This window comes from Benincasa hispida, chromosome 4, assembly GCF_009727055.1.
Source record: "Benincasa hispida cultivar B227 chromosome 4, ASM972705v1, whole genome shotgun sequence".
NCBI classification, from domain to species: domain Eukaryota; kingdom Viridiplantae; phylum Streptophyta; class Magnoliopsida; order Cucurbitales; family Cucurbitaceae; genus Benincasa; species Benincasa hispida.
This window is the reverse complement of record NC_052352.1, coordinates 58,941,804-59,013,892: the sequence shown is the minus strand read 5'-3', so window position 1 is coordinate 59,013,892 and position 72,089 is coordinate 58,941,804. Positions and strand designations below refer to the sequence as shown.

The window sequence follows — 72,089 nt, the reverse complement described above, 5'->3', positions numbered from 1 at the left end:
ATTCATTCCCTACAAGTCTATCTAACATCTGATCAATAAAGGGTAAAGGGAAATGATCCTTCTTAGCCGTCTGATTCAATTTGCAATAGTCCAAATAGATCTGCCACCCGGTGACAATTCTAGTGAGGATCAATTCATTTTTTTTGTTGGCCACAACCATCATACCACCTTTCTTAGGCACGGATTATACTGGGCTTATCCACCTGCTATCAAAGATCGAATAAATGACTCTAGCATCGAGCCATTTAATTATCTTTTTCTTCACTAGTTCACACATAGATGGGTTAAGCGTGCTCTACCTCTCAATGGAGCCTTCTTTTCCTTCCTTTATCCCGATTTTGTGTATGAAATACGAAGGAATGATCCCTCGGATGTCTACTAGAGTCCAGCCAATGGACTTCGTATACTTCTTCAACACCTGCTACAGGGCCACGTCATCCTTTGCTTTTAATGTGGCAGAGATAATGATGGGTAGAGTTTCATTATCGCCTAAGTATGCATACTTAAGATGCGCAGGTAAAGCCTTTAGCTCTAAGATAGGGGGTCTTCTAAGGACGGTTTAATTCTTGCTACTTCTCTTTCATGCATATTAAAGGATTTAAAGTAAGAGTTAGATTTCATCACGACATGGACTTCCTCCATAGCAAAGTCACTTCCTTCTTCTTTTTTCAATTCCTCTTTCAACACTTCCCAACAACCAATTCCCATATCATTGATGCGCTGGCATGTTTCCAGTTCATCTGAGTACTTTAATGCGTTAAACACATCTAATTTAACTTGTTGATCATCCACATGGATGGTCAGTTCGCCTTTTTACACATCGATCAACGCACGTCCAATGGACAGGAATGGGCACCCAAGGATGATGAGAATGTCAGTGTCAGTCTCATAATCCAAGATAATTAAATCGGCAAGGAAGATGAATTTATCAACTTGAACAAGCACATCCTCAATCATCCCTTCAGAGTATGCTATGGATCTACCAGCGAGCTATCGGGTCACTGCGATGGGCCTGGCCTCACCAATTCCCAACTTTTTAAAGATAGATAATGGCATCAGGTTGATGCTTGCACCCTAAATCACATAATGCATGGCTGACTTCCTTGCCTCCAATAGAACAAGGTAGAGGGAAGCTTCATGGATTCTTCATTTTTGCAGGGATGTTATTCTTAAACAATGAACTGCACTCATGATTTTAGCACAACAATTTCAAATTCGCCTAGCCTGCGTTTATTTGATAGAATGTCCTTCAGGAACATCACATAGTGCGACATTTGTCCGAGAGCTTCAAAGAGGGGAATGTTGATGTGAAGCTATTTTAATACATCCAAAAATCTCTTGAACTATCGACTTTCATCCTTTTTTTTTTTTTTTTTATTCTGCATGGAAAAGGAGGCGGCACTTGCAAGACTTTGCTAGCTTAGTTTTTCTCTTTTGCCACATCAGATGTCTGTGACAAAGGTTCCGGACTTGTTGTTTGAGAGGAGTTCATATCATGAAATTTCATATTAGTTGGAGTGTGGTCAGAGGGTTGAAAAGAAGTAGTTGGAAGATTTTTGGTAAATTCATGGTTATTGGGCCTGTTTGTAGTAGTTGAAAATTCAATTTCTTGTCTTGCTAGAGTCTGTGGTTTTGTTGATCTAGCTTCTCGGGTTTTAGCTGTCGGATTGGTCATTATTCTTCCACTGTGTAGTGTCACAGCTTGACATTGCTCCTTACCATTTCCATGTGGAGCCTCAGTGTTACTAGGCAGAGTGCCTAGTTGCCTGTTCTTTAGATCATCAATGATTTGCCCTACTTGAACTTTTAGGTTCCATATTGAGGAAACTTGTGACTGGATCAATGCATCGTTCTTCTGAATGTATTCCTTTAGAAGCATCTCTAATGACGACGATGCGTTAGAACTTGACTCATGGTTGTGATTATAATGAGAATAGTTTTGATTATGCTGGTGGCCCTAGTTGTACTAATTAAATCTAGGTGGATGCCCTCTGTGTGCTTGTTGCTCATGTACATTTTTATGTCTAGACTGCTCTTGATTTCCTCCCCAAGAGAAGTTGGGTGATTCTTCCAACTAGGATTATATGTATTGCTAAACGGGTTATCATGAATGGAGAAAACAACATGATGGTCATACGGGAAAACTTCAACAAAGTGAGGTTCTTCGCATTGTACACAACTTACCGCCGCAATCTGAGTCATATTGTTAAGCTGAGTAGCCTTCTTGTTCAAAGAACCTTTTTTTATGGCCATGGTTTGCAGAAGGGAAGTGGCAGTAGCCATCTGGGCAGTTAACGAACTCACTGCATTTGACTGCATAATTACTCCTTCCATCTTGTGTCTATCAGCATTCCAGTTTCCGTATCCATCATCCATCCAATCATCAGTATTTCTTGAAATCTATCCAAGATTGCCTTAGCCTCGGTGTAAGTCTTGTCCATAAAGCCTCCTACAACAGAGATATTAGCCACCAATTACGAAGCTCTATTCAACCCATTATAAAAAGTCTCCATCAGTACGCAGTCAGGGATGCGTATGTGCGAGCAGTTACAAACTAGATACCTAAATCTGACCCATGTGGCACTCAAATTTTCTGAGTCTCTTTGATCAAAATTCACGATGCGTTGCCGTCTCCTTGCATTAACAACTGGAGGGAAGAACTTCTTCATAAATCGTTCAACTAGCTGATCCCAAGACATAATCTCATTTGGCTCCAAGGAATAGGCCCATTTCTTGGCCTCATCGCGAAGAGTGTAAGAGAAAAGAGAGAGCCTGATTCCCTCCAGTGTTACACCAAGAATAGAGAATGTATTACACATTTCTACAAAGCTTGTTAGGTGGGCATGGGGATCTCACCCTGTATCCCTCTAAACTGCCCGGTAGTTTGAATCATCTGAAGCATAACTGGCTTAATCTCAAACCTTGCATTCTCTTCGATGGTTGGCTGCATAATACCAAGTGAAAAATTGTATTGATTTGAGGCTGCATAGTTTCTCATGGGAATGTTGTGGTCTACGGCCAGAAAAGTAGGATCCTGCTGACTTTGCTCGAATAATCCGTTTCCTCTGGCCTGGTTATTTTGGTTGTTGTTGTTTGCCATATTCCTTTTTCTTCTATTTCTTATTTGTCGACGATGAAAAGTTCTTTCGATCTCAGGCTCAATATTGAATTCAGGTTCAGTATCCGTACTAATATACTGTTTGCTACTTGTCGTTTAAGACAACAATTCACCTAAAATCAAAATGGTGCTTGCAAAAAAACAAAAGAAAACAATCAATTAGTTGCCAATTCCCCGACAATGACGCCAAAAACTTGTTGCTTTTTAAATCCTGTTGTGTTGAACTTGTGTGATCTAATGTACAGTTAAGCTTAATGAACAATGCATTAACTAAATGTGTGCTAATTTATACAAGTATGCGCTCTTATCACAAGTTTTCTTGTGACTTGCCAAGTATAACAAGGTCACAAGTTTCTCGAAATGATCCAAGGTAGAACACGAGGAATTTGTAACTGAAAGATTTGCACGGTAGTGTGTTTTGTGGCGAAAACTAACAATGTACAATAAAGGGAGAAATCATGCGATAAAGACTACGTTATGTTTATCTAAACAAACTAAGAGCATATGGAAACTAGGTCTGAGAATGCTATGATAATTAGTAGCTTTTCACGTGTGTGAAAATGAATGGAGAAGATAGGGTTTTGGGGAAGCCAATATCAAGTACTTAAGTTGACATTAAGAGTAATCCAGGACTACATCATCCGTTCATCACACACCTCTCAATGGCCAGCCACATCTGTCAATATCTCTATGCAGCATGAATGATGTTGCGTTAGTCGTAAGGTTATTTCTATCTCTTGAACCACTTCTTACTTATCTTAGTGAATTCCAAAACTACTTATCCTCTCGGGCAGTTGGTTATAGCTACTTGACTCTATGAGTGATCATAGGCAAGCATTTTTGTAGCCTCACACTAAGCAAATAAGATTAACTCTTTGAACTCTCAACTTAGCTCATAATATCAAACTTTCCCTTTACCCCATAGAGAATTAGTTACTCGTGGCAATAAAGGAAAAGATGGTTTTAAAAAAAGAAGACAATGGATGTAGTCATGATGCGTAGAAATATATGTATAGAGCTAGAAATGTCAATTACAAATAAAATAATTTCTTAGTTCGAAATGTCATACAACTAATAAAGATGAGAAACAAAATGAATGAAAAACTGTTTTCAGCAATCTATTGCTTTAAACAGGTGATTGTCAAGGCTATTGGTGTTTGATAGCAGAATGAGGTGGAGATGCTCTCTCAAACTCTACTTCGATGAGATTCCGGTGGTCACTCGGAGGGAATGGTGGAGATGAAGGATTCTCATAAAATAATCTCTCTTTGTTCTTCATTTATGATCACATAAATTTGTCTTAAGTGGAGAGCTCAGGCAAAATTCGGATCCGTTGTCTTCATGCATCAAGGCTCTATATATAGAGCCATCTGCTGATTGCTTTGGTAATCCTACTCATGATAAGTCACCATCACTGATAAGGTAGGTGAGAATGTTAGCGTTGTCATCATGGTCAACTTTCTGAAGCTAAGGTAGAATATCCACTTGGTCAGTGTCAGAGATCCCAAGGCGTGCGATCAATTTTTCTTCATTGGGATCAACGCATGCGATCAACTCTTGCAATAACTTCAAAATGTAGACTTTGGCACATGTTAACTTATGATAACTGGTCAACAAGGATTTCGAATGTATTTAATGCAAGTATCATTTTAAGCATGAATTTCTAGTAAGATTAACGCATATTCTCCTTTTCTAACCTCATTATTGTAAGCAAAAGACTACAATAACTTGTATTTCTACAAGTTATCATACATGAACATTTCTAAAATGAAGACTATCTGCACTACCAAACTTATTGGAAAAGTGTACGTAGAATTCATGGACAAGTTGAGGATAGTAAGGCCCAATGTTCAGCATAGTCCTAACCAAACCAGCCTTTACCAGCAATTCCATGATTTCAATGCAATCTCGAGCTTCTTTTAAAAGGTATTTCTCCACAGCAGTTCAAGATTAACCACAAACTTCCACATTTTTGCATTATCTTTAATGTGGAATGAAATGCCATCAAAAGGCACAGCTAGAACAAATTTTGACCAGCTCTTCTCTTCTCACTTTTAATCGGCTGCTCACCTTTGGAAACTTAATATTTTTCACACTCAAAAGCAGGATCAGCTTCCTGACACCAATCAAAATCTGAGTTTTCATTTACCTCACCAGTTTGTTCTGAAGGGAAAGGCGATCCACAGCCAGCAGAGCATGCTTTCTTCTTTCCTTTCTAACTTAAGTTCTTTATAGGAATATTATCATTAGAAGTGTCTTTAATGGACTCAAAATCACTAGAACTCACACTCTTCTTACTAAAACCTTTGGTAATTTACTCAACCAAAACCTCATCTTTTTCTTCCTCTCAATGCTCAGAGGTATCTCTATCAACAAAAACCTTTGGACTAGGCACCACTACATTTTCAACAGGGCTTAGTAGATGGTTGGTTTTTAACAGATGTAATAACATTTTCCAGAACATCAAGGGAATGATCTAAAGACGTTGAGACAACAACATTAACATCTTGGGCAACATTAACTAGTGGTGACTTTTCACTTTCAACATTATGTGGAACACTACCAGACTCAGTATTCATACATGCAAGTTTCTTGGACTCAATCATTATGGAAACCATAGTTTCTTCCTTAGTATGACTTTCATAAGGAACATCATATTCAAACCATGGAGAACCATGCATAGCCTCAACAGATTCAACATCCTTTTCTTTCACAGAAGAACAATGGGGGGATCATTATCGGATTTCAAGTGATCACTCTTCTCAGACTGAAGATGTTGATTTTTAACATTGGGGACTTCAAATCCAAGACCTACAAAATCTTCCATAGTCAAGACGAAAGAAGTCACACCCTTTTTCTTCTTTCCTTTGCCTTTGGCGACACGACCTGTCCGATTACGCTTCGCAATAGGGGTAGGGTAGGAGAATCAACTACTTGAGAAGCAGAAGCTGCTTCTTGAACATATCCTTCATTCGCATTACTAGAGGCAGTCTTGCTAGAAGATTCAAAACCAATTTTTTCGATTAGCTTTCTCTTTGTAACGCACCATTAGGCTCAGATGTGTGGATTCCTCCATGAGTACTCACCATTATACTACCCAAGTTCAGATTTAAGACAAATTTGGAATTGAAGTTGAAGAGAATATGCACAGAAAAATTTGAAAATCCAAAATAGAAGGCTTCCCTATTAAAACATAACTGACACAAGTTATTAGGGACAATCGAATGATAATTAATAACCCACATACCTAATGGACCTTTAATATTAATATTGTTGTTTTCAAAACTTATTAGAGAAATATTGTTGTTTTGGGAGATCGAGGCTAGAAGTCGAGGGGTGAGGATTCGACTAATGTAGAGGTTGAACGTTGAGAACTCGACAAACAAACTTGGAATATGTATATAGGGTTGTCGAAGATTGAAGTTTCGACATACATAAGTCGAAACTTCAACCCTCGACAAGGAAAAGGAAATCTTGCTAATTTTGTGATGAGGATCTCACTAATTTTGTATAATAAGTCGAAACTTAAACTCTCAACAAGAAAGATTAGTGGGTGAAGCTAATTTTGTGATGAGAATCTTGTTCTAGAATGAAATCTCGCTAATTTTGTGATGGGGATCTCGCTCTAGAAGGGAATCTCGCTAGAAATGTGGGCTGAATCTCGTGAGCATCGATAGGAAGACAGTTTGTTAAAGAAATGCTTGAGGATCTCTCTTTAGAAGAAAATCTCGCTAATTTTGTGATGGGGATCTCGCTCTAGAAGGGAATCTCGCTAGAAATGTGGGTTGAATCTCGTGAGCATCGCTAGGAAGACAGTTTGTTAAAGAAATGCTTGAGGATTCTCATGAGGAGGATCTCGCTCTCGCTCATAATCTTGCTCTCTCATTCTCGCTCTCTCTCTCACAATCTCACTCTCTCAATCTTTCTCTCTCTCACAATCTCGCTCAGAATCTCGCTTTCTCTTACAATTCAAAATTCTGTTATTGTTGTTATTTTTTCATTAATGATTATGAGCTTTTTTTCTCATTGGTCATGTGTATATATATATATTTCTATGGAAAGTAAATAAATTTATTGTATATTCGATTTTTTTTATTATAAAGTTGTACATTATTCTTTTAATTAATTTGTACATTATTCTTTTAATTAAGTTGTACATTATTCTTCTAATTAAGTTGTACATTATTCTTTTAATTAAGTTGTATATTGTTCTTTTAATTAAGTTGTACATTATTCTTCTAATTAAGTTGTACATTATTCTTTTAATTAAGTTGTACATTATTCTTCTAATTGAGAAACAAATATTTTTTTAATTGAGAAATAAATATTTTTTTTTCAGATCATAGCTTTAAACCCAGGACTTGTTGATCCCGATGTTTTATACGACCAGTCCATTCATCGATCATCTGTCGTATGGCGAGATCGTACTACTGGATAAATATCTTGCAGGAGTCGAGAGGCAATTCTCCAGCGCATTATCTAGCGTACTACGACCAGTCCATTCATCTAACAATATCTTGCAGGCGTCGAGAGGCAGTCAGCCAGTATATACATGATTGATCTGCTTCAACCTGAACAGGTACATTACACTAAACCTAATTGATTATTTTATACACATTTTTATTGTATTTATCTTTAATATTCTCTAATATAATATTTTGTATTTCAGGTTATTTGGGAGCCATACAAAATTATTATGTATACTTTGCCTTGTAATACTGAACCCGTACTGCATGATATTGACCTAAGGACTGGAGATTGGTCCGAAAAAGTTACACATTTGATAGTGCGATGACATAATTGTGCAAGGTTTATTACAATGGGGGTTTCTCTTGAACAGTTTGACATAGATGTTACTCCAGAATATATTCATTGGTATAATAATATCACAAGGCACTACGTCACTCGTCCGGGAGCAGTTGTGGGTCATCTGGTAAATGAATATTATCTAATTATTTTTAATTTAAATTTATTTTAAATATTATCTAATTATTTTATAATTCACAGAGATCGAACAACCGTAGACTCCGTGAAGTTGCGAATGATTCGAACCAGGTTCTTGCTATATGTAGTGACAACCAAAGCTATATGGAGGAAATTTATTATATGTACGATATACCTAATGTTCCTCCACCAGCTCCTAGACGTAGAAGACCTGTTCGGGAAGAGGATGAGTTTGATGAGTTTGCACATAATGTGGAAGAATTGCCCCTTATGATGCAGACGCAGAGTCAAACTGATTATGTTAGTCCGATGATGATGATGTCAGCATTTGGTTTAAGACATTATGACTCAGATGCTGGTCCTTCGTCTTCATACGTGCATGGACATGGTCAGGGTCGTAGAGAGCATAATGAATATTTATATTATGAAGCACCTGCAGAGGTACCAGAGCAACATCAAGAAGAACCCGAGCAACCTCAAGTTCAAAGTCGACGACGACAACCATCTCGAAATCAACGACGTCTGCCTTGTGGGACATATTGATTTTTGTAATTATTTTTATATAAATGAGATATTTAATTTACATTTTTTTTTATTTTTATGAGATATTATTTTTTTAAATTTATTCTTTTTAGAGTTTAAATAAAATAATAAAATATTTTTAGAAATTTTTTTATAAAATAGAAAATTTAAAAAAAAAGGAAGAAAGAAAGAAGAAGGTGGAATGTGTAATAATTAAAAAAGAAAAAAAAGAGAAATTTGCACGGATACTCTTGCTCTCTATCAAAATCTCGCTATCTCGCTCTCGCTCTTGCTCAAAATCTCGCTCTCTCAAACTCTCGCTCTCTCTCTTACTCTTCCTCTTTCGTTCTCTCCCCCAATACAAAATTATTTTTAATACATCAAATAATTATGAGTGTTATGACGAATTTGATTGGGAAGTTTAGTGGCAAAAAGAAGGAGATTCATTAGCTCCTTATTTAGTCAGACTTACTGAGATGACAGAATCCGTAAAAATTATTCAACAAGCTTTGGAAGGAATTCTAGGGGGACCTTATGAAAATTTAGAAATACGATCTTTTGATAGAGGAAGGTCTCCAGAATGATAATGTTAAGAAGAGCAGGATCGAAGGTTTAAAGCAAAAAAAGGGAAGGTCGATTGGTCGAATTTTGAACCCTCGACTTATTTTTTTAAAAAAAAAAACAATATTTTTACAAATAGTTTGAAAACAACAATATTTTCCTAAATAGTTTCTAAAAGGACAATATTCTTTTAATTTTTCCCATACCTAACCCCGCAAAACTGCTTACTTTAATTGTGGTCGGTGTGTCATTAACATAAGTAATGGGCTTTGAAACACTTGAGGCCAAAACATAGACTTTGGTTAATTGCTATAAATAAATGGAATAATGAGGTAAATAGTAGTAATTACACTATCATTTGGAAAAATAGCAAAAGGTACAGTAGTTTTGAATTATAGCAAAATGCATGGAGATCACGTGAGTCAAACTTTTGGAAATCCTAAAATTCCCTTATCATCTCTTTTAATTGCAGTGCAATTAATTCGACATTTATTTAATGAGACTGTAATTAATTCAACTATATATTCCAGTAGACTTTCAACGCCAACTAACTTGATTATTTCAAGCGGATAATCATCCGTAAATCTTGCGATTTTAGTAATTGTTATGAATTTATGTATTAAATTTAATACTTATTTTGAATTTTTAAATCATCTACAACAACTAATTTTAAAATATATGTTTAAAATGTAAATGATCATATTATATTAATTATCCCAACCGAAATTTATTGTTTTTTATACTTTCTATTAAACTTAATCAAGATTCACAATTTTAAATACTTTTGAACTTATATTTATTATCCTTTTGTTTCAAACATAAAATATTAGAATACAACACGTAGCTCTAGCTTTCTTCATCCTCTCGACATTTTCTTCTTACAAGATTAAGAGTTTTGTTCAATGGTAAGTGAAATGAAAATGATTACTATCATGACTTCCCATTTGTTGAAGTTTCTATTACTTCAAGCACATCTTTTAAACACCTTGTCCATCTAATCCAATCTAAGGTTTTTCCAACTTCTGAATGTATTATTTCTTGGTTAACAATGTATCGGGGTGGTTGTAGAAATCCTAATGTGATTAGAATCGTGGAAGACAAAGATGTGAAATCCTAATGTGATTAGAATGGAAGACAATTGACGACAAGTCTACTTTGCAGGATGAAAGACTTGGCTTAATCGGCCACGGCTAATAGTTCAAGTCGCAGAGTCTCTTCTTTTCAAAGTGATTCCTATCGAGCCATTGTGAAAAGATAGGCCACGCACATGGTCTTGGGGATCTTATACCCACCTTGACTGATTCGATTAAGGAAGGATGTACCATCCTCGAATATTGTTTGTTTATCTTCTATTCATCAGTTCTACACGATTGACATCAACACCACATCATAATTGCTTAGTAATTTCAATTCACGATTTTTAATTGGGATTTTCACACTCTAATCTAAATCGGTTTCTTTCTTCATGAATGCAATTATTTAGATAAAGTTTTTATTAGTCCAGCCCTCACTTTCTAAACTAATATTTTGGTCTAGAACCAAGAAAAGATATTATTACGAAATTTTGGATAAGTTCAAAAGCGATATAGATGGTTTGGTTGAGTAATTTTCAATTGTAGTGTATTTTTTTTAAGTTCAGTGTATTTGTTGGGCATAGTTTGGAAACTAATTACACTCTATTTGTAGGTCACATAAATATCTCATTGGAAGTATCGCCAGAAACTTTCGAAAGATCTTTGATGACTACAAAACCCTCATCTGAATTATAGTGTAATTAATTTTTTTTAACCCTAAAATGCCCCCATCTAGATTTTCAGAATTTTGATTAGAGTGGAGGAAATTATGGTTGTGATGATAAATTCAGAGACAGTGATTCTATTCACGACAGCAACATTGTTGGTGGAAGAGCCGATTTCAGAGAGAACATTGTTGGTGAAAGAGCTGATTTCAGAGAGAAAAATAGTGGCAACTTGGTTGGAGAAGAGGTCGGTGCAATGATCAGAGCCTAACCAACCAATAGTCTCTAGATGTTAGTTTTAATTATAATGTAATTACAAATATTTTTTTAATAAGTTGATTGCAATCTCATTTGTATGGCTGGGGGTTCAGAATTTTATAAATTCGTTTATCTTTTATTTTTAATTTGTTTTGCCATTTTTATGAATGAAATGATGATTTGCTATTTTTACAAATGAAATGTTAAATTTTGCTATTCTTCTTGTTAGCCCTAAATAAATCTTGCACAAGCCCAAGGATTCCTTGAGGGCTTCTAACTGACTCACATCAAGGGCTTATGTGAAAATATCAATAACTTGTTTTTCTGATCGAAAATGCTCTAGAATAACCTACTTATTTTCTACCAATGTTCTGATTAAGTGATGTTTGATATCATTGTGTTTTATTTTGCTATGTTGGACTGGATTTTTTGATATATTGATTGCATTCATATTATCACAATATAAAGTCATAGCATTTTTAGGAACATCATATTACTTTAATATTTGTTTTATCCACAACAATTGAGTACGACTACTTCAAGCTGCAACATACTTAGCCTCTATAGTAGAGAAAGATACAATTATGTTTTTTTTTATTGAGCTAAGACACCAGATTATTTCCCATAAAGAAACATCCACTGGACATGTTTTTATGATCTTCTGAACTTCCAACCCAATCTACATCACAATACCCAACTAATGAGTTGTTAGTGTCAAACATATACAAAAGGCCATATCATTGGTTCCATTTATTTATTTAATAATCCGCTTGGCACTCAACAAATGACTAGCTTTAGGGTTGTCTTGATATTTGGCATAAACACCAACTGCGAAAACAATATTTGGTCTATTTTCTGTGAGGTACAACAAGTTATCAATTATGTTCGATGCATACTTTCATTGAGACTAGAGCCTTTTGAGTCTTTTATCAACTTGTTATGAGTAGAAACAAGAGTACGTTTCACATTGGCATTCTCCAACCCAAACTTCTTCACTATATTTTTTGGATACTTACTTTAAAAAATGAATATGCCACCTTTCAATTACCTAATTGGAAACTTAATAAGTAAGTCAATTCACCAACCTTGCTCATTTCAATTTCTAAGTCAATTCACCAACCATGTTCATTTCAATTTCTCTTTGCATTTGTTTCACCAGAAGGTCCACCAACTCCTGAGACATCCTTCCAAACACTATGCATTAACATATACTTGAGCAATAACAACATTCCCTTTGGATTTTTTTACGAACAAAGTTTTATCAATTGCTCCTCTCGCATAGCCATTCATGAGGAAAAACTCAATAATCTATCATACCAATCACGGAGTGCTTACTTTAGCCCATATAATGCCTTCCGAAACTTGTACACATGACGAGGAAAGACTAGATCAAAAAAACGTTTTAGTTATTCAGTATACACTTCTTCATTTAAATAACCATTTTATAAAGACACTCTTAATATCCATTTGGTAAACCTTGAATTTAACATACACAAAACACTCAGTAGTAATTTAATGGCTTCCAGATAAGCAACTGGGCCAAATGTTTCATTGAAGTCAATGCCTTCAATCTGCGAGTAACCTTGTCACTACCAGACAAGCCTTATTTCTAGTGACAACACACAATATCAGTTTTGTTCTTGGAGATATGTTTAGTGCCAATAACATTTGTAGACTCAAGACGTGGAACTAACATCCATACTTGGTTTCTTTCAAATTGAACCAATTTTTCTTACATAAGATTAACCCAACACTCATCTTTCAAGGCTTTTATGATTTTTTTTTTATTCAACTGGAGAGGTAAAACAAATATTACCAAACATCTGCAGATAGTTTATTTTTTCTTTCTTTCTAGTCGACACACTTGTATCAATGTTCTCTATGATGTTACTAGCAGGATGATTCTTTTGGATTCTGCAAGATGGTTGCTTTGAACAGTGATTTTCAACTTCCTTGTCAGAGGAGCTTCTTTTTGCCTGAATCAGTCCCGATGTTGGTCTACCAGTTACATGTATCATTTCTGATATCTGCCACTCCAGTACCTTGATTCAACATACCACTGAAATCATCTATGACCATATTGATAGACTCCATGACACAGTTAGTGCGCTTGTTGTAGTAGGCTCTACTGTTGGTTGAGTGACCCAAGAACAAACCTATGGCACTCTTCGAGTCCCATTTCCTTCTCGTATCAAGTCAACCAAAATATAACACAGACTGAAAGAACTATAGAGACATTTGACATTTGGTTTTATCCCCCTCTAAGTTTCATAATTTGCGCAGTTAGAACAAAGGAGCAAAGCAATCCGGTTGGGGATATGACATGTAGTATTAAGGGTTTCAGCCTAGAAATGACAAGGGAGATTTTGAGCATGCAACATTGCACATGCCATTTCTTGAAGAGTTCGATTCTTTCGTTTAACCATGCCATTTTGCTAAAGGGTGATAAGAGTAGAAAACTCATGATGAATACTTCAGTACAACAAAATTCAAAGAACTGTCTGTTTTCAAATTCTCTCCCAAGGGCACTCCGAATGCGAGTTATGTTCAACCCTTTTTCCCTTTAAATCTGAAGATAGAGAGCTTTGAATATAACAAATGAGTTAGACTTTTTCCTGATGAAATGAACCCAGGTATCCCTCGTGAAATCATTTAACACACACAAGCATATAGCATTTTCCACTGAGGCTTTTGACCTACATGGGTTCCATGAGATCCAGGTGGATTAATTCTAGTAGTCTTTTAGTAACAATGAAAGGAACTCGCTTGCGAGATACTTTGATTTTCTTTTAGCAGTATACACAAATCACACCTTCATCACCCCGAATGGTAGGAAGACAAAAAATAGCATTCTTCAACAAGGCTTCTTCAATAGTTTTAATACTAACATGACCAAAGCCTTTGTGCCACTGAGAGGATTTATCATGTTTCAACATGTGACACACATGATTAGCATCAAGATACCATAAATAAGAGTTATCATAAGAACACTTACATGTCATATTTAGAGGCTCAACATTATCAGTGATAAGACACTTGTCTTTAGTGAAGCTGAAACTAAATTCTTGATCACAGGGGTGATTGATGCTATTAAGATTTGTCATGAGTCCTTCAAATAGCTTATAATCATCATGAGTAGGGAGACCGAGATATTTTAGTTTAACTTTACCCAAGATCTTACCAGTAACACCATCCCCAAAGGATCTTACCAGTAACACCATCCCCAGATGTAATTTGACTAGATCTTACAGCCTTGAGGTAAGTAATATAACTTTTTCCCCCTGTCATGTGCCTGGAACTATCACTTACATAGAACTAATCTCCTTTAGTAGATGATTTGAAGGATGTCAGTACAAAATTGCATTGGCCAAAACTGCTTTTCACACTCTATATTTGTTTGACTCTTGAAGTACTTTAACACATTATGGAGAGAAAAAGGATAAAATGATCTTGATTCCTGTTTCTAGTAACCATGCAGACGAAAACAATGAGGTCTAATGTAACCACTTTTCTTACAATGATGATAAATCCATTGCCTTCTGAGCTTATGAAAAACACTTAAAAAGTTCTTTCTTTGCTTCTTATTTAGATATCTTTTTATTTGATTTAATGTGTTTGCTAGTACTTTTCAGCAAATTATCAAGAAAATGAATATTGGAGTCAAAAGAACCAAATTGAGTCAAATGACCAAGAAAATATGAAGAAAAGCACAAAAATCCCAAAAATAGGGCAGTGCCACAACATTGAGCCAATGCTACCCTCGCCGATGCAAACCCGAGAGCAAGGAAAATGACATTGTGTAGCGTAACAGTGAGCGCCGCAATGCCAGTATTCCTTATTTGAAAATGGGAAAATTTATTGAATGAATTGTCTATATATTCTATGGTTAGTTAGCAGCCTCAATCACAAAACTTCACAGCCCTAAAGTAAGCTTTTGCTACCAAAGTAGAGCGTATGAGGGATTGATCTTGGAGGTTGTTCAAGTTCATGAGGTGAAGATTGAGGTAAGCTAGAGGATTCAAGTGTCGATAGAGGCTTTGATATTAGTTCTTCTGCGTTTCCCTTTACTTCTTTACTATTTATGCTTGCAATCTTGTATGAAAGTGTGTTGTTGAGAGGCATGGGTGGCTAAACTTGTTAGTTTTAGCGTGTTGATAACTTATGAATTTAGGTTAGTATTTAGTGATTTCATGGATATTGTTGAATTTTATGTTTTTTAATGATATTGCTTAATTCTTATTTGTTGGCCTGTTGAATGTTTAATTTGATGGATTGAATGTTTAACCAGATTTATATCATTGAATCATTATTAATCTCTCATGAAAATAGTTAGATTAGTAGTGAAAGTTAATGAAATTGTTTAATGCCCTACTTCTTAATTTGGTATCAAGAAATTAGTTATCACTTAAGTTGCATGAGAATAGGTTGTTTCTTTTATAGAAAGTAATCTCGATTTATTTGATCCCTTAATCATAATGTTTATATAAGGAATCAATGGATGCACTGATAATAGCTTAATGAAATATGTAATGAAATCAACATCCTAGAACACTTTTAACTCTTGGATTTTCATTTAGTTTTGCTTCTTTTCAAAAATTGAAAAACTTAAACTTGATTTCTAATCCATAGCTAAATTTGACACAATTCTAAAATAAATAGGGAAGACGATTAATTTGATTCCTGAGGATGAAACTCAACCTCTTATGTTGTTCTAATTTACTATAACTTGACCACGTGCACTTGCATGCATGTATCAGCTTACCATCATTCCTTGCAATATACCAGGAATTAGATCAATCAGATTGATTGTTCTTTATGGGTTCTCGTTCTTTGGAAAACTCAATCTTTTGTTTTCCTTTACATGAGGCTTGACTTCCAAGATTGTTTTTCGATCCAGAGAAACCAATACCCCGCACATCTCTTGATGGCTTACTTTCGGACAAAATTCATACAAAACTATCAATACCAACATTTGATGGCTTACTTTCGGACAAAATTCATACAAAACTATCAATACCAACATTTAGCATCCTTACTGATTTGCACACATAATCTTTCACTGCCTTGACTTTGTTCAGTTCGCGTTTAAGATTAGAAATGACAATCACAAGTCTAGCATTGTTTGCAATGAGAGATTCTATTCTTGCCTTTTGTTATCCTCACACCACTATTTGTAAAGATCATGGTATGCTGCTGCAATAAAAGAATTTTGGACTTCCCACTGAATTTAGGAAAATCATGTTCTTGAAGTTTGAATTCTGAGCTATCGGAAGAAATGCAACTAACATGAACCCAAACATCCTCTTTAGATTCAGTACTTTCATTTGACTCTTCATCAGACAGAGTCACGATATAGATCTTGTTTTGACATTTGAGAAAGTTTCGAAATTTAGATTGGTAATGACCAAAACCTTCACATTCCCTGCACACTACACAGACATAATTTTCTAGATAAGGAAAAATATATTTCACACAAACAACATTTTCATAAACAATCATTAGAATGAAACAATAGATGTAGAAACAATCTGAATAACAACCACCAACCTTAAACAAATATTGGCCAATGCAAAATCTTTAAAAGGGGTACATGGTTCTTGGATGTTGTATGTCGTGTTAGATATCAATACCGATTATCTAGACTATATCGATGTAGATAGTTTGTCTTCATATTGTTACTTTGCTTAGATTTGATCTAGAATACGATATTCATATACACAAAGTAATTTATAAGTTTATTCAATATATGTATAATCAATATCGATATCGGTATGGGTATATCTGTCACATGTATTCTTATGAAGTCTTGCATTGGTTATTGTTAGTCAAAGGCAGATTAGGTTGGTATATTTATTATCTACAGACTAACTATACATAGCACACGTTTACAAAGCTGTTGTGACAGACTACTGGTTTCCTGCACCAATAACAGGTTTGTCCATAATAAGCATGTGAACCAATTATTTAGTGTACCGATACATACATATGCCACTAAACATAATTAGAAACAACAGAAAATTAGGGACAATAAAACAACAAAAAGTCACTCATAAACAATATTTGTATTAGTATCATCGATACCCATAATCAATTTCATCGTATCAATAACTATATGTGGTCATTTATATATGGTTATCGATTTCAATTTTAAATGAAATGAAAATCACATGGACGATAATTGATGATATATGAGAGAAAACTCTGGAAAATCCTCAAAGACTCACACAAAAGAGGAATGGGTCTCATGTAATTATCAATTATCCCTCGTAATTATCAATGGTAATCATATTGACAACTCACTAATCCATAAACATATTTTGGACTAAAGTTATGGTTTTTGTTGGGGTCCACCGTTTAATACAATTACAAAATGTTGATAAACACCGAAAAATGTAATTAATTCGGTTGCACTTTTTATACTACCATTGGTTGATTATAGTGTAATCCCACATGTTCTATTCCATTTCCAGTTTTTATGTAAATGGCTTCAATGGAATCGAATTATGATTGATATTTGCAAAGTGGTTAGGTAAATGAGATCAGAGAAATTCAATTTTATTTACAATCGAGGTTTATTACGATTAACACATGAATGGAAACCCATAATGATTAGATCCATTTTGATTACATATACATAAATATGGCCTTAGAGCAATTCGGGGTCAAAGTAGAGTTTATTAATGAAGCAGATTGGAGAACATTTACGAAACTAACCTTTCCTAGAGCAGCACAATGCTTCAAAATGCTGCAAAGTAGAAGCTACGGATTGCAATGCTCTCCAGGGAAAATGTTGTGATAGCATTGAGCAACGGTTCAAGGAGGTAGATAAAACGTTGCAAGCGTCATGACACTCACGACATTACTATAGTGAATTACAAAGCAAAACAATGAAAATCACACCGCATAATACAAAGTTCACGAATATTTTTTATAATTTAAGCAAAAATATATAAACCACTGTAATTTTGCATTGCAACAGATTATAGAGCTGAGAGCAGGAAAATTATATTATTAGATTTGAAGCAATTATTAAATATTATTCCAAACTTTGACTTTTAAAACTACATAGCTTGAGATAGCCATTATTGGATTCACACATAAAACTATACTAAGACATTATTCTGAACCTCTAACATTAGATAATCTATACATATAATTCAACATAGATATTATTAGATCCTAACACATTACTCGACATTACTAATTCGATCGATATATCTTAGTTGGTCTGGCCGCCACCGCCATTGCTCTTAATCGGTCGAGGAACACGTCTAGCTAACATAGTCACAAATGAATGCGGAAATTGTGTTTGGAGTAATTTAAACTTGATAGATATCCAAAAGTTCCTGATGGATTGAGAGATTGGTAAATTGAAAGAATCCTCACCTAAACCATCACTTTGCTCATCCAACATTTTTATCCGCTCCTGAGTCAAATCCTCCATGCTTAACTTTTTCAGCAAAATCTCTCTTGATCCGCTTTGTATCTCAAGGGTTTGTGTGGGATTTGATTGAATCGCCAAAAATATTTATAGGGGAAGAAAAGTTGACTATGAATCCTCTTAACTGATATAAATAATAATAATTAATGGATAGTTGGAGGTTTGACTTGAAATTACGGTCCTGCCCTTTTCGGTTTTTACCACTTCCATTAATTGACCAATTGCTTGTTGAAGACGTAAAAGGAAAATTTTCGATAGTATGTTCTATACGACTTTCATTTGTTGTCTGTCACGTCAATATACTTTTAAATATAGCGTGAGATTTATTAGTAACAAATTTTTAGAGTGAATAAAAAGAGTATGAATAAATTTTTTAATAATATAATATTATTTGGGTAATTGCAATTGGTAGAATTTTGAAGAATAATAACCAAGTGTATAATATCATTTAAAAAAAATTGCAAATATAGACAAGTCTATCAGTGATAGACTTCTATCGTTGATAGACTCCCAAATCTATCAGCCATAGACTTCTATCGAGAGATTCTTACCAGTGATATTGTCTATCACTGATAGACTCCTACCAATAATATGGTAGATTATTTAAATTTGGCCATATTTACAATTTTTTTTTTACATTATATTGTATCGGCTAGTACTTTGGGTCTAATGTCTATATTTGCTATTGTCCCTATTTATTTTGTGGAGTTCGCATATTTGTTCTATTTTAATAAACAATAAAGAACGAAAGTACCAAAGGGTTTGTATAATACTAAAGTGTTAAAAAAAAACTCTCAATTATATTGAAGATTGAAACAAACTGTGTTTTGACTTGGGCTTAGCCAAAGCACGTGGCTTTTGCACGTGCTTGTTGATTTTTCATCTGGTATGTTTCCTACACGTAGCTTGTGACTATTTGTTAAATTATATGATATATGAAAACTTTAACTAGCCTTTGTTTTGGTATTTGATTTGTTAAAAATAATGGTAGTTTGAAAGTGGTACAATTAGTTAAATAGTATTTCATTTGGTTCAACTCTCACATTTTGGGTGCTCTATGTTCATACAAGCTCCATGCAAGCTGGGACTTGCTGCTTTTTAGCTTGTAACTTTTGATTTTTAGTCTTTCATTAAACTATGAAGTGGGGCAACGCCTTTCATGTAGCCGGCTAAACTTGTCTCTTCAAATATTCGAGGGTTTGTTGGGGTTTGTATTTGGAAAATGGCTCAAAATAACCTAAAATTCGAAATCTTCTATGAAAATGAGTTATTTTTTAAAAACGTGTTTTTGCTATGGAAATGCATTTTAGTGATTTCTCGCAAAGAAATATTCTACGAAAATGCAGATTCTGCAAAATACTTTTCTCATCGAATTTTTCCTTTTGCAACATTATTTGCCAATTCTTTTCCTTTTTCAGTGCGATGGAAGTTAGGGTTGATCGTATGTATTTCCATTGTGTATATTTAAAGGACAATTAGTCCTCTGATTTTGATTGATTATTCTGTCTTTCCTAGAGCAACATTGTGTTACAGTACTGTGATTGTATCAATTGTGTTTATAAGGAGATAGTTGTAGCACTTGGAGATATACTCCGATCTACTTACGTCTTGTATATTGTATTCATCAGAGAAGGGATTCTCAAAGCTTAGAGGGAGCTTAAGCCATTCGAGCAAAGGGGACTTTGTTCTTAGAAGGAAAGATACAATTCACGTGAGAAGGAGTCTCACGACTTGAGGGGAGCTTGAGTCTTGTAGAGAGGGAGTCTCTTTTATAGGGGGAACCTAATGTTGGGGTTGATACCCTAAATCTCGTAGGGTTCTATAGTTGATAATTGTAATGTACAAACATTTTATTTATGTAATAAAATATGTGATGTTTTATTTAAACAATTAGTTGCAAAAACCACCAAACTAATAAATTAACATCCAAGGTTATCTTTGTAGATTGAACATATATGTAGAGACATACATGCAGATCGTGTTTAAGTGATAACCTAAATGGTCTGTAGTAGATTGATAAGGTTGGATACCTTATCTTGATGAAACTACGAGTATGACCTGCTTTGTAGATGTTATAATTGTTATAAAGTGCTACAAATGATTTGATCCTAATCATTCATGTGGAGAAATGTGAGCGGGGATATTCTATATAAAGGAGTTTGTATAAGATTGGACCACAAAATGTTTAGTCTTATTATATAACGCCGTCCATAATAGATACTTTCATTTCACCAGGATGACCATAGGTAACATGACTTGAATCTTGAGTGAGTTGTGAACTCCTGCCTATGGAGGCGATCCTTTGATTTGTATGGGTGAGAGTGGCTAGATTGCCGACTCAACAAGCCTACCATTTTAGGGATTCGTCTAAATGGGGAGCTGGGAACACAACTATACAAGAAGGAATAAATGATAGTGTTGTAGGCTGTTTCCTTCATCTCAATATTTTTTTTGGCTTCATGGTTGTTGACAGGTCTATCTGCTCATCTAGAGCTTTCGCCACTTTCTGTTGAACAAGCAAGGCATTCATCTTCTTCTTCCACAGAGCGAAATCGCATATCTAATCAAATCTCTCGATCTGAAATTTAGTTGCCATGGGCTCTAGTTTCAACTTCTCTCAAGACGTCCGAGTACTGAAGCTCTGATACCAAACTGTTGACCTGGGCTATATTAACTATCAATTTAGCTCAGTGATGACACAGTGGAAGTACTCGAATCAAAAATAAAAGAGGAAAAGAAGAAAGAACAATCAATACAGAAATTATAGTGGTTCAATCTCAATATGAGATTTACATCCACTGTGAAAGATCTCTCAATCTTCTTTACTGATAATAAAAACAAGATTACAGAGGAATTCCTTTTGGAAAAGAAAATACAAGGTTCACTATCATAGCAACAGGAATAAAACACTTAAATAACTAGTGCTTCAACATTTGCAAAGTCATACTCGATCCTCGATAGCATCTTACTCGATGCTCGATCGCTCACTTACTTGCTTACTCATTGCTCAATGTTCACCTGAAAGATTCACACTCAAAAGCTTACTCGGTTATTCGATGTATGCTTACTTGCTTCCTCGATGCACACTTACTTGATGTATGCAAACTCACTTACTTGATGCAAGCATACTCGCTTACTCGATACTCCCTGAATGTTTGATCAACCAACCTTTTATTACACTAGGGTAAACTCTTCAGCTCGGACTATTTTACACATGATAAAATCCCTGAAAGGGGAAATGGATTCAGGTGACATATCTCAACCAACCAGCCAATCCTGTGCGGCCTTCTATAATAAATTTAGTGGAGGAATATTCTTGTTCCAACTCATTCACAAACAACTTTAAAAAGGGTCTAAAACAACAATAACAACACTCTTTCCAACTACAAAGAGTATACCAAGCCCAATTAATAGCTAAATTAATGTGCTAAAATAAAACAAGCCCACTAAATATAATAAAGGGCCATAATGTATTAGACTAGCAAAAACCACAACAATGTGCCTATTTGATCTCTTATTGAAATCATGAACAATAGTATATCTTTCATTTATACCATTTATGACTTCTGAAGGGTTTATTTCAACTTACCATTGTTTTTTTTACCATTGCTTTTTAAATTCTCAATTAAACATCAATTTTATATTGGTTAGTATGAAAGTTACTATATATCTCAACTTATCAATTTAAAATAGAGAGTTAGTAATTTAACGTGACATTAGAACAACTAGTGCTTAATTAAGCATCTTCAAGATATTTCCACTTATTTGATATTGATAATAATAAGATCTATCTAACTTTGATATCTAAATTTGATGGCCTATTTATAATTTATCTAAGACTTAGGTTCTAACACTTTGATTGCTAACTTAGGTACTTTAATTTGTACTTTGTTGTGGATCAAAGTTAGATAAATTTAAGTGATCGAAGGTATAGTCAATATTCTAACCGTGTTAATAGTTTTATCACATCCGTGAAGAATTATTTAAATGAAGAAGGAAGAACAAGATGTCCTTGTTCAAACTTTGTTCATATCAATATTTCACTTTTGTTCACATAGTATTCTTTCATGCATAAAAATTATTAGGTTTAAATCCTATTTTGGTCCCTAAATTTTTAAAACATCTATTTTAGTCCCTAAACTTTTAAAAAGTGTTCATTTTGGTCATTGTTGTTAATTCTCAAATAATTAATTTACACATTAGTAATGTGACATCTGGTTTAATATATATATATATATAATATCCTCATTCGTTTTCAACCTCTACTACCCACTGCCCAAATCACATTCTTCCAATCCAAGTAATCAATAGAAGAGGGGATTTTGCAATTCCTAAATGTTAACTCTGAGGGTATAATCCTAATTTCATCATCTTTCCCACCAATATTTATGTAAAATTCTCTCGTATTTTCTTCTTCTACCATCTTTCTTGACAAAGAAACTAGCGAGAGAGAGAACACACGTTCGTATTTAAAAAATTTGTAGAGAATTTTATTTTATGAAATTTCTTAGAGAGAGTACTTTGTATTTCTGTAACTTCTTAGATAGGGAAAATATAGAACGGAGAGTAGTTTGGAGTGTTTTCTTCAACATTTGTGAGAGGAAAAAAAGAGAGGAAGAGGGAAATGAAAGGGAAATTTTGAATTTTAAACTCTTTAGAGATAGAAAGAGTGAAGCTTATGCTTTAGCAATTTCTAGAGAGATTTTTTAATCGAAACTTTTGGAGAGAAGGAAGAAGGAAGCTTAAAACTTATATTTTTGCACCTTTTGACAAATAGGAAGAAATCTTTTGATTTTTTTCTGGAATTTTAGAGAGAGAAATGGAAGGAAAAAACCATAATAAAAAAAAAAACTAAGATAAACGATCGAGAAGAAGAGAACAATCACCAATAATAAATAACTAAAGAAAGAGACGAGGATGAGAAAGTAGAAAAAATGAGTTGCTGAAGATAGCCCAAAAACTATTCCAAGATTTACACTGGGATGAGGTAAGTACAAGTCTGAAGAAGACTCATGATAAAGAGAGACACTACAAGGATATTAATATTTTTCGACACCACAAACTGTCGGAGATCACCAAAAGATCGTCAGTGAATGTACTCCCGATGCTGTATATATTGTGGACCATAGGATCACGAGACACCCGTCAAAAGAATCAATGTCGACACTCCAAAAGAAATGTCAGGAGTTACCTACAATGCCCGACGCCACTATACGTCGTTGGGAATAAACAACTTTCAACGCGGTATTTGATGTGTCGGCTATAAGATCATTTGTCGACGATTTAGGTTACCCTATGGGAGTTTTTGCTGTGTAGGATTGAGTTGTTATTTAGGCCTATTCCAGACGTTAGCTTCAGGATATCGCTTGTCTCTATCGAGTCTGTTGTGGTCTGGCATTAGGAGTTAAGCCCATTGCTGACGATTTTCGTCAGGAAAAATGTAAATTTGTCGATGATATTTTTTAAAAAAATTAAATTTACAATTCTAATATTTGAGAATTTGTTCAAAACTCAAACATAAGAGTACAATCAAAACAATCCATTACACATTGAAGTACACTTCGTGCAAAGTCTAAATTTCATTCAAATAAAACAAGTTTACAAGACATTAACTGTTTCATTAAATAGGAAAGTATGTATACATAAGATAGAAATGAAGTTTCAAAGTAGTTTCATCGTAATACATGCATATTTTTTGTGTCAATCATCAAACCTCAAACCAAAAATATAGTCTTCTTTCCTCATGCTTCGACTCGGAAGTATGCACCTAGAGTATAGACAATTCAAGAAATTCAATTAGTTTCAATGATAATACGGATGAAAATAATCTTTCTTAAATAACCATTAAACAATCCTCTCACATCCACCCCAATGGTTAAACTAACTATTCTTCAATACAAGAAACATTCAACTTATTGGTCGAACTTGTACATAAACTTGTTCAAACTTTTGTGAAACATATCGTATATAAAAAATGTCTCCAAACACTCATGAAATTAGGCAAATGCATCAAACAAAGAATGAACAAAACACAAAATGATGTTGCACCTACCTCTTAATTATACCCAAACTCATGACATCATGAGTATAATACCATAAGCTAATGTATATGTACCTTTCAAAACAAATGTGTAGTTCATGACAAGTTATAACATGTATCATTTACAAAAAAAATAGAGGCAACTAGTGGGTTAAATGTTGTAGCCATTCATAGTTCTAGTCCTTAAAAGACTAACATCAAGCAAGTCCGTATCATCTAGTCTTGATTTATACTTGGTTCTCTTTTAAAACATAAGAGACTATTGAACCACAAGAAGCTTGAGTTTAAGGTTTAAAGGGTTCTAATTTAAGTCTAAATTACATCTAACTTTGACACTTAAGCCTCATTTCAACCACTAGAGACTATTCAAACCATAAATTAAACTTTAAATTATGATTTAATGGTTGTAGTTGATATCTTAAAGGAATATTGAGACTTAGGCATACAACAAGTCTCCAACTTTTACTCTTCAGACTTCCACATATATACGAATCATTAACATTCACTTTTACTTAAGCCGGAGATATCTTATGCACATTAGGCATTGAGATTTTGAGGTTTTTTTTTTTTTTTTTCTTTTTCTCAAACTAATATTTTATTTGGGTTCCTCTCAAATGACCATACTATTGTTTAAAGAAGAAGAATTGGTGAAAGTTAATCTATGATATGATTAATGAACAAGACAAAACAAACATTTTATCTTGCTCCAACATAAAAATAAAATATAGGGCAATTGGTGCCTAAAATTTGGAATTGATGTTTATTTAATCCCTAAAATTTTAAAATGCATTTTAGTTCCTTCATGTTTACTAAATGCTTCTAAATTGTCCCTAAATTAACTCACATCATATGTGTGTTGATGTGGATATTAATCTAATTGATGACATCTAAATTTCATTGATTAGTTTTTCCAGATAAGTTGGAAAATGAACTAAAAATTAAACTAAAAAAGGACGTTAAAGCATCTAAATGATATTCTCCTTTGCTTAAAACAATATATATAGAAGGCATGCTCATAGTGAAGAAGCATAGATTTTAGTAGTTTTACTTCATCAAGTTCATCCTTAGCCCCTTTCTCTTAGTAATGGTAGATACCTTTCAAAGCTTATAAAAACTCAACCTTCAAATAGTATTCAACTTTGTATATACAAACAATTTTTTAGATTAGAAATGACAGTTTCGCGGTAACATACTATACCCTACCTTTAAGAATATGAAACTCTATTATTGTACACAAGAACAAATTTGAAAAACATTTGAAAACAATCCAGCATGTAAATAAACTTCAATTCAGGAACTAAATAACATTTGAATACAAAAATTGAAAGAATCGATCAAAAACTAAATAAAAAGGGCAAACACATAGTTTTATCACTTCGAATAAATTTGAGAAATTTAAGCATTTTGTACCAAATTAAGGGATGGAAAGAGGCAGCAATGACGGTCTGATGGCAACAATGGCGGCAACAGACCTTAGCTTCGTGGAGGTTAGTGACTGCGAAACCTTTCTTGATGGCCGATTAGGGCTTGTGACCGGCGGATTGAGAATAGAAAAAGGCCGATTGCGGCTCCAAAGTGGCGGATCGGCAGATTAGCGATAGAAAGAGACCCAACAGAGGAAAGAGGTGGCGGCGGATTAGGGTTGGAAAGGAAAAAAGTGAAGAACGGCCGCGAAAAGAGAGAGAACATGAAGTGCAAAGATTAGGGAAGAAGAAAGGGTTTTAATTTTTTTAACAATTCACTCCCGACACTTATTTAAAGCATCGAAAAAAACCTTTTCTCCCGACGGTATAAAGTAACCGTCGACAAAGTATTGACGCGATTTCAATCTCACGCCACCATTTGGAGTATGTTTCCCGTCATAATAACCATCGGGATTTCTTTAGCTATCGACATTAATGATTAATCCTGATGGTATGTGTATGTCGTCGAGATTGAACATGTTATTGCCGACGACGTATGTTACTTGTCGGATGACCAGCTCTGGATTTTATAACCATGAGGAGATAGCTTTTTTGTTGTAGTGAGAAGACAACCGTATAATTAGTTGTCACATCACCAATCACTAAATAATAGAGAATTAACAACACGGATTAGAATGGACAAAAAAATATTTTAGGGACTGAAATAGAATAAAACTCAAACTTTAGGGACTAAAAGAAGATTTAAACCAAGTTATTATTATTAAACAAATTTCAATAAAAACTAGCTTCACATTACGAATTTAAATATTCTTAAAATAAAAATTATGAAATTTAAGATTTATTGAGAGTATATAAACTTAATATAAAATTTTAAAAGAACATGATGAAAAATGATATTTTAAAATTTCTTAGTTTTCTAAAATAAAACATAATGGTGGCAGAGAATTTGGTGAGGATTCAATGCGACAAAAAAAGTTGGAGGTTGAGATGAGGTGGTAATTGTAAGGGATTTAGAGGAGACAATTGTTGTAATCGCAACTATGTTAGGAAATTTGATGCCACTACTACAAAATTTACCTTACTTAATATCAAGTAAAAGATTAAAAAGCGAAGATAGATAGTTTTATGATATTTTTATGTGAACCATTACTTGATACATGGTCACATATAAGAAGTTACATATTTTTTTTTCAAATAAAATATAAAAAATAATTAGTTAATAATATTTTTTCGAATAAAATAACACAGCTATGATATTTTCAAATCCTAGCCCACTCTTCGTGCGCACTCGTCTTCACTTTGCTTCACTCCGCCGCTCGCTGACTCTTCGCGCACCGCTCGTTTTCACTCTTCTTCGCTCCACCGCTCACCCACTCTTCGCTCGCTCCGCCGTCTGTTAGTCTTTAGTGCCGCTACGAACTGGTCGTCCACTGAAAAAAACGTTCAGCGCTTTCTTCCTCCGTTGGTCTTCAACGCCACTGGTTGACGCTTCTACTTCAGCACCGTCATCTGTTGATTCAGCTTCAGTGCTCCTTTTCGTTTGTTCAGCGTGTCCGTCCGTGTCTTTCATGTTTCAACCATTTGCCCGTATGTTACTTTGTGGGCCGACTCAACGTCGACATTCTTGAATCCACAATTTTCGATTTACGTCGCCGCGAGTGATGAGGTTAGTTTTGAAAATATTTTCCTCTTTTTTATTTTTCATTTTTGTTGCTGTAATCGAATTTCAATTTCAATTTACATTTTCCATTTTTTTTTCCTTTTTTTTCCTACGCTTGGTGCTCTTCCTGATGCTATGCTGATTGACAGTACTTGTTGCTTATTTTCATTTTTCTCTTCTTTATTTCTTTTCAACTTTCATGGATTTTGACATGTAATCAAGATGTCCGGCAAAATCAAATAGTTTGGCTCATACCTTTTGTCGAGAACGCGATCGTTTTGATTTTTGAATTTGAGATATGGTTCTATTTTTATGATCCAGGCGAAGGCTATATGTATTAGTAAATCGGGTTGGGGTCTATGGAAAATTGGTGATAGATCTATATTTTATTTATATTTTTCATTTGTTCATTTTCTCGTGAACTGTTTGATCGTAAGAACGTAGTGGAAATGGAACTAGAATTGTTAAATAGAATACGTCATAAGAATAATTCTTTTATACTAGCATTACAGGCAAGACAAGTATTTTATGTTGAGGATCCAAGTGATGGTCGATGGTCTATTGTTCTTACTCCACCACAAAGAAATTTTGAGGATCAATACAATGACGATGAACTTGGAAATACTCCTTTACATTGTCAAGGAATGCCTAAAGCTATGTTAGATATTGAATCTAGAATTGATTTGGATGGAAAAATTTCAACATATGTACGAGTTGATTGTGAAGGCACATGGATTCCTAAAGAGTAAATATATGGGTAGGTTTTCACTTACTAATTTTTATAATTTTGTTGTATCTGACACCAAACTAAACTTTATTCTATTTTTTAGGATAATTCGTACACCATGAGATAGCAAGTGATGAGGACTTGGAACTTGGTTTGGATGATGTCAAAGAAAGTTTGGATGATGTCAATGAAAATATGGAACTGAAGCAAGATGAAATACCAAACAAAAAGAAAAGGCGAATGTAAGGACTGACTGTTATGTATGAGGTAACAAAAATTAGGAGTGTATGGTAGAAAAAGTTGGTTGAATATAATAATGATGGAGTACCGATTGGAGACAATGGATATAAGTTAAAATCTTTCATTGAACTACTTTGCATCATCATATCCCGATTACATGTACATCTTAGAAGTGTGTACCGACTGACTTAATGGAAAAACTGTTTAATATTGTTGATGTATGTATATTTTCCTTTGTTGATGTATTATATTAATATTTTACTTGAAAAGTAATAATCAAGTATTTTAAATATTTAGGATGCTTTCATAATTGATGGTAGAACTAAGAAGGCTATACTCAAAACTGCAGGCATTGCATTTCATCAATTAAAGTCTTGGTTAACGACACAATATATTATCCCTTTTATGAATGAACCCCAACTTTTATTACACCCACCTTCAATGTACTCCACATAATTGAAACACATCATTGGCAAGAGTTTGTCGAATCGAGATTATCTCTAAAGTTCGAGGTATTAAACTTTTCATTAAGAACATCAATATTTGTCACTTTCTTGTCATTTTTATTTTGAACTATTAAATTTATATAGAAAGTGAGAAATTAACAATAAGCACGAAGAAAAAAAACAAGTATAATCATCGGATGTCCAAAAGAGGTTATGTGAATCTTGCGAGAAAATGGAAAAAATATTCTTAAATTTAACTATTTTACAAATATTCTTATATTTAACAATATGTTTATTATACAGAAAAAATTATCTTCGTCCATAAAATGTGATTTTGGACAAGCTAATATGTGGAAAAAAGCTCGGACAAACAAAAAAGGAGAATATGACAATGGGGATGTCCAACAAGTCGCCAATTGAATAGTAAGATTACCAATGTTACATTTGCATGAAATCATTATAATATTTTATATGTGTTATTGAATATATATAATTTCCATTTAGGATGAGATCATAAAGAATGGAGATCCACTTTCTAAAAAAGATGATTCACCTAATGATATTTTGACTCAAGCCTTGGGTACTCCAGAATATGGTAGAAGCGTACGTGGGGTGGGTGGTTTCATTACACCTATTGTTTACTTCCGTACAGCGAAAAGAGATGATACTAACAAAAAATTGTTGATGAAAATGAAGTACTTCGTAAGCGCATTAAAGAGTTGGAAGATCAAATTCAAAACACGCAAAGATCTGAGCATGGTAGTTGCTACAAGAATAAAATTCGAAAAAACCAAAATTCAAATGTTGAGGTCACAGTTAGTTTCATGTTCTATCTTATTTAATTTATGGATTAAGGTTACAACTATTAGTTATGATAATTTTTAACTTGTTTAATTTGTATTGTTATATTTATATCATAGGAGAAGGAAGTTGTTAGTGCATCAACCATACATGGGGAATGGAAGAAGGTAAAGAAGATGGAAGCTATTAGTGTATAACCGATCTTGAAGGTGAATTTTATTATGAAGTAAAATTATGAGGTAAATTTTCTATTAATTACTTATAAAATTTATAACTTGGTGGTTTCAGGAGAAAGTTTTAGAGGATGCGGAAAAGGAGAAGGAAGTGATCGCTATTACTGTACCACCGATCTTGAAGATGAATTGTATAAGTCTCATGTTCTTCTATCTTATTTAGGAATGAACATTTTACTCCTGTTCTATCTTAATTGTGTTAGGAAAAAGCTTCAAGAACGATGCCGAGAGAGAATGAAGTTACTAGTGCACCATCAAATTTTCAATATCCTTGAAGTCTATTCTTAGGTACGCTAAAAAGGTAATGGTTGATGGAATAAGTATTTCCTTCCAACTACCTGTTGAGCTATTTGGTTTTGGTCGAAAGAGTTATGTTCTGCGAGAAGATGTGATCGAATTTTGTTGCATGCAAAAAGTGAAGACTTTATCAATGGTGGCTTATATCGCACAAATAAATTTATTTGTTTATGATATATTATCATTTTATTAATTAGTAGTAAGTTAATGTGTCCGATCTATTAGTGTGAGTACCTACACTCATTCATTGTTGATTCAAATAAAAGGTTTAAGTACATTTTTGTAGATCCATCTCTTATATATGCGGGCCAAAATACTCGAGAAATTAGAGCTCGAAACCTTTGTAGTAGATTTATGGCTTCCGAACACGATCAATTAATTATTGCTCCTTATAATCTCGGATAAATATAATTAGTTATTGCTCCTTATATTCATGTTCTACCTTACTTCTTGGGTGACTTAAAAGCAAAATCACTTCTTTTTTTTTGCCTTTTTTTTCAATGTAGAATTGTGTTGGGATCATTGTACTTGAAAGTTCCTAATACTCATGTTCTACCTTAATATAATGAGCTACCTTCATGTTCCATACTAATTAGTTGTGTATTTTTTTTAGTGATCATTGGTCGTTAATTGTTCTTAATGCGTATGGTGACGTGGTATACTATCTTGACTCATTAGAATAAGTTCGCGAGAAGATATCAAATACATAACAAATATGTAAGCTAACTTTGCTCTTTTTTTTTTTTTTTTAGTAAAGTTTATTTCATTTTGAATATTATACTACTCTTTGACGAATGTAGCGCAATGACAATTTTTCAGTCTCAAAAGAATTTACAAAAAACTCGAAAAACCACATTCTGGAAAAAGAAAATTAATAGAATGATGTTTATTCAGTGCATCTGTATGATATGTATTAATTATTGGCTTTGTATTGTAGTGTCCTTTACAAGTGGGAACTGTCAAATATGGGTATTATGTTATGAGATATATACAATAAATCGTGACTAAAGAGAAAAATATTATCACGGATGAGATATGTGTTTAAACTACTTATATATATTGTAACATTATAAATAGTGCAAATAGTGTAAATAATATATATTTGACTTTTTATGTTTTATAGATTGATACGAGGAGTTCGACTCGCAACTTGAATTAGATGAAGTACGTGCGGAATGTGTTGAATATTTAGGTCGTTATACCTGATGGACTTCCTATAAATTTTGTGTATATCGCTACATGGGAATGCCCAAAACTTTTTTTTTTTTTTTTTTTGTAAATGTTTTGTCCATCCATTATAGGTTATATAATTCAAATAAAAGTGTGGTGGAGGATATAATTTTAGTCTTGTGATTTTTGGAATATATAGCATATTTGGATTGATCTTACAATTTTGGAATTATCATATATTGGGTGGGTTGATAGAGTATATATTATTGTGGATTGGTCTTGTAAATTTTGAAATCGTTCATATACATGAAAGGTAATAGAAGAATGGAACTGTTAAGGTACGTTGGATATATTGGGCTGATATGTAGACCTGAAATATGTGCAACTGTTTATTTTAGTTGATGAAATTGTGTTATTGGAAGATACATGCAATTTAGGAAATGAGAAATGCAAAATTAAATTTGAATGTTTAATTTGAAAAAAAAAACATAGATTACATTGGAAACGTGTCAAAAATTAGATTACTTGTCCATTATTTCGTGTCAAGATAAAAATATATTTGACAAATAAAAAAGTCAAGATAATCACATATGATACGTAATAAGTGTCAAGAATTAATACACTTGACATTCATCAGTGTCAAGTATATTTTTTTTTCCACGGAAATTATATCAAGAAATATATTTCTCTTAACGTTTTTTCATAATGAAGTTCTCACATTATACTTGACAGTCGAGTATTTTTTTATAAACGTCAAGTATATCCTTCACTTGACATTGTAAAAACACGTATCCAACTTCTATAATAGCATGCAATGAGAGGCGATAGAGATGGAATGGAAGGAGAAGCCGACCAAAGAGTTATTTAGGTGGTGGTGAGATTTGTCTTGATATGTTTAGATGGTAGTGTTATTCAACCATCAATGTACTTTGTTTTCGATATACTCTCTTATCTATTGGGGTTTGTTTTGGAGAAACAACGTAATTTGTTAAAAAAGAATTCTATGTTTTTTTTTATTATTATTATATGTGCAAATAAGTTTTTACTCTGTGAATTGTAATAATATATAAGTTGCATTAATTCTGCAGTTGCCTCATTTTATTTTTCACGTAGTTTCTTCTGAGTTCCACGTTTTGTTAATTATTTTATTTTTTTGATTCTTTTTGAAAAATAAGTTAGTTAATAATGTCATTGTGATCATTTTTTTGACAAAATGTACGAAAACTTAGAAAAGAGGAAAATAAAATTAAATGAAGGTGAAATAAAATTTAAAACAAAAAAGGTAAATTATAACAAATATACTTGAACTTTTCCATTTATTTCAAAATTATCCATACACTTTTAAAAGTTGCAATATCACCTTTGAAGTTCTCTAAACATTTCAAAACTATGATTAGAATATAATAGAAATCCTTCACTATTTCAAATAAAAATCGAGACTTAGAACTATATAGAGATGACTTAAGATGATGTATTGATAGAATTTTTTTAAGTCAATGTCACATAATATTAAAACTCAATTTTCGTCTAAAATTTTAAAAATTTCTACTCCAAAAATATTTGGGATAATTGCAAACATAGATATCAAACCTAAAATATTAGTAGATGTATTATAAATATAACGAAATTTATATTGTCTGTTAGTGATAAATCATATTGTTGGTCGGAGTCTATTAGATCAACCATATCGCTGGTAAAAATATACCAATTGTAATTTTTTTTTAAAATGATGTTATACATTTAGTTATTATCTCTAACATGCTATCCATGGTAGTTGTCCAAAGTTTTTTTTTTTTTTTTTTTTTAAACATGAATATTTTTCAAATGAATGATAAAGTTCAAGGCCAATATTTTTTTTTTTTTAATTTCAAGATAAAAAAGAAAAAATAAAATAGACAGTTAAAGGAATGATGCAAGCAAAAAATTTAAACTTGTTCCCACTATGTGTCATCTTTTGCAGAAGAGTTATGGGGTCACCAATTACATAACTATTACACTCACTGAAAAATAATAATAATCCAAAAGCTAAAAGGGAAAAACCCCCAACTTTGATCTTAGTTTGTCTTGCCACCGCCGCCGTGCTCTTCTCCGGCGGAGGAACACGGTTCTTACTGCCGCCGGTTCTCCGACGTTGTCGAGAAAGACGGTTAATCTGAGCGCCACCGGCAGCGTTAATAGGCCGCCGTGGATGGCCAGGTTTAGCATTATCGTTGTTGCTCTTTTGTAGACTTGAACTTGAAGCCACCATTTTTCTTTTATCTTTTTTCGTTTTTCTTCTGCAAATTACTTTGAATCTCTCTCTTGATTCTCTAAAATGGGCCTATGGTTTATGAATCTCTTTAATTCAATGGCAACTACTTTAATATTAAGTGAAGATTGTGTGAAATTACTGTCCTGCCCTTTCATTTTTCCACCACTTATTTGTTGAATAAAGAAAGTCTTCCTTTGACTCAGCTTATTCACCAAACACCATTATTGGGTTTGAATAACTCTTCCACTCACTTTTTCACTCATTCTATTGTATGAGAGTCCAAAATGCACTAATTTTGACCAAATCTCTTTTTAGATTCAATTCGACATTCAAAAAAAACATTCTCATAACGCATACTTTTATTGATAAACATCCATTTATGAAATTTTTAAAGGAAAAAACGTTAACATTTCCAACTAAATTTTGCAAACCTAATTAATTTTCAATTTAAAACTTTTAATTTCATGAAATTTAACAAATTTCTCTCTTTGTTATTTTTCAGATTAGATCTCTTTTTATAGTAGGAGGATCTGCTACAAAACTCTATTTAAGAAACTGTATTTAAAAAAATGACCGACATGATAGAGGCCTCTATTTCATTTCTGAAGATACTATCTCTAGGAGTTTGTCTAAGACTAGTTTTTTGTTGTCATTTACAATTTCTAAAAAAGACTATTTATTATGGCATTGTCGCCTTGTTCATCCGAACTTTCCATATATGAAATATTTGTTTCCCCATTTATTTTATAATATGGATATTTCCTCATTGTCTTATGATGTCTGTATGTGCAAAACAGCGTAGGATTACCTTCCCTCTCAACCCTTTCCTAACCTTTCCATCTAGTTCATAGTAATGTTTGGGGCCCATCTAACATTACTAGCTTATTCGGCAAGCGGTGGTTTGTCAACTTTATTGACAACCACACCCATCTTACATCAGTGTTTCTTCTTGCTGATAAGTCAGAATTATTGTCTATTTTTCAACAGTTCAATACTACGGTTGAAACACAGTTCAATACTAATATTGCTATCCTTCGAAGTGACAATGGGTGAGAGTTTGCTAATAACACTCTTCATGAATTCTTGAATTCAAAAAGAATTATCCATAAAAAATCGTGTGCCTATACTCCTCAGCAAAATGGAGTACCTGATTAGAAAAATTGCCACCTTATAGAAGTTGCTCGATCTCTCATGCTTCTTGTGTCCCTTCCCTTGTAACTTTGGGGAGGCATTATTCTCACTGTGGCTCACCTCATCAATCGTCTGCCATCCCATGTTCTTAAGTTCCAGACACCTCTTTAGTGCTTTAAAGAATCCTTCATGTCCACGCTCTCTTTCTGGATGTCCCTCTTCGTGTATTTGAGTGTACTATTTTTGTTCATAACCACTGTCCCCACCGAAAAAAATTTGTTTCTCGTGCTCAGAAGTGTGTCTTTGTTGGGTATCCTCTTCACCAGTGGGGCTATAAGTATTTTCATCCACCCTCAAGGAAATATTTTGTCACTATGGATCTTATGATCCTTGGGATCAACCCTTTTTTCCCGCTCTTCAGGGGGAGAACACTAGTGAAGAGGCTAACTTATCTACCTACTCTATTCCTATAAAATTTGAGCCTACTCCTGATACAAATGACCTTATCCTTCCTGAGTCTGGCCCAATCCTTTCTACAAAACAATTACCCTGGATAACATACTACAGGAATTGGTTTCCTAATTCTCCCGGAGTCTCGTTGTTTTGTAAAGATACACATTGTTTGATGAATAAAATAATTGTTATTTAATTTTGACATTTACTCATATCCAATAAACAAAGGTCCTTGGTTATCTTATGTGAACTTAAGCATGTATATGTGATATACAGGTGGATCATGCCTTAAGTGATAACCTAAATAGGTCTGTAGTATAAGGATTAAGGTGGGATACCTGATCCTGGTGACACTACGGCTATGGCCTGCTTTGTAGGGGTATGCAAGCGTTGTGAACTACTACAGATGGTAGATCCTGACCATTCATGTGGGTGCGATCAGGGGTATTCTATACAAAGAGTTTGTATAAGACCTGGACCACGAGATGAATAGACTTTGTATATAACGCCGTTGATACTAGAGACTTACATCTCACCTTTGAGGGCGGTCATTTGATTAGTATGGGTGAGAGTGGCCAGATTGCCAACTCAACATACCTACGTTTTTGGGGACTTGTCTGATTTGGGAGCTGAGATCGAAATCCACAAGATGGAATTCACTCCTTTCCTGAAGCAGGGATAAGTAGAGAGATTGCTCCCTTAAGGGCTGATTCCGGGGCTTGAATATAGTGACCATAACTTCTCTTTGGAAGTGAGGACTTAGTCATAGTCGGACTATGACTTATGTTCATTAGAAGGATCAGTGATACTTAAGAAGTTAGATGTAACTATAGGGGCATAACGGTTATTAGCCCAGCTGTACTTACAAGCGATCTGTGAAGGGTTGTCGCACTTCTGATTGGTTAAGATGGACATATAATATATCTGTGGTAAGGAGAGTTCAGCTGTCGATCTTTAGTAGAGTGCTTGACAGTTAACGGATAGTGGATCCCATGACTAAAGAGTTTAGTCAGTTATTCACGTACCGTTGGAGCTTTGAGCTACAGGTCCATAAGGTCCCTTTGGTAGCTTAATGGAATCAGTTGAGGATTAGTTATTGGTGTTGATTTGAAATGTTCAAATTGACAAGAGGTAATTCGATTATCTATGATATGATCGATATGATGTATGTGATACATTAGTGGAGGATTAATGTAAATGAGATTTACATTAAATACCATGGAATAGAAAAAGAACTATGGTTTATATGTTTCATGAGATGAAATATTAAAACTATAGACTATAAATATATTATGATAAGTTGGTTATCATTTATATTTATAATAATATTGATTATTGGATAATTAAATTTTTTTCTCTAATAGTCAATTGAGTGAGAGGTTATTGGTGGTTCATGATAACCGTGAGATAAAAGGAAAATGGTTTTCCTAATTTTAGTAAGTTTTTTTAAAGTTTTTGGGAAAAATGTTTTGAGATTTTCTCTCAAAAAAATATCTCATGGAGCTTGTCAAGTAAATACAGATTTACTAAACGATAGCTTGAGCGAAGTAAACGATCGGGTAGTGTTTTGTAGCCGACAGACACTAAACTATGCGATAAGCTAAACGATCGCTTAGCTTTTGCTACAATCACTTAGCTTTAGCTAAATGATTGGGCATCGACCTATGCGATAGGTTTCTTTCTTCTCCTACTTGCCCAATCGTGTACACAATTGTTCATTCCTCCTTCGTCTGCCTCATTCCAAGTCCACACAGAGCCCACCCTTTGAATTCTCACACCGAGAATACCAAGGTAACTTTCTTGGTCATGTCTTATCAACTCGACACCGTCAAGGTTTTGTGGAGATCGTTCGTGTTGCTGGGTGATGCGTTGGAAAAGGAGAGGAAAATAAATAAGTAACTTATGTTATGCGTTCCTTTGTCTCCCGCATGAAAGCATGAACTCTAGTTAGTCTCTGGTCTCTCCCTTGCTGAGATGTCCCTTTTGCAGCATCCACAAATTTCCTTTTCTTCTTATCACGAGAGCCTGTTGCTAAATGAGCACTTTCTGTCCTTTCTCTCTTAATCCTATCTTCTTCTTGCACACATTGTGAGATAAGCTCATTAATACTCCATTTATTCTTTTGAGTATTATAACTTATCTTAAACTGAGTGAACTGTGCAGGAAGAGAGATAAGTACCAGATACACAAGTAAATTTTCATTTATCTCGATATCAAGTGTCTTTGATTTACCTGCAAGATTGGATATTTTCATAATGTACTCCCTTATGTTTCCATTGCCCTTATACCTCATAGAAGTTAAAGAAGTCAAAAGACCCTTTCTCAGTTTTAACAAAATATTTCTCAATTTGAGCAAGGAACTTATTGACATTTTCTCTTTCTGTGATAGAGCCCCGAAAAGACTCCAAAATGGAGTGCCTAATGTGAAACCCGGATTTCTATTTTTCCTACTTAAACTGGTGTTAAAAGGAATTAACTAAGTGAAAGTTAAATCCTATGTTGAAGTAAAGGAAATTTCTAAGTGTTTAAATGGATTGCTTAGTAGCTTTGGAATACGCAATAACTAGTGAAATTTGGCTAAGTATAACCATGCCTTGGAAGCCAAGGAGGAAAATGACTAAGTGTTTGACAATGCATTAGTGTGGTACCATACGTTAGCCATGAAGTTTTGAGAGGTTACTTGAGCATTGAGAGAGGTTGAAGTATGGCCAAGAACAACGCATGTAGCAACCAATGTCTTGAGACGTTAAAACAACGCATGCGGCATGATGGATGCGATGGATGGATGACATGTGGCGATAAGGGCCTGCGATGATGCGACACGATGGCATGCGGTGATGCTACGTGAGGGCATGCGGTGATGCTACACTGAGGCCTTGCTACACGATGGATGCGGCGATCTTGCTGCGCGATGGATGCAGCGGCCTTGCTATACGATGGATGCGGTGGCCTTGCTACGCGATGGATGTGGCGGCCTTGCTACGTGATGGATGCAGTGGCCTTGCTATACGATGGATGCGGCTGCCTTGCTAAAGTATGAGCTAGGTGATGGAACGAGCTAAGGTGGATGCATGGTGAATTGTCCTTGCGTTGCTAAGGCTTGCGGTAATAACGTTCATGAGGTTGGTTGTGTTGGTCATAAGGGATGCGTTAGCAAGAACCTGGGCGATGGTGAGCTATGCCTTGAGGTGTTGAGTTGAGAACCAAGTCGACCCAGAGGTTGTTATGCGTTGGTGATATGCTATGAGCTAAGAACATCCGAGGCATGTGGACGCATGCGCCAATTGGTGGTGTCTGGACATAGGAATGTTACGACAATTGGATGGGCACATTTTTGGTTAGATGAATGCATATGAAGGATGAACGCATATGAAGGATGGACGTATTCAAGGTTGTCATCCGGACATGTGGCTTGTTGGGAGGAAACCTTAGGCCTCAAACAAATGAGGTGGATGCATAAGAAGACATGCAAACTTGAGGGCCATGTGTTGGTGAAAGGAGAAGAAGACACCTCAGATTGCGGTGATGTAAAGGTTGCGGTAATAGTGTGAGGAAAGAACACTTGGACATGCGACCAAGTAGGAGGTGTCGGCCTTAGAGAGATCTTGGACGCCTATAAATAGGCCAATGACTTCAGATGAGAATTCGAATTCTCTTCAAAGAACATAAAGAAGTGTGTAAGAGGACTAATTGAGAGGAGGCTATGCGTTGATAGTAAGACCATGCGTTGGTCAAGAGGTTCCAAGAGGGGAAAATGCGTTGATAGTTAGACCATGCTACGTGAGGGCATGCGGTGATGCTACGCAACGGCCTTGCTACGCGATGGATGCAGCGGCCTTGCTACGCGATGGATGCGGCGGCCTTGCTAAAGTATGAGCCTAGGCGATGGAACGAGCTAAGGTGGACGCATGTGATTGTTCCTTGCGTTGCTAAGGCTTGCGGTATTAAGGTTCATGAGGTTGGTTGCATTGGTCCATAAGGGGATGCGCTAGCAAGAACCTGGGCCGATAGTGAGCTATGCCTTGAGGTGTTGAGTTGAGAACTAAGTCGACCCAAAGGTTGTTATGCGTTGGTGATGGTGCACTGAGCAAGACATCCGAGGCATTGAACGCATGCGCGATTGGTGGTGTATGGCATAGGAATGTTGCGGCAATTGGATGGGTGGATTTGTGGTTAGATGAACGCAATATGAAGAGAATGGACGCATTCAAGGTCGTCATCCGGACATGTGGCTTGTTGGAGGAAACCTTAGGCCTTAAGCAAATGAGGTGGATGCATAAGAAGACATACAAACTTGAGGGCCATGCATTGGTGAAAGGAGAAGAAGACACCTCCAGATTGCGGTGATGTAAAGGTTGCGGTAATAGTGTGAGGAAGGACACTTGGACATGCGGCTAAGTAGGAGGGTTTGGCCTTAGATTTGAAGAGCCGACTCATTCAAAGGCTGAGGTTTGAATGTAATCTCGTATTTATGATATGCTTGTTTATATGAGTTGTAATAGACTCTAGAAGTTGTTTACCACTCACTGAGCTTTGTGAAACTCATTCTGTTATTTCATGTTTTTCTTCCCAGGTAGCAAAAGGTGAGGAGTTCCAGGGTGCTGCTAAGGTCAAGGTCTGCCAAAGCCATAGTTACACTTCCGGAGGGATTTACAGTTGTTGTTGTAAACTTTGTAGTTAAGTCTTGGAGTTGTATAAATATTACATTGTTGTAATAAAATGGGCCTACTTAACTAGTTGTTGATATCTCCTTGACTTAAAGTTTATTGTGCGTAATAGTAAAGAGGTTCGAATGGGCAGTAGATATCATAAAAGGGTGGTATCTGTGGTCCCTCACGCCTCTCTTCGGGCTTAGAAGTGCGGGCTCGGGGCGGGGTGTGACACCTAATGATCATCAGACACATGCGATTTGACCATTCCCACTTCTCTATATTAGTCGTATTTGGCTCTTACTCAGTAGAAGTAGGTTTATCGATCCTTAATGCAAGATCCAAATCCATACACCCGAGAAGTATCTGTAGATTTTCCTTCCAAATCTTGAAGTTTGATTCATTCAACTTAGGGATTGAACTCAGATTTCTAGATATTTGAGTAAGACCAATTGAAACAATAAACAACAAAACATATGCTCACAATTAAAATATAACAAAATAATTTCACATATGTGGTGGGCCCCTTTAACAAGATACCTAACACAACATTGATGTCCAGCCTTTGAGCAAAAACACCAACTGTAAATGGTACTCTTAACATAGTAATCAAAGTACTAACAATTAACTCTGTCAAAAAACTAGCCTTTCTTTGGACCGACTATTTTTCACATGAGCAATCCTTATAATTGCTACATACTCATTACCACATGCATACCCATAATTTGGCCAAATAATTATCTTCCTTTGGGCTGATAATTATCCACATAAATTCATGAATATGCATATCTTATATTTTAGAATTAAATTAATCTAGATAACAGAGGCTACTTTGATAAAATATTATTTTGACCAATTCAATCGAAAATATAAGACACAATAATATAATAATATTATTGTATAAAAATAAAGGAGGAAGAACACCAAATAGCCTTTACCAATATTCACTTAATAATTGCATACACATAATATAATTAAAGCGACATAAACATGTGAATATTGTCAAATATCATCAAACAAATTTAAATTTAAATTCACCAAAATATCAATCAAATTTAAATTTAGTCCACAACATGATCAATAAATCTTGAATCCACAACATGATTAATCAAATTTAAATTAAATCCACAATATTTTCACTCAAATTAAAACCGAATTCACAAAATTATCCATTAAAAATCTTGATTTTTAATTCACTAAATTATCAATAATTAAAATCAAGAATCATCGGCAAGATCAAATAAAAACCGCCGGTAAAATCAAATAGATTGTTTTATTCCCAATACATGTTAGATTGGAAAAATTGGATCGATTAATTATTAACAAAATTAATTAATCAGTTCTTTGGACTTGAATCTACCAAACTCATTGATTAAAAGAAAAAAAAACTGTGCAAGAACACAAATTGCCTACCCAAGAGCTTGCACAAATTGTGAAAAGCATTAAAAAAAGTTGAAATAATGTTCATTCCAATTTTCAATCACATTAAAATGTTAAAAAACACAAATCAGATTGCAAAAGAACACACTTCCACATGAAAAAATCTAAACATTTAGTAAAATTGTGTACAACCTTTTTTTTCTTCTTTTTCTTTTAAATAATCTATAAATTCTTTAAACAAAAATCAAAATCCCAATGGAAAACAAACCTAAACCAACAATCCAACATGAAATTCATATTCTGATAGCACTTGTTAGCATAAATTCTTAATATCTATATTGAGTAGATAAACCCTAGGATTATTCATGCCAAATTGTGAAGAATAACATACCGGATTCCATTGCAAAATTGAGCTTCAAGATGTTGATGGATGACCATGGTCTTCCTCAACCAAAACTCCGAATGCCCTTAGTGGGATCTCTCTAGATGGGATTCTAAGAAAGACCGAGTGCTTATTGTTTTGGTATATTAGGGACCATAGCCCTAAGGTCTCTTTATATACTAGTTTAATTAGGGTTCCCATTAAACCCTAGTTAACTAGAAATAGGCTTCTACACATTAAGTCCATACTCAATTAGGAATCTAGGGCCTTAATTAATTAGATGACATAATAAGGTCCAATCTAATAAAATAACCAATATGATAAATTATTAATCCACATACATAACCCATACTTTAATTAAACATATTATTATTTAAATATGTCTAACATTCCGTAGACCAACTCTTCAAGAACCTCCAAGAATCTCCTCTGCACGAACCTCCAAGAAAGTAAATGGCAGGACACTATCGAAAGGTTTCCCCACTATGTCTCCAACAAGAAATAGGAATTGTGAGATCCTTCTTGGTTTTGGAATTTAAAGAAAAAAACAAGGACAACATTTTGTTTTGAGTTTTTCTACAGGTAAAATTATCTTAAGAGAGAGAGATATTGATAGATATCTTTTGTGTTCTTCTATGATGTATCAATGACAGAAAATAAAAGAAAAACATGCATGGAGAAAATAACTCCTCTCACCTCCACTATCCGCTCTCATGCAACTGCAGGGGAGTTACCTTCTTTTTTAATTTATTTAGATTTATTTACTAATTAATTAATTATAAGTATCATATATTTTTTCAAATATGCATTAAATCATATAAAAATACATATCTCTCACTTATCTTTGTAGTTTTAATATGAATCTCATTAACATTATTTTTACTATCTATGAATCCAATTCATATTAATTTTATGTTTAAAGCTTATTCAAATATTATTCCCTCATATTATATAGTTTTAATTATAAATCATCACTAGAAGAAATTAGGCCTTTAATGTCAGTTGAAATAAATAGATGCGAATGTACAATGTCGGTTTTGTGAAAATAAAAAAATCGAATCCTTAATGTTGGTTTAAAACCGATATTATAGCTAAGACCATTCCATCTTCTTTTCAGTGAAACCCTATTTTTTAAGTCTCAGTATGTCAAGCTTTCTTTTCTCCTTTCTCACAAAGCTCTCACCTAAAGTTACTCACAGCCGCCGATTCCCTCACTTTCACCACGAGCCTCGAGGTTCCTGTCAGTCCGTCAGCTCCGAACCGTTCGCCACCAGCATACTGTAAACGAATAATCGTCTGTCTGTTCTGCTGTTCGCTGTCAGATCTGTGCGCTATACATAAGCCCCACGCCGATCACCGCCAGATCTGCGCGTTATACATCAGATCCATGCGTTCATCAGATCCGTGGGTTTTATATTCTTGTGGTTTTTTTGGGTTAGTTTTGAAGGTGGATCTGTAGCTGGAGCTGGAACTGCAGCAAAAACAAGATTTGTTTTAGGTTATTTTTGCATAGTCTTTTCTGAAAAATCTCTGACCATCATTCATTTGTGGGCTGGCCTTTCTCTTTCACTTTGCTTGAACCTTCGATCATAAACTATATACAAGATATATAGTATAGATACTGTTAAAATAAAAACTTGTTTAATTGCAGGTTAAATAATATCCTATCTATATTATTTTAATGCAAGTGTTGTTGTATTTTACTTAGAAATATCCTATCTATACACAAGAATGGTTTGGGCCTCTTTTTTAGGTGTTACTTAAGTGGCTTGTTTGAAATTAGGGCCAACCAACATTAGTTTTGTGTACACTGTTACTCAGCTAGCTAATGATGTGCATTTTCTTTCACTTGAGAGTGGCAAAGGTTGAATTCTAAATGTCTTCGGTTAGGACTCAAGTCATTTTCGGTACGTTATATGTGTTAAAACTTTGTCTAGATCAATCAATTAAGGCACTGTACAATTATTTTACAAACCTTGGTAAATCTTTGACTTATGAAAGTTGTTGGTTGTACGTTTGGACTAATTTAGATGATTAGTTAAAGTTTTTGATGGATATTGGACTAATTCATACCCTCCAAAGTAGACAACCAGTTTTCTCAATCTTTAGACTTTAAAACTCTACGTACATATTGAACAATGTAACTTGTTGATAGGTTTGTTGGGATTGGTGTCTTAATTCTCCCAGAGTCTTGTTATTTGTAATGATACACATTGTTTTATGAATAAAATAAATGTGATTTAATTCTGGCATTTACTCATATCCAATAAACAAAGCTCCTTGGTTATCTTATGTGAACTTAAGCATGTATATGTTATATACAAGTAGATCATACCTTAAGTGATAATCTAAATAGGTCTGTAGTATAAGGATTAAGGTGGGATACCTGATCCTCGTGACACTACGAATATGGCCCGCTTTGTAGAAGTTTGCAAGTATTGTAAACTACTACAGATGGTAGATCCTGACCATTCATGTGGAGACGTGTGAGGGGGGGTGTCCTATACAAAGAGTTTGTATAAGACTGGGTCACGAGATTACTAGACTCTGTATACAAAGTGATTGATACTAGAGACTTACATCTCACCTAAACGACCATTGGTGACACGACCTCAATCCTGAGTGTTTTGGGAACTTCTACCTTTGAGAGCGATTCTTTAATTAGTATGGGTGAGAGTGGCCAGATTGCCAACTCAACATGCCTACCTTTTTGGGGACTTGTTTGATTTGGGAGCTGGGAACTTAATCCACAAGATGGAATTCACTCCTTTCCCGAAGCAGGATAAGTAGAGAGATTGCTCTCTTAAAGGCTGATTTCGGGGCTTGAACATAGTAGCCACAGCTTCTCTTTGGAAGAGAGGACTCAGGACTATGACTTAAGTTCATTAGAGGGATTAGTGGTACTTAAGGAGTTAGATGCTACAGGGGCATAACGGTTCTTGACCTAACTGTACTTACGAACGATCTGTGAAAGCTTGTCGCACATCTGATTGGTTAAGATGGACACATAATATATATGTAGTAGGAGCATCGGCTACCGATCTTTAGTGAAGTGTCTGGCAGGTAACGGATGGTGGATCCCGTGACTAAAGAGTTTAGTCGGTTATTCACGTACCGTTGGAGTATCGAGCAACAGGTCCATAAGGTCTCCTTAGTAGCTCAATGGATTAAGTTGAGGATCAGTTCTTGGTGTTGATTTGAAATGTTCAAATTGACAAGAGGTAATTTGATTATATATGATATGATCGATGTATGAGATACATCTAGTGGAGGATTAATATAAATGAGATTTACATTAAGTACCATGGAATAGAAAAAGAACTAATGGTTTATATGTTTCATGGGATGAAATATAACAACTATAGGTTATAAAATATAGTATGATAGTTGGTTATCATTTATATTTATAATAATATTAATTATTGGATAATTAAATCTTTTTCCTTCTAATAACCAATTGAGTGCGAGAAATGAGAAATGGAAATTAAATTCGAATATTTAATTTGAAAAAAAAAAGCATACATGACATTGGAAATGTGTCAAGAATTAGATTACTTGACCATTATTTCGTGTCAAGATAAAAATATATTTGACAAATAAAAAATGTCAAGAGTAATAACAATAATAAGTGTCAAGAATTAATATACTTGACATGTCATCAGTGTCAAGTATATTATATTTCTTAACATGAAAATATTGTCAAGAATTATTTCTCTTGACGTTTTTACAATATCAAGTTATGACATTATACTTAACAGTCGAATATACGACGCTTTTATTAGCGTCAAGTATACCCTCAACTTGACATTGGAAAAACGTCAAGTAATCCAGTTTCTGTAGTAGTGTTAAAAAAATTGCAAATATGACCAAATTTAAATAGTCTAAAAGTGATAGACCATATTATTGGTAGGAATCTATCAGTGATAGACCATATCACTGGTAAAAGTATATCAATGATAGAAGTTTATCGCTGATAGACTTGGGAGCCTATCAACGATAGAAGTCTATCACTGATAGACTTATCTATATTTGCAATTTTTTTAATGATGTTATACACTTGGTTATTCATCCTAAAGATGCTACAAATTGCAATTACCTTTAAAAGAAACATAAAACACCAATAACCCATACGGAAGGAAATCGAACCAGAAGATTTTCATGAGAAACGGAAAGATTATTCCAAATTACAATTGTATATGAACTTCACAATTACAATAAAAAATAGAAACATATGATTATGTATAAAATACATAAATTACAGCTCTTACATTTTAGGTTGGATAGTCCAGATTCTTTGGATTGTTGAATTATTTGAATATCCCTACAGTAATGACCTTCATTACAAAATTAGGCTAATTTAATTTTAGAATAAATTATGCCTTTAAATCTCTTCCCATCCATTAATTCTTAATTAATTAAACTCCTATTCTTGATATGTTCCCTCTCTCTTAATATTTTCTCCAGCCCACAGCCTCTCCCCTTGCGATTTGAGTCCAGCTGCCGAGCAAGCCCCCACTCCTGTCTTCAGTCTGCGTGCTTCTTCTTCAATCATGTGAGACCCATGACGAAGTTCCACCTCCGACAGTGACTTTTGGCTACAATATTTGAGGATGGCACGGTTGACTTTTGATACTTAATCTCAAATTAGTTAATTTTAATTAATTATTTAATTAATTGTTTTGATGATAGGAAATTTACTTTTAGACACTAACAATTTTAATGTGTATTTGAAGAGTTCATTGTGTGAAACTTGAAACAATGGTTCTAATGCAATCTAAATTACTCAAATTGAAGCTCAAAACAAGAAGTTATAGCCTAAACAAGTTTAATGGAAAAATACTGGAAATGGTGACATGATGGCCAAATCATCATATTAGACAAATTAGAGACCGCCACATAGAGCCTTAAAGTGTGACACATGGGGTCTTCAATTTGTAATTAGTGGATTTTAGCTTTTCTTTACCACTAAAAGAAAATCAACACTAAAACAATTTATTTAACAAAATTAAAAACAAAAAACAAACAAAAACAAAAACAAAAAGTTACCAAGTGGTCACTTTAAGAAAGATAAAGTTGTCGGTATGCTATTAAATTTTCTTCAACATGCTGATATTTCCACGGATATTTCCATTTTTTGTGGGCTTGATATTGACATGAGGGGTGAATCGATATTTACATTATAGAATTGAAAAATTCACCAAACATAATAATTAAGCAACAAAATATCACTAATATAAATATAATATGAACAATAGACATGTTAACTTGTTTACAAATAATAAAATATTTATTTACTAATTTAAATTTATTTTTTTGTAATTTTTCTAGAAATATCCATCAAAATCAAAATTATATCGATATTTCCATAGAAATTTTCATAAAATTAACGCTTCGAAATTTTCATTGGCATCCATCTTTTAATCATTACATGCATGTTTCTGTTGAATGTTATATATATATATTCCTCTTTTTCTTTTAATTCTCTTTAGTCTCCACCTTTCATTTTACTTTTTACACAATCTAACCGCCTAAATTAAAATTAGATTTTTACCCCACTTATCCCTATTTTTATACTTCATCATCTCCAAAATTTCTTGATTTTTTACAATTTTACAATTCTCAAGATATGCAAATGTCACCATTGTTGTTCTCTCCCCAAGTTCTCAATTTTAATTCGTTTCATTGTATTATAGAGAGAATTTTTTATTGTACTATGAGGATTAAAGTGTATGAGCTCAAACTTTTATATTTACTCTTTTTATAGAGTTTATTGTGCATTTTTAAAGTTTAAAAAATTGTAACAGTTAAATCCTAATTCGTGGAAAGGATCGAGTTTGCTATTAAACCAGAAACAAAAAAAAAAAAAAAAAAAAAACAAGAAGGAAGATAACGATTTCAACTCTAATCCATGGAAATAGCCTAAGAGAACTTTATTCAAAGTTCCAAGAGGCACTTGGAAAGGTAGAGTAGGTCGAGTTTTACTGAACCACTTATTAAAATTACGGTGACTTCTTTTGTAACTCTTTTCTGCTTATTTTTGTAATTTTAGTTGCATATTATAGATTATTATTCTTTTGTTGGTTGAGATTGATTGAATTTATTATTTCATTTTTTTTTATCAATATTGTTATTTAACATCTATTAAAATTTTTTTTATTAATTTATTTTAAAAAGTGTCTAAATAGTTTAGTTGGAGCATAATTAAGAAAAAGTTTAATGAAACCCTATTCAATCCTCTCTAGAGTTTTCATACCGATCCAACAATTTTTATAAGTGCCAATTGCCTTTGTTTGTAATATATAAAAATATTTTTATAAATAATTTTTGATTGATAACCATTGCACTACAAGAAATCGTACTTCTCCTGACGCCACAAATCGCCGGAAAATGGTAGAAAATGCATCGAGAGATCCTCTCCCGAAGAAATATGGATCGTCGGGAGTTTGGTCGGAAAAAATCCATCGGGAGTTCTCAAACTCCCGACACCCTATGCATGTATTGGAAGTTGCGGGAACTCCCGATACGCCAAAATATGCGTGGGGAGTTCCTTCATTAGTTGAATATTGGCTTTTAATTTTTTTAAATTTTATCTGAATAATATGTAAAACATCATTAACCAACTCAAACAGATTCACGTAATAAATAAAACAAAGAAAACGAAGTCCATACTATAACAAATAAATGAAAAGTTACAATATCCTACAATAAAACGCAATCGATACTAAATAAAAGAAATTCGTTTTAAAAAATACATAGAAGTAATAAAATGAAAACAATGTTAATAAATACAGAAAAGAAAACAACGTCTTGAACACAGCATCTTGTAAAATCGTCCAACTTTATCTCCGAACAGCATCCTACAATAAAACAAAAACATTAAAATGTTATATCGATAAACATCCACAGCACGTTCAAACTTCATAAACAAAAACATTCACAAATGTCATAATCATCCAACCAAACTTCATAAATAAACAATCTAAACCAAACTCATAAACAAGAACATAAAAGTCAAAATTTATCCCGAAAACAATCTAAACAATCTCGACCCACCCCCCACAACATATTTGAACTTCATAAACATTCATATACACACAAAAACTTCACGTTCAACGATAAAACGAGTATAATCAAACTCTACCCACCCCCCACGACAAACTTGAAACCTCTCAAACAACAAAAAACACACAAAAACCTACAAATTCAATTCCAAAACAATAACCAAACTCTACGCATCCTCACAACATATTCAAACTCATAAACAAGAACGAACACACATAAAACTCAAAGTTTCTCTCCAAAATAATCTAAACCAATCTCAACCCACCCCCCACAACACATTCGAACTTCATAAACATTCATAAACACCACCACAAAAATTCTCAAGTGTTCAACGATAAACACGAGCACAAATTGAGTATAATCAAAACTCTACCCAATCCCCTTTCTCCCCCGCCCCCAGCACCCCTCACACCACTTACACCCCCACCATACCCCACGCCGCCCCCCTACCCCACCCACCCCCCCGCGTACACAACCACACATTGAAACCTCCTGCAAACAATAAAAAAACACACAAAAACCTACAAAATTCAACTCCAAAACAATAACAACCAAACTCTACGCACCCCCACAACATATTGAAACTCATAAACAAGAATGAACACATATAAAACTCAAACTTTCTCCCCAAAACAATCTAAAAAGTTCAAGGACGAAAATTGCGAACAACCAGGGTATAGTTCATTATGTGCTTTGGTCATTAAATCTCGAATAAGTTCGTGGTATCTCTTTATTGACCATTAGAGGACATTTCATTCTCAATCCCTTCTTCATTTGCATCTTCATTTTCAATTGGAACTTGTAGATCGTTTATAAAATTCAACATCTTATTTTCTTCGACAATATTACCCTCTATACTATCTACTTCAACATTCTGTATTGAATAAGTTGTACGACTTTTAAAACCTCTAGATAAGTTTACTGGCTCTCCATGATATACCCATTCAGAGTATGTGGGAGATATTTCATATGTTAATAGATGTCGTACCACGATATCTAATTTTTCTCAAATTGAATTCATACAATTTTGGCATAGACATCTTATTCGTCCGGAATCATTAACATGAAACTTCGCCATTTCTAAAAAGTGGGATACTCCTTCTCTATACTCCACTAATAACTTATTCCTTAGTTTAATGCATTCTTTATTCATTCTTAAAAATAAATATTTTCTGACCAACTTGTAATCCAAAATAATAACCTGTATTATAGGACAAAGTACAAAGCCTTTGTCACTACAGGAATTCTGACTTCTCCCGACGTCACATTTCATCGGGAAAGTGTGGAAAATTTGTCGAGAGAGGATCTCCCGATGCATAAACAGTCGTCGGGAGTTTGGTCGGGAGAAATCCGTCGGGAGAGGATCTCCCGATACATAATCATAATATGTATATTCAATAACAATAACAATAACAAAATGAATATGTATATTCAATAATAATAATAAAAAAATATAATAAATATATTTAATAATAATAACAATAACGAAATTAATAAATATATTCAATAACAATAATAATAAAAAAATTAATATGTACACTCAATAACAATAACAAAATTAATATGTATATTCAAAACACTAACAAAAAAAATATTAAATTTTTTATTTTGATTATGCCAAAAAAAAAAAAAAAAATCAAAGCACATATATTCAATAAACAAAATGGCGAAGTACTTATCGGTGGCTACGGAGGAAGTCAAACAGCCGACGGCGTGAGGTGCGAAGGGCTGAAGACATTCGGCGTCAGGTGGCTAAAAGCGTTCGACGGGCTTTTTATATATGGAAGGGGAGGGCTCTTTTAGTACGATGGATGTGAAGAAGAATATTTGAAGAAGAGGAAGAAGAAGGCGTGAGAGCATTCGGCGGGGCGGCTAGCACTGAAGGGGAGGATTAAATAGTGGATCTTCCAATGGCCACGATAGTCGTCAAGAGATCCGGGAACTCCCAACGAGTAAAATAGCCCGTCGGTAGTTCTCCGAACTCCCGATGGGCAGTGACCAATGGTCAGGCGTTCTCCCAATCTCCCAACGACTAGTATACTATGTCAGAGTTATTTCTAACTTCCGACACTTCTCTTACTTCGTCGGGNATACTATGTCAGAGTTATTTCTAACTTCCGACACTTCTCTTACTTCGTCGGGAGAGACCCTATCTCCCGACGACTATTCTTCCGATGGCGTTTTTAGGCATCGAGAGAGCTTCTTTTTCTTGTAGTGTTGTTTGAGTTTTCACTCCAATCATTGGTATTAGAGTGCATAGTTTTTCTATATAAAATTAATTTTCAAAAAATATATTTTGACAATTGAAGTATCTTCTTAATATTTTGAAAAATTATTTGAAAAGCTTAATTACTAGATCAATGATAACTTTGAAAAAAAATCCTTATACTTTCAAAAGTTTCAATATCACCATTGAACTTTCATAAACATTTAAAAATTATCATTGGAATAGAAATAGTTAGCATTTTGAATAGAAATCGAGACTTAGAGTAGAAAGGATCGAATCTTAATACGAAAACGTTTTATCGCTTTTTGTTTTTAAATTGGGATGAGAAAATTACATTAGGGTTAAGCATGTTTTTTTTTCAATGATTGAGAAAAAAAATACCTTTTCTGTAGACCAACTCTTCAATAACCTTCAAGAATCTCCTTTGCACGAACCTCCAAGAAAGTAAATGGCAGGACACCACCGAAAAGTTTCCCCACTATGTCTCCAGCAAGAAATAGGGATTGTGCAATCCTTCGCGGTTTTGGAATTTAAAGAGAGAAATAAGAACCACCTTTTGTTCTGAGTTTTTCTAAGATAAAATTATCTCAAGAGAGAGAGATTGATAAGATCTCTTCTTTGTTCTTCTATTATGTATCAAATACATAAAATAAAAGAAAAAACATACATGAGGGGAATAACTCCTCTTATCCCCAACATCCACTCTCATGCAACTTTAGAGGAGTTACCTTCCCTTTTTAATTTATTTAACATTATTTCTTTATTTGTGTGTGTATATATATATAATAATTAAATGAATAACAATAATAATTAATTAATTAATTTTAAATATCACATATTTATTCAAATATGCATTTAAATCATATAAAAATGCATCTCTCTCCCTTATCCTATACTTTTAATATGAATCTCATTAACATTATTTTTATTCTATATTTTTTATATGAATCCAATTCATATTAATTTTATGTCTAAATTTTATTGAAATATTATTCTCTCATCTTATATAGTTTTAATTATAAATCATCACTAGAAGAAATTAGACTTTTAATGTCAGTTGAAATAAATAGTTGTAGATGTACAATATCGGTTTTGACGAATTAAAAAAATCAAATCTTTAATATCGATTTTAGACGGACATTATTCATCCGGTTTAATGAAGCTACAATGTCGGTTTAAAACCGACATTATAGCTAAGCCCATTCCATCTTCCTTTTAGTGAAACCCTATTTTTCACGTCTTAGTATTTCAAGCTTTTTCTCTCCTTTCTCACAAAACTCTCACCTAAAGTTACTCACAGCCGCAGATTCCCTCACTTTCGCCACCAGCTTTGAGGTTCCTATCACTCCGTCAGCTCCGAACCGTTCGCCACCAGCAAACTGTAAACGAATAATCGTCTGTCTGTTCTTCTGTTCGCTGTCAGATCTGTGTGCTATACATAAACCCCACGCCGTCCACTGCCATATCCGCGCGTTATACATCAGATCCATGCGTTCATCAGATCGTGGTTTTTTTATATTCTTGTGGTTTTTTTTTTTTTTTTTGGTTAGTTTTGAAGGTGGATCTGTAGCTGGAGCTGGAACTCGAGCAAAAACAGGAAGATTTGTTTTAGGTTATTTTTGCGTAGTGTTTATTGAAAAGTCTCTGACCTTCATTCATTTGTGTGCTGGCCTTTCCCTTTCACTTTGCTTGAACCTTCGATCATAAACTATACAGAGGATATAGTATAGATACTATTAAAATAAAAACTTGTTTGATTGCAGGTTACGTTAAATAATATCCTATCTATATTATTTTAATGCAAGTTTTGTTGTATTTTATTTAGAAATTCCCCTAGTGTTGATTGCTGCTTTATGATATATTAATTTTATGCCTAAAATCTTATTCAAATATTATTCACTTAGTTAAACAACTTGTCATTTTCTTTCTATTTTACAGATAAAATAGAAATATTATTGATTTGGTGGATATTGGACTAATTCGGACCCTTTGAAGCAATTTTTCTTTTTAAATTTTTCAACAACAAAACCATGAAAAATATTGCCGGTTACAAAAATAGACATTTTAATGTTGGGAAACCGACATTAAAGACAACCTATATTGAAGAAGGTGTTATTTAAGGTGTTTAATGTCGGTTGTATTTAATATCGCTTTAAAATTGACATTAAAGATCTTTATAACATGATCTTCAATGTTGGTTTTCAACCGACATTTTGCCCCTATAAGGTTAGTTTTAAATCGACACTAAAGCCCAAATTTATAATAGTGCATGGTTATAATTAACATGCACTAAAGTGTATCAATATACATTATACATTATATAATCATATCATATATGATTAATATATGTTTCTCTTAATAAATTGAACAATTTCAAAATTACTTATTTCTTGTTTTACTCTTGGTGAGCTAGCATAGGACCTAATGAACCTAAATATTAGAAGCTCTAATGATTTGAGATTAACTAATTAAACTCTTTAATTAGATTAATCAACATTCATTAACTGTGGGTCATTCCACTGAAAACCCACAGTTGCACTCTTCACACTATAGATATATTTTTGTGTCCACGAATATAATCAATGATCAGTAAGTCAACCTTTCATAAATTGCTCATAATTATAGTTAGGTCAAATTACCATTTTATCCATGCAATCATTTCTTACTCCTTAAGTACAACTCATCCTCTATTGAACAACCTGTTTATGGTGTTACCATAAACAAATCTCTCTCGTGCTAATGAGAGAGAGGGGCCCCTTGTTTAAGACCCGAAGTCATCACTTAAGAGAACAATTCATCTACTTTCCCCAAGCATGAGAAGAACTGAACGTCATCTTGTGTAGCTATGTTTCCAGCTCCCTACTTGGACAAATTCCCAAAATGGTAGACATATTGAATTGACAACATGACAACACTCTCACCCATACAAATCAAAGGATTGCCTCATAGACAAGAGTCCATAACTCACTCAAGATTGAGATCAAGTTACCTATGGTCATCCTATGAAATATTAGTTGATTCAATCAACAGTGTTATAAAGATAGATTAATCATTCTGTGATTCTGTCTTATAAAAACTCTTTATATAGAATACTCCACTCATATACCTCCACATGAACGATTTGGATCAAATCATTTGTAACACGTACAATTCTTGTAACATTTACAATCTAGGTTGTATCTGCAGTGTCACCAAAATAAGACATTCAACCTTATTCATATACTGCAAACTTTTTATGTTATTGTTTAAACACGATCCAATATGTCTACCACATACTGTTCAGGCTACATTAAGTAACATGAGATCTTAGTTTATTTGATTGAGTTAATTCAATTTAAATGTCGAATAAAATACTTCTTATTTTATTAAATAAATAATTCGTATTTACAAATTATAAACAACATGCTATCATCGGTTGCAATTGTCGAAAGTTTATTTTTTTTTTGGAATATGTGAATATTTTTTCAAATGAATGATAAAGTTTAAGGCTTTTTTTTTATATATATAATTTGACCAATAGAAAAAAAACAAGAAAAATATAAATAGACAGTTAAAGGAATGATGCAAGCAAAAAATTTAAACTTGTTCCCACTATGTGTCATCTTTTTGCAGAAGAGTTATGGGGTCACCAATTACATAACTATTAACTACACACTGAAAAATAATAATAATCCAAAAGCTAAAAGGGAAAAACCCCCAACTTTGATCTTAGTTTGTCTTGCCACCGCCGCCGGTGCTCTTCTCCGGCGGAGGAACACGGTTCTTACTGCCGCCGGTTCTCCGACGTTGTCGAGAAAGACGGTTAATCTGAGCGCCACCGGCAGCGTTAATAGGCCGCCGTGGATGGCCAGGTTTAGCATTATCGTTGTTGCTCTTTTGTAGACTTGAACTTGAAGCCACCATTTTTCTTTTATCTTTTTTCGTTTTTCTTCTGCAAATTACTTTGAATCTCTCTCTTGATTCTCTAAAATGGGCCTATGGTTTATGAATCTCTTTAATTCAATGGCAACTACTTTAATATTAAGTGAAGCTTGTGTGAAATTACTGTCCTGCCCTTTCATTTTTCCACCACTTATTTGTTGAATAAAGAAAGTCTTCCTTTGACTCAGCTTATTCACCAAACACCATTATTGGGTTTGAATAACTCTTCCACTCACTTTTTCACTCATTCTATTGTATGAGAGTGTTTATTGTCAAGTAGAAGTATGACGAGACTCTTTATAGATACAAGGTCAGACTGGTTGCTAAAGGGTTCACTCAGACATATAGGATTGATTACTCAGAGACTTTCTCTTCAGTAGCGAAGCTGAACACAATTCGGGTTCTTCTCTCAGTTGCTGTTAACAGACACTGGCCCCTCCATCAACTTGATGTAAAGAATGCTATACTGGATGATGAGTTAGAAAAAGAGGTCTAAATGAGCCTTCCTTCTGGGTTTGAAGCACAATTTGAAAGTTAGGTCTGTAAACTCAGGAAGTCCTTATAGGGCTTAAAACAGTCTTCAAGAGCGTGGTTTGATAGATTCACTACCTTCGTTAAGTCCCCAGATTTTGTTCAAGGACATTCTAATTGTACTCTGTTGATAAAGAAATCCGGATCAGGAAAGATTACGGTTCTCATTGTGTACGTCGATGATATTGTTTTTTCAGAAGACGAATATAGCAAAGATTGTTAGATTAAAGTAGAGAATGGCAGATCAGTTTGAAATCAAAGACCTTGATAGTTTGAGATATTTTCTCGGTATGGAGGTAGCGAGATCGAAGGACGTAATATCCATTTCTCAATGGAAATACACTTTGGACTTGTTGAAAGAAACAGGGATGACTGAATGTAAACCCATTGATACTCCCATTGAAGTCAATACTAAGCCGGGAGATTCTGTTGAAGGGGTTCCAGTAAATAAAGAAAGGTACCAACATCTCATTGGGAAATTGATTTCCCTGTCACATACTAGACCAAACATATGCTTTGCTGTCAGTATGGTCAGTCAGTTTATGCAGGCTCCATACGAGAAACATATGAAGATTGTTACTCGGATTCTGAGGTATTTGAAGTCTACTCCTGGAAAGGGCTTATTGTTCAAGAAACATGAAAAGAGATGCATTGAAGCTTATACTGACTCAGATTGGGTAGGATTAGTTACAGATAGAAAATCAACTTCAGGATACTGTACCTTTGTGTGGGGTAATCTTGTTACCTGACGAAGTAAGAAACAAGGTGTGGTGGCTCGAAGTAGTGCTGAGGTAGAATACAGGGCTATAAGTCTAGGGATATGCGAATAGATATGGTTGAAGAAAGTTTTGTCTGATCTTCACCAGGATAGTCATGGTCCCATGAAACTGGTAATAAAGTAGCTATCAGTATTGCCAATAATCTCGTGCAACATAATAGGACCAAGCATGTAGAGATTGATAGACACCTTTTTAAAGAGAAATTGGATAATGGCAGCATTTGTATTCCCTACCTTTCTTCAAGCCAACAGGTTGCTAATGTTCTCACCAAAGGGTTACTAAGACAAAGCATCGAAACTTGTGTTAGCAAGTTGGGTTTTATTTATATTTATGCCTCAACTTGAGGAAGAGTGTTGAAATAAGATGTATTTGCGCGGTGTTTTAGTGTTTTTACTTGTTCCTACTGTATTAGGGTTTCTGCCAGGTCTATTTATATCTGAGTTTTTGGTGTTCTGTAGTGTGATAAAAATTAATAAAAATTCTCCTATCGTGGTTTTTTCTCCCTGACTCAGGGTTTTCCACGTAAACCTGGTGTTCATCTTCTTTCCCTTATTTTCAATATAATTATCAATCTGAGTGAAAAATTCATTAATGTAAAACTCTTTCCATAACAGTTTGCTCTCATTTCTCTAAAACCTTATGTGATCTTCGATGGTGATTTTGTAGGTGAATCTGAAGAGATTTTGACATGCAATCTTCTAAGTAGAAGGGGAATGAGAAGATGAAGATAATGATATACGTGATTCAGTATTAGGAAGCCTACGTCCACGTGAAGGGAGTTTTCTTTTTTTTTTTTTCTTAAAGGCTTACAAAGATGTGTTCACTCTCGATTACAAATTTCTCTCTTCGTTTTATTTTTCAGATTAGATCTCTTTTTATAGTTGGAGGATTTGTTATAAAACACTATTTAAGAAATTGTATTTAAAAAAATGATCGTTGGAGATTAACGTTCTTTCAAATCTCCATCTTGATCCCAACGTGAGAAGCTTTCTCCTTCCAGATCTAACTCTTGTCCAACCTTTTCCAAGTAAGTTGAAGCTGATTAATTCAAGAAATTTGAGGAGCTTGAGTTTGAAGACAAGCTTCGTGAGCATGTCTGTTGCATTTTCTGTGGTATGTACTTTCAACACCTCAATTTTATCCCTTTCAATTATGTCTTTTATAAAATGATACTAGAGGTATTATGGGTTTTTGGAAAGATGGATAGCTTTTTCATTATCACAATAGATTTTAATTACTATTTGTGATATACCAAAGTCTGCCATCAAGCCCTTTAACCACAATCCTTCCTTGATGGCTTCTACTAGTGCTATACATTCTACCTCTATAGTAGATAGAGCTGTGATTGACTATAAATTGGCTTTCCAGCTTAGCAAATTAGGACCATATAAGAACATGTAGCGAGATAGGGATCTCATTTTGTTTAAATTCCACTACAAAATCAGAGTCAACATAGTCATACAACTCTAGTTCTGTCTTTTGGCTCAGTAGGTTAGCTTTGTGTTCTTAGACCAAATTAGATACCTATGTATCCATTTAGTAGCCTTCCAATATTTTTTTGCCGCGATTAGACATATATCTACTCACTAAGCTAGCACAATAAGAGAGGTATGGCCTTGTTGAGATCATCAAGTACATTAAACTGCCCATTACTTAACTGTGTGGCACTATTTGAATCTATATTAGGTGTTCAATGTTTATTTCTAAAGGTGAATTAGCTAAGGATAGCTTAAAATGATGTGTTATAGAGATAGTCACTAGTTTGACATTAGATAAGTTGAATCTTCTGAATATTTTATCACAGTAGCTTGCTTAACTAATACTTAGAGTAGAGGAATTCATGTTTCTTGAGATTTCAATCCCTAGGATCTTTCTTGACTGACCCATATCCTTCATGTCAAATTTTCTCTTTAGAAAATCTTTGACATGAGTTAAATCTTCTATAGAACTCTCTGCTAGCAACATGTCATCAATATAAAAAAGTAGATATACCTTGTTCTTGTAGGAAGTTGAATTAACATAGGTACATATATCATATGTACTTCTTTGGAACCCAATACTCTCTATGTAATCAATAAACCTTATGTACCAGCATCTAGGGGATTGTTTAAGTCCATAGATAAACTTATTTAGAAGGTAATAGAGGCCATCTTTTCCCTTTACCTCAAATCCCTTAAGTTTCACCATGTATATAATCTAATTTAGATGTCCATGTAAGAATGCAGTTGAAGGATCCCTGTGAAGGGTGTGCAGTGGAAGCAGATCGTCCCAATTCTAAAAAATTTATAGAACATAATTTTACAGAGAAATAGAACAAATGATGTATTTAATTAAACAAAACATACAACATACTTGAGAAACTAAGAAGAGAAAAAGGGAATAGAAGACTTACCCTTGAAGAACAAAAACTTCACAATTCCTCTTCACTGTGGAAATCATGAACACCAAAAAGACACTACCAATTGGAGACCTTGGTATTCTCAGGTAGAGAATCCAAGAGTGGTGGGTTGTGGCTAATTTGGATTGAGGGAAGGGAGGAGAATGAGAGTTTTAGATGAAGAAATAGGAGAGGAATTTAGAGAACCTTTTTTTTTTTTTTTTTTTTTTTTGGCCAAAAACAACATTCATTTTCTTTCTTTTTTCTCTCACAGGTAAAAGATTATCAAAATCCAAAAAACACCCACTTACGTAGGTGGAGAAAAAAGAGGGGGAGAGAGTTGTTACTCCCTCCCTCATTTAATTTAAAACAACGTTTAATATATATATATATATATATATATATATATATTTATATAGATAACTAGCTTATTATATTATATATATATATTAAATTATATGTTATATCAAATATAACATATAACCTATAGTTTTAATATTGTATCATATACAATATAACTTATAGTATCTTTTCTCTCACATATGACATTTAATATAAATCATATTTATATTAAATTTAACAATTATGAATTCAATTCATATAATCAACATTTGAATCATATTCAAATATGTGTTTCCTCTAAAAAATAATATAATGTACCAAATACATTATAATAATTATATCACGTATAACTTAAAATATCATATATAATCAATTTCCTCGATTAATTTGAACAATTCAAATTAATCCTATTATTGATTCTCATTTAGTCCTATTGAGCTACCAAGGGGACTTCATGGACCTGTAGCTTGAAACTCCAAGGGTACGTGAATAATTAATTAAACTCTTTAGTTTAAATTATTCACCATCTATTAACTGACGGACACTCCACTAAAGATCGTCAGCTGCACTCTACACACTATATATATATTTCTATGTTCATAGGATATAACCAATCAACAGTACGATGACCGTTCACAAATTGCTTGTAAATACAACTAGGCCAAAATTACCGTTTTTCCCCTATAGCTACATCTAACTCCTTAAGTACCACTGATCCTTTTAATGAACAATAAATCATAGTCCAACTATGATCGAACATCTCTCGGGTAAGGAGAGGGTGTGGCATCACATTGTTCAAGCCCCGAAATTAGCCCTTAAGGGAGAAATTTATTTACTTACCCCAATGTTGGGGAAGGAGTGAATTCTTTCTTATGTAGCTATGTTCCCAGCTCCTCAATTTGATGAATCCCCAAAATAGTAGGCTTATTGAGTCGACGATTTGCAACTCTCACCCATACTAATCAGAGGACCGTCTTCACAGGTAGGAGTTCAAGACTCACTCAGGATTTAGATGATGTCACCTATAGTCATCCTGATGAAATGTTAGTCTCTAATATGAACGACGTTATATAATGAGACTAAACATTTTATGGTTCGGTCTTATACAAACTCCTTTGTATAGAATATCCCTACTCATATGTCTACACATGAATGATCAGGATAAGATCATTTGTAGCACTTTACAACAAATGTAACATCTACAAAACGGGTCATATTCGTAGTGTCACAAGGATAAGGTATCCAACCTTATCCATCTACTACAGACCATTTAAGTTATCATTTAAACATGATCCACCCATATGTCTCTATATACATGTTTAAGCTACAAGACAACCTTGGATGTTAGTTTATTGGTTTGTGGTTAATGCAACTAATTTTGAAATAAAACATCAAATATTTTATTACATAAATAAAATGTTTACACATTACAATTACAAACTATAGGACCCTATTAGATTTAGGGTATCAACCCCAAAAATCTTCCATTTGACCTAAAGCTAATGGAGTGTATAGTGTAAAAGTCAAACGATAATACAAAGTACACAAAACAATAAACTAGGGCACAAACCGCCCAGTACAAATCTCCCACTTGCCCTAGTCTAAATGTGGCATATCCCATAGACCCATACTCTGCTGGTGACCCTCAAACACCTTAGCCGTGAGAGCCTTTGTAAATGGACCAACAACATTATGCTTCAAAGTGATAATCACATCCCCTTGATGCTTAATCTCTCGGATGAGATGATGCTTCCGCTCTACGTGTTTGTCGCGCTCTTGACTCTTAGGCTCTTGAAAATTAGCCATAACACCACTATTATCACAATAAAATGTGATGGGTTTTGAAATATCTAGAACGACTTCTAGATCTGTCAAGAATTTCCTGAGCCAAATAACTTTCTTAACAACTTCATAAGCCGCTACATACTCAGCCTCCATAGTGGAATCAGCAATGCACCCTTGCTTGGTGCTCCTCTAGACTACTGCCCTTCCGTTGAGAGTACTGATGTAGATTTCCTAAAATCCTTATCAGTCTAAAAATCAGAGTCTGTGTATCTAATAAGGATCAGATCCTTAGAACCATACACAAGCATGTAGTTCCCGTTCTCCGTAGATACTTGAGGATATTCTTAACGGCAGTTTAGTGATCAAATTCTAGATTAGACTGATATCTACTGATTATCCTCACCACATAACAGATGTCAAGTCTCGTACATAACATCGCATACATGAGGTTGCCAACAACCGATGCATAGAGGATCTGTCTCATCTCCTCAATCTTGAGGTGTCTTAGGACACTGTTCCTTAGACAATATCACTCCAAGCCTCTCTTGGAGTTCTGCATCGAATACTTGACAAGCATTTTGTCAATGTACGATGCTTGAGACAGAACTAGCATTTTGTTCTTTCTTCTTTTAAAGTATTAAATTGAAAATTAAATATTAATTAAAAATTCTACCTAATTTTAGGAGAATTTAAAAGCAAGAAGGATACTACTTTTAAAGTCAACACGTGTTTTTAAAAGTGATTTTAACAAATTTAATTTAAATATGTTTTACCAAACACAAAAAATGGTTAAGATTTTTTTCAAATGACTCTTTGACACAACTAATGCAATGGCAAATGTAGACTTAGAGAGTTTGGAAGACATTCTTTTGAACCAAGGGAAATATTCGAGACATAGGATCGAGTTATTGATCGTACGGGATATAGTAAGATTTGCACGCTTTTTAGTTTTTTTTTTCTTTTTTTTTTAAAGATATTTTTGGTATGAGTTCACGTTCTTTATGGGTGATTGAAACATAAAATGGTCAAACTAAAGCCTCGTTCGAAAATTATTTGGTTTTTAGATTTTAGTTTACTTTAATTTTTACCAATATTTTAAAAAACCATATCAAATTTTGAAAATTAAAAAAATATAGTTTTTAAAAACTTGTTTTTTTAAAAAAAAAAATTTGATTAAGAATACAACTCCTGTAATTAAGTAAAATATAAATATTGTAAGAAATTAAGAATAAATAAACTTAATTTTTAAAATAAAAAACAAATTAAAAAAATAGTTACTGAAAGGAATCTAGGTTATTCAGTTATTTTTTTTAGTAGTTGACTGGATTTTTTAATCTTTGTGTTTTCCTTCTTGGTCACAAGGATACCCCATTTTGTTTGATGATAGTGCCACAAAAAATAGAGAGAAAAAAGAAGAGAAAAATAAATGTTAATTTAATAAAAAATAAATGTTTGGTGATAATACCCTAAAGAAACTCATAAATGAATTCATACACAAGATTCAAATGAAATTACAGCCGCTGAGGTCTTAGTTGGTTTGACCACCGCCGCCGTGGCTTGGTGGTGGCGGAGGGACCCGTCTGGTTAATGTAGTCTCAAAAGTGTCAGCCAGTGGCCTAGAAGTAGGAGGAGGGGCTGGTTCCACCGCCGTGGACGGCAAATCTGAGCCGCCGGTGTAGAATATTTTCGGACGATATGGAGTAGAAATTTGAAACGTCAGAAGGCCAAAACCATCGCATTTTTGGGCATACAGTTCGTTGTAGGTGTTTTCAGTTGAAACCTCCATATTTCTTTATCACCAAAAGCACTTTAGAATATACAAACAATCTCTCTTCCACTTTGCCTTTGCTAAATTAATTAATAAATGGGATATATATACAGAGAGGGAACGGAGGTTTAGTGAAATTACAGTCATACCCTTTCAATTTTCAAGGCTCCAATTGTAGGCAGTTTGTTCAAAGCAAAATCCTCTCTGACTGACGCCTTTGAATCATTATTATCACGTGTATTTGATTCTTTGAAGAAGACCCTTTCAAAGTGGAGAATTCTAGGACTATGTTCGAACTTACTCTGAAAAATTCTAATATATATTATCTCTCCATTTATTATTTTTCATATATGAAACATTTACAAATAATGTGGAGTATATAAATTAAAATAATGACAAAATCTTTTAAGCCCAACCCAATTTCACTCAAAGATTCAAAAATAAAAAGTCGAAAATATCCCGTTGGGTGAAAATTTAACTTTCAAAATAAGAGGAAACAGACTTTTTGGTTGGACAATCTAGATTGAAAAATTTGGTATTAGAAACTTCCCTTATATATTCCAATCTTGAGTTTTGGGTTTGGGCCTCAAAGGTACCCATGTTTTGGAGAGAGTGAGGAGATAAACCAATGTGGGTTCGGTGGACGTCCCGCGCGCCGCCATCCAGTCGATTATTAATTTTTAATAAAAATATTATTATTTTTATTTCTTTTTTTATTTTTTTTTAACCAAAAGAAAAAAAAAAACGGAAAAGGTCCTCCCCTTCAAGCTTCGTCCATCCACTGAGGCTTACCGCCTTTTCCGCTGCAGTTCGAGAAACACAACTCATTTTCACTTCATTTCATTTTTCTCTCCTAACTCTTCCCTTTTAGTTTTTCGAGCAGTGAATTTAGAAAGGATGTGCGTACCGATAGGTAACGGTGTATTTCCGATCGGGTTTCTTTTGACTCCTGGGGACGACATGACAATTTTCAAACCTGCTTGCACACTTGGGCAGAGCCGTGAAAGAGAGTGAGCTCCGCAACTCAGCCTATATTGAGTTTCTATTTTGCAGGTTTTGCTCTTTGCTTGACTTTCGCACCTTGACCATTTACTATTCGTCGTGCCGTTTCCAACCTATCCCACGCATTATCTTTTATGTAACTTTAGGATTTTATTTCTTTATGTTTACTTCTTCAACATTGATTCCCAACTATTTTGAGAATTCTTGTTCAAGCTTTTGGTTGGACTATGAATGTCGATTCATCATTGATTCATCTTTAACGTCAATTCATCTTCAAGCTTGTAGTCTTGCACTTCACTTCCTTCATCTTCGATGTCGATTCATTCGGCTCCATCGTCATCTTCCTATTTGATTTATTCGAAAATACCCACAAAAAATTGAACTAAAACGCTGAAGTAGAGTTACCCACTTTGAAAATTTCTTCCGGTTTCGCTACATCCACTCTGAAATTTTCACTTCCGATTACTTGAACTTCAATTCCGATTACTCCCAATTTCAATTTGCTTCACTTCCGTATTCTTTCGTTTTCTTTCTTTTCCTTCTCAGCCCATAGACTTGCAGACAATAATGGTGAGCTAGTTATTTTATTTTTATTCTTTTGGTAGATGCAGATATAGTTATTGCTGCTTTGACATTTTGGTTCATAATTGTTGTTGAGAAATGGGGCTGGTTTTAGATGTTGGCTGAAATCGAAATTCTCTCCACTAGGTTTGAAACTAAAGTTTAGATTATTCTTCTCTGATTCTCTATTTTCTTTTGAATGATTTGTACTATGAACCATAAACACAAACACGGCTACACGATACGGATACGCGATTGGATATGAGGATTTGTCAATTTCTAAAAAATTAAGATACGGATAGATACGTCATATTTTATATATTATTTTAATATATATTTCTAAAAACCGAGGATACTGATACAAAGGTACATTTTCTCTTGCTTAAAAAAATAGGATGCTTAGTTTTTGATTAAAAAAAATTAGACGAGTTATTTGTCCTTTTTCTTTAAAAAAAGTAAGCGTAAAAATATATACATTAAATCGCTCATAAGATAGTATAAGTATCTAGAAGTATCGGTATCTTATACGTGTCTGATACAAATTCTTTGTCTCACATGAAGTATGTGTGCTTCATAGGATTTGTACATGATTGACAAATTTTGGATGTTTTTATCACAGGCGAGAGAATTAGTTGGAAGTCTCGTGAGGGTTTTGATAGTTTTTTTTAATAGACTCTCTATTCTAAATTGTTATTGAATTGTCATTTGACATTTGAGTTGAAAATTTATTTTGTTCGTTTTAGTTTTTGTTCTAAAATTTGTATAAAATTTGTTTTTAGTGTTTAGTGATCTTTATGAAATTTGACTTGAGTTTGACATTTTACGAGTTATGAAATGGTGTAATTTTATTGATAGGTGGAAGATTAAACATCTTGAAGGATGAACAGAAAACTAATTGTGATTATATGTAATGATTGTTGTTGTTTGTGTGGAGATTGGTATATTGGTTTCTTTATATGTTCGGCTGGAGTTTAAGAATCGCTTATGTAACCTCTTTAATTTTTCAAGTAATTTTTATTAAATTATTTTTAAATATTTGAATGTTATTTTGATAAATTAGGACTCAGAGTTTAATTTGGGAGGCAATATAATTAATTTAAAAGATATTTGTAAAAAATTGGAATTTTAATTAAATTTAAGGAAAAATTGGATTAATTTACTTAAGAGAAAGTGTATTTTAAATTCATGAGCCAAAATTAAGTTCATTAGAGAAGTTAATTGGTTGGAGATTAATTTGAAGAAAGATTTGAAATTTTTGGATTATTTTGGATAAAGATTTGAAAATAAAAGAAAAAGAAAAGATTTGATAAGAGATTTGGAATTTTTGGATTATTTTGGACAAAGATTGATTTTTTTTTTTTTAAAAAAAGAAAAGATTTGGAAAATATTTGATAAGAGATTTGGATTTTTTTGGATTTGTTTATTTGATTTAAACTAATTAGATTATAGAATTTCAAATTTAATTGTGACATTTCTAATTCTACTACAATATGGATTCCCAAATTAATTAGATTATGGATATTCTAATTAATTAAAATATGGATTTCCTAATTAGAGATCTTATTAAAAAAAGAAATCTAACCTATCTACTATTCAAGTTATGGAAGCTAGGATTAGTATATTTTTCCTCTATAAATACAACTATCTACTTCATTCCAAATCATTAACTTCATTCCAAAGAGAGGTCAATTAGATAGAAAATCCCTGTTACTTTCTTATTTTTGATTTTTATTTGGTGAGTATTAAGACTATATAACTTTTTTTGATTAGTTATAAATGTTGGGAACTGAATTTTAAATCCTAAATTGTGGGTTTATATGTAGATTTGAATATTTGAGTGAAATTTGAAATAAATTTGGAGCAAACAAAGCGTTTAGAACGTTAATTCAAGTTTCCATTGCGCCTTTGAACTAATTGTTACCACTTGGATTGCTTGTTTAAGATTACTTGGACTATTTATTTATGAAGACATCGACTGGTTACTTAAGATTACATTATTTCTTGAGATTGTTAAGATGGATTTTGAGATTATTCTAGACTGTTGGGACTAATAATTTATGAATGACTTAATGGCATTGATTGATTGGATTGTACTGTTACCCCTAAATTAAACGATTGTAAAGTTATATGAAAACTGATCATGCTAAGTTATAAGGTTCCTGTTAGTTTTTCTTATCTGGGCAGGTGTACACATACGACATGTGCACATTATGGCTGATTCATGTTCCTTCGAGTTCATGTTTATGAATACACTATGACAGTTCATGTCTGGACCTTCGGATTACGAACTATGACTGATGCGTGTTTCTTCGGGATCATATTTATGACTAATATATGACTTCCTTCCTTATAGATAATTCAAGCACAAACCCAAAGATAAAATTGATTATGAAAATAAGAAAATCAATAATCTATAAAGAATCTTCAATGAGGACGAAATTCAAGCAAAAAATCAAACACGAACTATAGAAAACAGAAAAATCGACTCGAAGAAATCTCTAGCTCACAAAATCAAAACCAGCAGAAGGCTGATTTCAAAAACAAAATTGTTATCGTGAAGGCAATCTGAATGAGAAAAGGCGAAGACGAATTTGAAGCAACAAATCGAACAAAAGTCGTAATGTAGAGTAATTGGCTTCAAGAAACCTCCAGCTAACAAAACTGAAACCAACAAAACCTTGATTATTTCAAAAACAAAATTCTTAACATGCGCTAACATGAACGAGAGAAATTGTGCATCAAACAAAATATTGAACATGGTTTTAGGGTTAGCTCAGCGAGAGAAGATCCAATTCCACTAGAAGAATTTCGGACTTTAATGTCGGTTTTAAACCGACATTAAAGTTAGTGTTATTAAAGCCATTTAATGTTGGTTGCCTTTAATGTCAGTTTTAAACCGACATTAAAGGGCTTTAATAACATAACCTTCAATGTTGGTTGCAACTGATATTAAAGGTCTTCAATAAAATTTCCAATCAACATTAAAGAGTTTCAATGTCGGTTGAAATCGAGATTAAAGCCTGTGTTATTTTTTTAAAATTCTTAACCGACATTGAAGCCCAAAATCTGTCCTTTTCTTTTTAATTCTATTGTCGAATACATTTTTTTGGTCAGTAAGTTAAAAACGACATTATATGTCTTGTGTAGGGTCAGGAAATGTCCGTCATTATTTTATATTAAAAAGTATAGAAAAATTTACATGGCAAGTCCATCAATATTTGTCTTCCACCTATGAATTTATCCACAAATAAGAATCAATATTTCCAATCCAGTACATATACTCATCAAAATATGAAATAAACACACTAATCACAATACCAGACTTTCATAGAATACTTACACCAAGCCATCATTTCTCTCATTCAAAAATATCAATTAGTACTAATACCATGAATACTTAACACCAAATAACCCATGAACACAAAAAATACTATACATAAATCTTCCAATAATAAACAGATCATGTCTTCCACCTATGAATTTATCCACAAACAAGAATCAATATTTCCAATCCATTACATATACTACTCATCAAAATATGAAATAAATACACTAATCACCAACATTTGCATAACAATACCAGATTTTAATAGAATACTTACACTAAGCCATCATTTCTCTCATTCACAAATATCAATCAGTACTAACTTCATTCAGGCAGATCATGGTTATATAAATTTACATTCATTCTAAGCTAGCATTTACATTCTATTGAGACAAAAAAGAAGAATTACATCCTTACACAAATCGGCCAACAAAACTTGTCTATTGGGTTCGAAATATGTCAATCTCTCCTTGGGTATATGCATTTTTTGTATTGAACTACAAAGAGGGAAAAAAAAAGATAAATTCAACATAAATTTATGTCCATTTATTAAATTAAAGCTAGTACTATATAAAAAATAAATAATTTACGTACGAGGCTAGTAATGGGAGTAGTAGGATTATGCACTATTTCGTGTATATACTTTTGCACATAGTACCTGCATCCTACAAAATCTAATTGACGAGGGCACTGCATATAAAGAAGTTGAAAACAATTATTCTAATGAACATAAATTGTTAAAAAATGAAATTTACCTTTACAGGTTTCCATTTTGGAGAAGACCAATGGTGTTGGAGATTGTGCTTGGCTTGCCATATTTTCAATCCACTAAATAGTTTGAAAATATTAGTTAAACATAAATACTTCAATTAAGAGCTATGAAAGTTCAATTACACTTACATATTTATAACTCCATGAAAATCCTCTTGAACCTTACTTCAAAGAGAGTCCAAAACATAAACACAATTTTCTTGTAGATTGATTACAATCAATATCCAATGATAACTATAATAAGCAACAATTTTGAAATATTAGTACGTGTATAATGAAAATTAAAAATAACTTGAGAAATTATATCTACTTACCCTGTGTTATATGAAATGAGGACTAATTGGTCTAAATTAGCCAATTCTAGTTTATTGACTAAATTTCTAGATCGGATATCTTGAAACTTCACGTGTGGCAATATTCTTGCTTGATCAATTATAAAAAACTTCTTCGTAATATCACGACCACATTCATCCCAAAGATACCTAAACAAAGTAAAAGTAATTACTTAAACATGAAACAAAGTATACATGAGTGAATCTAAATGAGTAATACTTACGCAATGTATGTCAAATTACACATATAGCCTATTTCAACCATATTGCAATATTGGATCAGATCATCGCAGCCTAAATAAATAAATTTGTCTCTTCCAAATATATGCTGAAAAAGAGACATACTTTTTTTTCGTCAACCACAACTATAAGTTCACGAGGCCATTTTACGAAGTTACCCATTGCTAAGGACTCTATTTTACCCTTCACAGGAATTGGCATAGACAAATCTTCTCCAATGACAATGTCAATAAGAACATTAACAGTTAAGCATGACACATCATCACTAAATGTTGTGGCTACTGCAACAATATTATCTACAGTTCATATAGCCAAGTGGCATGGTGTCCCCTTAACAAATTTAAAAGAACTTATGTCATGCATGGTTAAGCACGTACAATATGATTAAAATTTAAAAGTCACAACAAATAAATTACCTCCAAATCTTCTTCAGACATCTCAATATCTTCTTCAGATGCACTTAGTGCAACACTTCCAACAGATGATTTGGATTGATGAGATTGTCTGTTGTGAGTTCTTTCTCTTGACACTTTACCATGTAGAACATTTTTTTCACTAGAGCCTCCTTCAATTTTTTGGCTCATTGAGGACTTTGGTTTTACTAATTTGAAATATTGAGAATGGGAAACAAAGTCACCCATTCCTCTAACACGTCCCCAATGTTCCTTCGTACCCAATGTTTTGGTGAGAACATCTTCACCTTCATAGACTTCAGCCAATTTATCCTGTAAAACATATTACAATTTTCACACAATATCTATATCATCACCTGGTTTTAATATATTTTTTAACATGGTTTTAATTTTGAGGGTAGTTTTGGGATAAATAAAATAAAATATCACAGACCCAATCTAAACATTAACGCGACATTAGCCATTTTCAAGATATTGTTATATCTACAATATTTTAAAAGTTGACGACACTAATGCTAAAATACAATATAAATTGTTTGTTGAAAGCAAAATCCTCTCTCACTGATGCCTTTGAATCATTATTATCACGTGCGTATTGACATGGTTTGGCTTATTGTATTTGATTCTTTGAACAAGACCCTTTGAAAGTGGAGAATTCTAGGACTATGTTGGAACTTAGTTTGAAAAATTCTAATATATATTATCTCTCCATTTATTATTTTTTATATATGAAATATTTATGAATTATGGAGTCTATAAAATAATATAATATATAATTTAATATATGTATATAACGTTTAATAAAAGAAATATACACTATCTCTTATTGTGCTTATAAACTTTCTGGTTGTTACAAAGAACTCAAAAAGTCGATAATTCAAATCTCTCCGGATTTGTACCTAAGAAAACAAAAATTTTGTGGTTATTTGAAAGGGATTAAAGCAATTACTTTTTCCACTTTATTAAATTGTTAGCTATTGGATCAGTTTGTAATTAAACCACACATATTTATGCCATTCACATGTAAGTAGAATACTTAGTAATATTGTCATTTTCTTTGTGATCATGAATGTAAAAGGTTTTCGGTGAAATATATGTTACATTAATTCACTTTTAATATATCCCCTTTAATTTGAGGTCTACCCGTGTGACACTCTCACCTTATTAAGGATACTTAAGATATAGGAAGTAGCTTGAACTACAAGTTAAAGGGAGAAGCTTTGCTAAACTATGCGTTGGAAAAAGATAATTAATAGTAGCAAAATGGCTAAGTATAAAATAGACATGTGTTGGTGTTAGGAAGCCTGAACGCAGAGGCTTTATGTGGGTGGCGACTAAAGCATATAAGGGTTGTGTGAGGTTGTGTTGAACCCAAGGACAAATTGTGCGTTAAAGTTGAGATATGGACGCATGAGTTAGACATCCATGATGCGTTATGTGAGGCCAAGCCGTAGGAAGTTAGTGTGTGGCATTAGTAGGCATTGGTCTTGGCATTAGAGGTTAGGCGAATACCAAGGTGTCTTGTTGGCTAAGTGGTGGATGCATGTTGGTCGAGCGATGTGTGAAGGGGTTGTCCATGCGTAGGCGAGGGACATGTCAAATGGCCATGTGTTAACAAGAGGCTGACGTGATCGTGCAGCGAGGAAGGGCCATCGTGCAACGAGTATGGGCCAGGCACAAGCAAGAAAGCACTCGGTTGCACGCGAGCGTGGGCACTGGGCGTTGGGGCATTGCGCGAGGGTAATCGCATAGTTGCATGTGGGGCTGCATGATGAATGCGAGGTTGAGCGCACAATGAGCGCAAAGTTGGGCGCAATGCTGGGCACGAGACGATGAACGCGAGGTGCTGGGCAGGCGATGTGTGCTAAAGCTATGCGATGAAGTTAGGCAGTGTGCGATGAGGTATGCGACGATGGGCATGCGATGTGCGCTAGGGCTGCACGACACAGCAAGGCGATGTACGCTAAAACTATGCGATGAGTGTGACAAGGTTTTGCGATGCTCATGCGATGCCAAGGCTTGAAGGACCATGCAATGAAAGTGCTATGTGATGGTCTATGAGATATGCGCCAATCATAAGGCTAGGCAAGGGAAGGAGAATACGGTCATTTGGACTAAACGTTGGCTTTGAGAAGCTAATTGGATGCATATGACTAGGCAGGACATGAGAAACATGTTGGGCGCATGGAGTTGTTGGCTAAGAGTGTTATGGCCGAGATTGGCTATGTGCTGAAGGGCCTGATCATGCGTTAATAAAGCTTGGCCATGCGGTGATGATGTGCTACACGTTAATATTGACTATGCGTCAAGGTCACTCGAGGTTAGGAAGGGCATCACGGACATATAGGAAAAGGTTAGTACGAGTGGCATGCGATAAAGGACATGCGGTGATCTCAATGGACGTATGCGCCAAAGGTAAGCTGTGCAAAAGGATATGCGGTCAAGGGTATACAATGATATGGACGTTAGTGTGGCACATGGGAGGAAATGTGATAGCTGAGCTATACGTTCAATCAAACATGTGTCCATAAAGGAGATATGCAATAATAAGGAAAACTTGGAGAACAAGATGGAGTTGATAAACTTATCCAGACATGTGGCTATCAAAGGGATAACTTAGAGTTCATGCAAATTGAGGTGGGCGCATGAGAATGTTGGGGTTGATGCCCTAAATCTTGTAGGATTCTATAGTATATAAACCTTATATATGAACAAACATATTTCTGTGATTAATAATATTTGATATTTTATTTACTCTGCTTATGAAATATATGATATTTTAGTTGC

At 33.9% G+C, this 72,089-nt stretch overlaps 1 protein-coding gene across 1 annotated transcript; it reads left to right on the top strand.

Moving 5' to 3' along the window:
• The first annotated feature begins 55,843 nt into the window (after nucleotides 1-55,843).
• On the top strand, nucleotides 55,844-56,356 carry LOC120076268 (uncharacterized mitochondrial protein AtMg00810-like). The gene has a single exon (XM_039030037.1). The coding sequence runs from the start codon at nucleotides 55,844-55,846 to the stop codon at nucleotides 56,354-56,356; it is 513 nt and encodes a 170-aa protein (XP_038885965.1).
• The last annotated feature ends 15,733 nt before the right edge of the window (nucleotides 56,357-72,089 follow it).

Excerpts from the sequence above, each read along its gene's own strand:
- LOC120076268 (XM_039030037.1), top strand. The coding sequence starts at position 55,844 with ATGGCAGATCAGTTTGAAATCAAAGACCTTGATAGTTTGAGATATTTT.